At 35.7% G+C, this 72,089-nt stretch overlaps 2 protein-coding genes across 3 annotated transcripts in view; both read right to left on the reverse strand.

The window, feature by feature from the left end:
* Positions 1–4,208, reverse strand: part of LOC120632261 (venom protease-like) — a 10,010-nt gene extending 5,802 nt beyond the window's left edge. The window contains exon 1 of the mRNA XM_039902082.1: positions 4,055–4,208. Within this exon, the coding sequence (XP_039758016.1) occupies positions 4,055–4,118 (64 nt within the window). The 5' untranslated portion in view covers positions 4,119–4,208. The remainder of the gene's footprint in view (positions 1–4,054) is intronic.
* Positions 4,209–12,513: 8,305 nt separating this feature from the next.
* LOC120632335 (hemicentin-2-like) lies at positions 12,514–30,996 on the reverse strand. 2 transcript variants are annotated; one of them, XM_039902182.1, is made up of 13 exons: positions 30,795–30,996; positions 29,231–29,357; positions 27,790–27,986; positions 24,398–24,508; positions 23,352–23,552; positions 22,470–22,633; positions 21,170–21,323; positions 19,608–19,738; positions 18,871–19,030; positions 17,240–17,578; positions 16,227–16,502; positions 14,847–15,023; positions 12,514–14,146 (listed from the first exon to the last, which is right to left on the reverse strand). In XM_039902182.1, the coding sequence occupies exons 1-13, from the start codon at positions 30,880–30,882 to the stop codon at positions 13,977–13,979; spliced, it is 2,295 nt and encodes a 764-aa protein (XP_039758116.1). In that variant the 5' UTR covers positions 30,883–30,996; the 3' UTR covers positions 12,514–13,976. The 2 variants fall into 2 exon arrangements, with proteins under 2 accessions (XP_039758116.1, XP_039758118.1); XM_039902184.1 differs by having other exon boundaries at positions 14,112–14,146; positions 14,843–15,023.
* Between the last annotated feature and the right edge of the window lie 41,093 nt (positions 30,997–72,089).

Below are 72,089 nucleotides of genomic sequence, written 5' to 3' on the forward strand. Positions count from 1 at the left end.
ATATTTATTTATTATATTATATTCTTTTGATTTATTTGTGTAAACTAGTTAATGTATTAGTATGTAGTTTAAAAATTTATACCACCAGCAGTCTAATCTCCTATTCTTTTTCCTAATTCGAAGGTTGTCTGGCAGGGATCCCTATTAAGCGATAAGGCTGCCTCTCGTATTTTACTTTTCTCTTCATGTTTCTGTTTTTATTTTATTTTTGTATATGTTAATGAATGTATACAAATAAAGAGTTAAATAACAATGCACTCTAAAAAAAGAAAGCCAACTAAGAGAGATCTTCTTTTAGTTGACGTTATATAAATTATAACAATTATGATAATAAACATAACAACAAAAGCTGATTAGTTATAGCAGCAAGTTCATTATAGATTGAGCTAACAATGTAGGTATGTTCATTGATTCTAACAAATAAATACGTTGTTTCTATTATTATTTACTTCTTTGTATGATTAGATCATTTTTAATTATTTAGCTTAAACAAGTACGTAAATTGAATCAGTTAAGAATATGCCTTAGTTAAGTAACAATAATAGGAGCAATACAGTTGCCCAGTCCATTGAATTATGATAAACAATCATTATCATCTCATTTGATGTATCTATGTTCTTGTTAGGCTCGTATGGAATCAAGATGCTTGATCACAACAATCACTATCTTGTTAGGAATAACCAATTTTTTTTTAGAGTGTGATAATCATGACCATTTGACGACATTTAACATAATAGCGGTTTTAACCTAGTGGGTGAGGCTTCGGCTTCACTTATAGGAGCAACGAGTTCGACACGCACGCACCTCTAACCAAAAATTTAATTCAAGCAATTAAAATATCACTTGCTTAAACGGTGAAGGTAAACATCGTGAGAAAACCTGCATGCCTTAGAGTTCTCCGTAATGTTCTCAAGAGCGTTCGTAGTCTACCAGTCCGCACTGAACCACGGCCGGCGCGTTAGGCTACGGCGTTTTCATTGTGAGCGGAGACCAATTTAAATCTTAAAAAAAAACACGATGATAATCATCTTTTTACTGCCGCAATTGGCTTTTAAAACATGTGTCGATTAGCTGCGCCTACTAATATACTAGCTTTGCCCCTTTGTAATTTTTTTTTAATTGCAATTACGGGAGCAGATTTAGCACCGAGGGCGTGGCTAGAATAAATCTATTTTCCAGGAAGTTTGCTATGGCAAACTAAAGCAATGCTTAGTTACAGCGCATCTACATGATATTCAGTTTTTCCTACTATCGACACCATGGCTTTTTGGGGGTAAATATAGCCTAAGTATTAATCATTATAAAGTATAAAATCTCCATTCCAAATTTGAAAGCGGAAGAATAAGTGATATATATTATCGTATCGTAATATTACTAGCAGACCCTCGCGACTTCGTCCGCGAATGAGTCAAAATAAAAAAAAAATCGTGTTTCCGAGATTACAATATAAATGAATCCTAGCTAGATCGATTTATCGCCCCCGAAACCCCCTGACTACTAAATTTTATGAAAATCGTTAGAGCCGATTCCGAGATTCCAATTACTCGTATATATATGTATATTGAAGAATTGCTCGTTTAAAGATATAAGATATTGTATCGTTAAAACACGAATAAAATGACATTTTCTAAAAATGAATCCTAGCTAGATTGATTTATCGCCCTCGAAACACCCTGTATGCAAAATTTCATGAAAATCGTTAAAGCCGATTCTGAGATTCCAATATACAAGAATTGCTCGTTTAAAGATATAAGATATTATAGATTGTAACATATTAAATATGAACATAGTACATAGTAATATGTTACTATCGTTACAGAACTTTTACCTTCATCATCATTATTATCATCACTTCAACCGATTGAAGTCCACTGCTGGACATAGGTCTTTTGTAGGGAGTTCCAAAATGTAAACAAATACTTACTAACACCTTGTTATTTTTTATTTCAATAAATACATAAAGTTAAAATATTCTCCTTTTAATATCAGTGTGATAGGTATCTACATAAAAGTAATAGCTATATTAATGGATATGTTTTAGATATTATTAGTTTGTAAACTGCTTACATAAGTAATTTATTTTATCACGCGTTGACCTATAACACCATCCCGTGTGTATTTCTTCCTCGAGTCGCATAGAGTTTATAATTTCTTTATCCAAAAAGTATATGATGTGAGGTAGTTTTATACGACGATATAAAATCGCAATGTAATACTATGACCAATTTTGAAACTATTTTTATTTGACACGACTAATAATAATAATCACGTGGAGTGGTTTCTCAAACAAACGGTTCGTCACTGCATACCATTTGTCATTTGACAGTCGTATGAAATTTTACCTCTAATGTTCTAAGCGATCACCATAAAATGGGAAAGTGGTGAAAAAATTGTGACCTAGCAACATTTTGCGGGTGTAAACAGTTTTCACTGTTTTGGACGAGTTTTCACTGTTTTTGGACACAATGCACTGCATACAATTATGGCTGAATGAGGATTCTGTGTGTTTTTAATTCAATGCAATTTAAAAAAAAAAAAGAAGAAAATATAATAATTATAAAGGTCGTTGCGTCGTGGTATTAAACGGGTCACACCTCAGCCTGTCTTTTAGCGCCATGGCAGTAGATACCTGCCAAGGAATACTGCAACGCTGATTTTCAGTAGGGACTATCAGCGGATACCACGGACAGGCAGCGATATGGTCTGACGCTGAGTGCTTGTATACTCCTTTGGTAAGTTATCGACAAATAACAAAGATAATACAAACACTACGTCCTTATAACCAAAGAATAATAACAATTATAATCCCAGCATCAACGTAAGAAAACATCGTACCTAAAATATTCTGGTATAAACGTAACAATACAATTTTTATATTATCTTTTCTGAGCCGTGATCATCAAAGTACATTTCAACATATTCATTACTTTGCTATGACTTAATGTCCGAGGCAAAAGAAGTCAGATGTGCTTGCAGGCATATAAGATGTGTACGATAGTAACATATTGAATCAATGGTAAAAACTAACAAGTATCACAATTTAAAGTTTTTGATAAGTAGGTATATAGTATGCGACAGGGCATATTTATATGAGTTGTTTATATCCATTAATCATCCATCCATATAATAACCGTCATAATAATTACCATAATATAAGAATTATTATTCAATGTTAATTTTTTTAAACTAGCTGCGACTTCACATTCGTTTTTTCGCTTTTTTAACCATCTCTAACAAAAGGCCGTCTCCTGGGTGTAAAAAAATGCAAAATTTTGCCTGTCAGATCAGTTTAGCTGTGAACCGGTGCATGGTTAACAAAGGTTATTTATTAAATTCAATGGGGTTTCTTGGTTATTTTATGAGGTAAAAAGTATCCTACCTCCAACTCCAAGATACAAGCTAGCAGTGGCAAATTTCGTGAAGCTTTGTGCATTGTTTGTGTCTAACATACGAGTAGTTGTAGTTAATAAACAAACGCATTAAAATATGAGTATGGGTGGTTCGCATTGATACAAACGTAATAATTTATTTTAATTTTAGCACACAGTACTAATTGTTGAGCTATAAGAAAACGAGTTTTGGATTGTGCACTTCCTTTGTTAGGCATTTATACAAACAGATTTAAAATTCGAGTTTCTGTCTGTAAATTCTTATTCAACCTCTTATAGATCTGATCTATTATTATTTACAAATCCCGCTCACCTAGATTGGGGCAGCTCTAGAATTGGAGCTAGGGTCTCTCAGCTCTAAATCTAGACTCTATCTAATATATCTAGTTTCGATGTAAGCATTAGAACGACAGTGTTAACACTTGTCAAGATCGGTTTTTTTTCTGTAAACACGTAGGTACATAGGTTTGTTTTAAATGGTTCGGGAGGAAGTCTAGGATGGAAGTTATTTCTGTACAAAATTCCGCCAAGAGCGAGAATGTGTAGTGCTTCAACAAAACAAAGTAACTAAGGTACCTAATTAACAAAAAAAACAAATACTTACGCGTTTATAATAATATTAAAATCAGTACAGATCGCCATAGAAAATAATCTTGGAAACTTACTTGTATTAACTATTCCGCAACCGTACAACACAAGGACACTAATTAAAATATTTGATAGCAACATTATTACAGATTTCTTATTATGTATGTGTGTATAAATAACAATATATTAATTAAAACGATGTAGCAGGTTCGGCCGCTACGGCGAGTGAGTTGAGACTGACCGTTGAATGCTCCACAGGCTGGCTTTTAGACCCATGAGGTCATTTGAAACGTAATTATGTATCTTGTATGGGAAAACCGCTGGTCGGTCATTGTCATAGGCATAATATCCCAAAGTTTCAGAGGCTTCCTTGCTTGCTGTTAGGTCGGTGTGTCCATCTCATTAGGAAAGAAGGTAGCTACTGCGTTGCTTTAATGTAGTTATGGTCACTATACAAGCCTCTCTACGTTAAAATGGGGGGGATCCCCTCCTCGTCACCGCGGGAGCCCCAGCAGTTGGTTAGGGTGGTTCAGCAACGCCAACAAGAGAGACATGCAGTGGTTGTTTTCAATTTGGTTATAACCCCTTTAGAGGGGGGAGTTTCATATAACGTCCTGCCAAGGGTCGGAGCTTTTCCACCACGCCAAAAAAAGGTGTGTTGGTTACATTAGTTCACGATAGTTATTATCAATTGAAGACTCCCGGGCCCTGGCAACCCTATAGTAGTATAATAAGATCTGCTCCCACGCTGCGATGTAGTGGGGCATACGCACATAATAGGGTCCTTCTTTTAGTTCACAATCATCATTCTCCTGGCTTTTCCTCTCGATGGATAAAGCTAGATAGCTTAAATTCGCTCCTGCTATGTAGTTTGGGAACACGCACATTTTATGATCTTCCATTTACTTCACATTGCTAGGCCCTGCCCCCTTTTTTCATAGGTCGACGGTCGAAGCTGACAAAGATGCGATAAAGGCATTAGTTGATGCAAATCGGCGAATCACCACACGAGAGATCGGTGAGAGGTTAAATTTGTCGAATTCAACTGTTTATGGCCATTTGAAAGGCATGGATTATTCATTATACGAAAACTGTCTTTCATGTTCCCCAAAAAAAACGAAATGACTTTCCGAACAACCTAATACATATTAGGTTGGGGAAAAAGTTTCTTCGCATTTTTTAAAGAAAATTCAAAACATTTTTTAATATAGTTTATTTACACTTAACTAGAGTATGCAGGTAACATTTTGTTCGATAACTTTTTGCCATCTTAGGCATAATAGGTAGGGACATAATCCCGTTGCTATAGAAATTTTAGGGTTTCTGATCAAACAACCACGACCAGTAGTTTTGGCAGTCCTCTCGTGATGTTAACCTGACACTGCCTAAAGAATCACAAATGAGTACACGGTTCATTAGGTTTCTTTTAGTGAGCTCGTGAGGTACCCAAATATACAGTTTTTTTGTGTACCCAGCTTTTTTCATGTGCGCCGAAATTGTTTTGTGGTCAATTCCCAGTTTTTCAGCTACGTTGTCACTACTAATATGTCGATCTTGCTCCACTTTTTTTGTAGTAAAAATTAAAATGTATTGAATTTCTGCATTAGATTCACTCATCTTCACAGTACGAAAAACAAATAAAAATCACAAATTTTCCCAATTTGAATTTGGAATTATCTTCTTTAAAATTGTAACTTTTAATAATACCAAAACCAGCCATATACAAATAGTATACCCAAAGAGATTTTATTACAAGTTCATACATAATATACTGCGAAAACACCTTTTCTTTTTATATATATATATATATATATATATATATATATATACTAGCTGTTGCCCGCGACTTCGTCTGCGTTTGATTTTGTTTTTAAAGTATTCAGTATCGGTAAGCTTTAAATGAGTATAGTAGTATATATATATAACATGTGACTGTTAATTATAGACAAATAATTTGCAATAAAATAAAATTGTGACTATAATTAAAGATCTAAGCTATCCTATCTCTTAAGTTGGACCAGACCGCTCACGGTGAGCCAATTTAATTTTAAATCGGTTAAGTAGTTTAGGAGTCCATCGCGGACAAACATCGTGACAGGAGATTTATATATATTAAGATATAAATATATACATACATATAAATATATATACATATAGCTGTAGCTTAGATCTACTGCTCTACTGCAATATTGGTGGCGAAAACGCACATTAAGGCGTGCCTCTTTTTGTTCAGCATCATCAGTCTTAATGTCGTTGCTGGGTTCTGACCTCCTGTCTCATAGGAGAGTATAACCTAGATCTACATCCCGCCGAAATTTAGGCATTAGGTGCTGGGTCCTTCTTATACTTTATACTCAGCGTCATCCTGAACAATCCCGAAGCCCCGTACAAGCCGTCCACTTGTGGTAAAATGGATTTGGTGTTTAGAGTCCTCCAAGCTGCTGCGGTTGGCTAAAAGGTTGAAATAACTTAATATGTAAGTTGTAACATTACCATATATTTTAGTAAAATTTTCTTAATAGAAAAACGTTAGTCACTAAAAGAGTAGATTAAGAGTTAAAATGTCTTAGTTATTTATTAAAATTTTGAGATAAAAGATGTCGGCCCAAGGTTCCCGGTTGTCAAGGTTGGGTCGATGTATCGGAGTAAGCTGTTTTTTGCTTCCCCCCCCCCCATATCCCTTCTTTACTCGGAAATCGTAAACATAAGGAAGTTTCATTAATTATGACTATGGCTGGAATTATTTTGTTGGCTTAGTTATTATATACACACACGTGAAATACGTAACGTTGTAACGCTATGTAAACTTTAAGTTCCAAGTAAGAAGCTTCTTTTTAGCACTACATATATGTAGGTCATTTTGTTAAATACTAATTTATACTAAATTTTCCTCCAGGTGCAGGCAAAATACATATTTTATAATGAACTCAACGTCTCCTAGAATTATTAGCTAAGCAATCCACGCTTGTTGGCCCGATACACTAATAAACTAGACTTGGTAATTACATTTAAGAGATAGATCATAACGTACTTCAAAATATGTACGTAGTATATAGCACCTAGTTATAACAATAAAAAATTGTTTTATTTGTTTATTAAAATGCGACTTCTTAGATTTGAGGTTAATGCTGTCCCTCGAGATGCTCTAAGCAATGGCTTAATTAGCTTAAGCGCTAATCCGGTACTGCAGGCACTAAACCAACGTTGCATTTGGAACTCGGGCATAATAATGTACCTACTTCGTTTTTAGAGTTCCTGTCTGGATAAAACGATACTCTGTCTGTCTATCTATGCCCGTCACCAGGCTATAGAATAACACAAACAACAAAACATAATAGGAAAAGCACAAGGAAAACAGTAATAGTACTTAGTGCTAGGGTGCAAAAGCGGCCTTATCACTAAAAGGGATCTTTTAAAGGCAACCTGAGCGTGCGAAGCCGATAAAAAAAGTGGAAAGCGGGTGGTGCATAACATACTACATTTACATATTAACTACAAAAATACCGATATAAATTGATATATTATACTATAATAAATATTTATGATATATATATTTCTGCTATTATAAACTTACATAATACGCAATTACATAGATAAGTAATAATTTTTTAAGCGATATTTTAATAGGTGAAAAGATTCGGAGTGACGTATTTCCCAGGGGAGCGAGTTCCACAGTGTTACAGCTTTAAAAGTGACGCTTTATCTCGTGAACTGTGGCAGTTGAATGTACTGCTGATATATTTCTGTTGCCGCTATAAAAACAAATTCTATTTTTAATAAAATAAAACAAATATTGAAGGAGGGCCCCCATACAACTAAAGTGAATTTTTTGCTCGATATTGATAATGGCAATAGATATTCACAGAATACTGAGTAATATTATTAGCTTAAAAAAATAAAATTTTAAAGGGAGATCCCATACAACGAATGTGATTTTTTGCCGTTTTTATATAAATAAAAATAAATAATGAGAATGAATAAGATAATGGTACGGCGAGAGGTTTTTTATTGCATTAATTTGTACGGTTACAGTGTGCTAAATAAATTCAAAATTAAAAAAAATACAAAATTTAATTTATTTCAAGTAGGCCTATATAAGCACTTTTGAAACGTCAAGTCTGTCTGTGCGTAGTGGCTCTACCACCGGTTCGGAAGGCAGATTCTACCGAGAAGAAGTCGGCAAGAAACTCAGCAGTTTCATTCAGCAGAATAAATGTAAAAACCACATAGAAGCAAGCAATCCGACTGTCTGTGTGCACGTTATGACTATAACATTAATTTGCTTATAAATACTGGTAATTAATTTAAATTCATTTTCCTTAACATCGCGTAGTGCATTAATGTACTTAGGTAAAGTAATTAATATGTTGACAATGGTAAAGTGGACACAACAAAGCTTGCATAGAGTCAAACACATTTATTTGTTTACTAGCGGTTGCCCGTGACTTCGTTTATCCCATTACGATTTAGGTTTAATCTGTAATGTAATGTGGTGTTAGGATGACGCAGGCTAAGATGGTATCGGGCTGTTAGGGTTATATTAAATAAAGACCTCTGAAAGGTTTCTTCGCGACATCGTCCCGAAACGCTAAATCGCTTAGCGGCTGGTCTTTTTCGGTATTGTGGTAACTAGCGACAGCCGAAGACTCCTTACAGACAATATTATCATCATCATATCGACCCATTACCGGTCCACTACATACAATATGCTAAGACCTAATACATAATGGTTTGGAGATCATCATCACCATATCAACCGATAGACGTCCACTGCTGGACATAGGTCTTTTGTAGGGAGGTCCAAATTACACGGTTCTGTGCCGCTTGGATCCAGCGGCTACCTGCGTCGCGCTTAATGTCGTCTGTCCACCTCGTTGGGGGTCGACCAACGCTGCGCTTACCAGTTCGGGGCTGCCATTCCAGCACCTTGGGATCCCAATCGTCCATCCTTTCTCCGAACTATGTGCCCGGCCCATTGCCACTTCAGCTTCGCGACTCGTTCGGTAACTCTGGTTCTTCTACGAATCTCCACATTTCTGATTTGATCGCGTAGAGATACTGTATATAATGAAATAATTACTATAAATACATTCAATACAATTAGGATATACCTAAAAGTGAGACAAGAATTATGTTTTTTTTTGTGATGAAACAAGTTGTATAACATTTATATTTTTTCCACACTGCGATTATAACCAGTTTTGTTGCTTGGGTTTTTTGCGTGCACTTTTTATTTTCAAGTTCTGCGTGTTTCCTTCTACTTTAATTATAGCTTGATTCATTGTATCATATTTTATGTTACGATAAACGGAATATGAAATAACGTGAAACGCCAAAACCTAAACGCGCTCGGACATGACGATTGATGATCTCTCTGGCGCAGAGGAAAACGCTGTATGTTTTTAAATATTCACAACGTCGCGGTTGTTTTTTTCAAACTTGGTTTCCTTAATGTTTTTTTGAATGGTAAAATTCAAAAACAAAGGAATAGGTAATTTAAAAAACAATGTAAATTTGAAAAGCTCGAACTTTCATCGTCATATCAACTCATTGCCGGCCCACTTCAGAGCACGGCACGGTGGATACATACCTATTTCACGAAAGGTTTGCGACGGGCGTAATTCTTGCAATCTTTGCTTTCAAACGTCACAAAACACAAACAAAAAAAAAAGTGACGTTCAACATTGTGTTCACATTGTAATATAATTCAAATTTTAGTCCATTGAACACTCTTAATACAGCACAACTTACAGCGCTAAACTAGACAATTAATCGGAGACAAAAACTAAGTGACAACGATGTCCAGTGAGAATAAGATCAATCCACGTTGGATAGAAGCAGGCGTTACTTAGCGAAAATCCATGATAAAGATATATTATGACTTTACAATGAATAATTGTTAAGACACTTACTTAACAATTATTCATTGTAAAGTCAACATCTCCTGAGGATGTTTCGGTTTCGGAGCGAAACGTGCGTAGAGGGTACATTGCCGAAGATCTGTTTGGTGTGGAGTACAAGGATTGGAGAAATTATAAATTACACAATGCAGATTCTCCTGCTTTTCGCAGACTATAGCAAATTAAGCTTATTTTCATAAAATATCAATCCACGTACTGAGGGAACTGAATCGCGCAGTTTTTTTGTTCAGTGCGAGCAAGCTCTTATAATGAAACAATCAATGTTCGATAGTTACTTTATATTTAATTTATTAAATTACATTGCATCTTTAAATCTTTAACATCTTATTTCACAAAAGTTTATTTCTTTATATTCAATATTGTTCTGCACGGATAAAAAAATTCTTAAAGGTATTTTTAGTTGTCAAGGGGTACAATTTTATGAATGCCTAATAACTGGTCACAATTTAAGAGTATAAATATTATATTATGACAATATTTAACAGCTAGTTAATTCTTAGGCCGGTAAATTACGGTCCATTGTGAAGGAATCTGTTTCTGAAGGTTTTTAACATTAATGAATGAGATTAGATCATTTTTCTGTGTTATACCATAAAATTTACATGAAATACACTTTTATTGCAGAACACAGAAAAAAATAACACAAATAAAAATACAATAGAGCACGTTAGACAATAACCATATGGCTGTTTGGCGATCTCTTCTAGGCAACGCCGTTAAAAATATAATAAGCTATACATGCAGGGTAGTTGATGAATTGTATATTCACTTTTAGCTACAAAACTAAATTTGCTTCACAAAAGGTTCCGTTTATTCTTGATCGCACATTACAGAAATTGGTGTGTAAATTTTTTTTTTTTTAAATTTCGTTACGGATGACGTATCAAAATTTTAGTTCAGACGTCATAAGGATGCATTTTGTAAAAATGGCTCATCAGCAACACTTGTGATAGATGTTATAATTTTCATGTGAAGAGTATTATGAAGGTATATTTTTAATTTGAATTTCAGAATGCTCATTTAATTACATATTTCAGTTATACATATACATACATATACTTACAAAAACACATACAGATATATATAAATATAAATATATTATGTATATGTTTTCCTCTTAGCTGGTATTCGATAAATCACATGATGTACAAAATTAATCCTTAAAACTGAAATTGTTAATTTGGATATACAGCCATAATAACATAAAAAAATATACCCAATCAGGGTATATATTATTTTTTTTTTATACAAAAATATAATATTATAGCATTATATGTATGTATGATTTCAAGTTATACTTATATAAGTAAATAAATTGACAGACAAATAGAAACAGCAAAAAATCCTATACGCTTTTTTAATATACGGTACGAAACTCCAAAAATGTGTGCATCCAATTAATTTTGTAATGTGCGAACATCTGTCTCTAATACCTTCAGAAAAAATAGTTTACATTGAATTTTTGTTTTAAATATTCACAGCACTGTATTTATTTATTGTTTTGAATCAAAAAGTAATAGGGCATTTTTTTCGGGTTATTTTCCATACACGTAGAATTTTATAGTGACTCCATAGGGCGTCTTGTCGTGCAGGGCAAGGTGGAGGGCACTAGAGGTCGAGGAAGGTCACCCATGCGATGGACCGATCAGATTAAATCTGCTGTGGGTGGCCCTTTGCACGAGTGCACCAGGCTTTCGGCCAGCCGAGAGAAGTGGCGGATGCTCGTGGGGCGTGTGACATCTGCCCTCAAAGACGCTTCATGATGACCACGACCACTCTGCCAAGAGTGTAACGACAAAGAAGAAGAAGAAGAATTTTATATTAGTTCAACTCTTAACTTTAGCACAGCAGTATACCTTAGTTAATATAATATTTGTCACTTTTTATTATTAAAAGGTTCATTGAAACCCACCTAAGTTTCCTTTTTCTTCAATAGTCCAAATATATCATCTTTTTAATTATATTCTTGTGGTATCATCGTATAAAACGTCTTTTTTCGTTAGCCAATTTCGGTATTATTATTAATATTAAATAAAAACTACATTGGTTGATTGACACTCATACTTTGCACACAACGACATTTAACTGAAAACAAAGACAGACACAAATAAACGTGAACGGAACTGCGAACGTGAGCCCTTAGTGTGACTGTGTGAGATCAGTACGATCGACCTTTTCGAGTATCGAAACACTAGTCCATTATACCAGTAAGCAAAATATAGTGTATCAACTACTTTAGGCTGCTTATCATTAAGAAGCGTAAGGTCGAGTATCTGGGCCACGTTCTGAGACATGAGCGATACCAGCTGCTCCGGCTCATAATGATGGGCAAAGTAGAGGGCAAACGACGTGTTGGAAGGAGGAAGATGTCGTGGTTGCGCAACATCCGTGAATGGACCAATATTGAAAGCGTGGAAGTATTGTTTCGCTTGGCGCAAGACCGCGAGAAGTTCGCTGAGCTGACGTCCAACCTCCAGTAGTGGAGAGGCACAAAAAGAGAGAGAGAGAGAGAACTAATTGTACTCTCTTGATTGTATTTATATCTTTGTAACTACTTTTTGTTTCTTTGGTGTACAATAAAAGTGTATTCATTCATTCATTCATACTTTAGGAGCCTTAGTACAAGATTTGTTCTCTCGCAATCGAGGTGTCGTTTTCGAGTATGGAAATACTTGAACATCGAAGTAAAATGGATTCTATTTAAGCACAAATTTGCCAACAATTCTTTAGCTACGACTTTGCATAGAACGTTTGTAAAAATCAGAAGTACAGGATTTGAGACTCTATGAGTGCCATTAGGTCCTATTTAATTTGACGATACAAAGTTTTATATGCGTTAACGACTCTTTGATTGTGAGCGAGCAAGTCTTGCACTATAAGGCTATACTGATTGAGAGTACCGGCTCGCAAGTACAACCGGCTCGGTCTACCGCGGCTGTGAGCAAGGGAGACCCCGAACTACTTCGAATCGCAACATGTTATTTATTTGTTTCCCTGTCGGGCGGCCAAGTTGACTCACTATGCACCATTTGCATTTATGATTTTTCCCTAAAGTAACACTGTTTTAGTACCCGAAATCTATAAGATTAGTTTTAATCGAATAACGAGTATTTAAAGACAGCGATTATTTAAAGTACAGATTGTTGTTTGACAAATATCCGCTACTTTATATTTGTTGACAAATACCAGTAGTAATGAGTAATTAAATAACAGTCCGTATGACTATTTTACCTTGGCGCTTTTTATTGCAGTACTCGAAATCTTTGACGTTCACGACGTGACGCCGACGTGCTAAGGGTGCACAGTTCACAAATTAACAAATCCAGTTTGCGTGCATTCGTGAAACGAGTGTGAAAATGTCGTCATGTGCAAAGGTTTGTAATGGTTCAATACTCCGAGGTAGTCTGGCCAAAATAATCACATTTTCTCTCACACTTAAATCTTCGATTTTTTCCGATGATTCCATTCATGTTACACGTCTTACAAACTCATGAGTTATTTCCAGCAGACATGACGTTAAAAACGAGATAGAAGGAAGCAAGTCAACTGCTGGGGTGAAACTACAGTTCCTTAATCTATCTTTTACATATCCTAGCTGTCATAGCCAAGATCGCACTTCTAGGAACTCCTATGGTCTTGAGTAATGACATCTTCACAACATCTTGGCAGCCGCTATATAGCCAATGGTGTGCATGACTAATAATTCTTAGTCATTGATTGAACCACTAAAGCTTTACTAAATGGAGAAGTCTTGGGTTTGTTTAGGAAAGAATATGGTGATCTGGAAAGGGCCATTGAAAGCAGCCATCCAGGGCGTTTAAGGGATGTCCTACTTTTGTACTTTCAGCACATCTTGCCATCAAACTTCAGCTACTTTTACTATTTTCACATCCGTTTGGCCCTTGCTTAAGGAAAAGCATGATTATCTGACAGTAATCGGCCATTTTCTACACAGACGCTAAAGCGGTAGACTCGGACCTAACCACGAGCATAAGTCTCGGTGGGAAGGTATTGAGACTTGTACCTACGATAGACTGCAGAGACGCTTCGCTACGAGAAATGTCCTCAGACATATCGTTCATACAGCACTCTCTCTATGAAGAGTGAGGGTTACGTCAGGGGGTGGTGGGTCCCATTCCCAGAGGCGCGGCTTGCGACGTCGGTCTATGGTGGGCCCAGTTTCTCCCGAGCCATCCGAGTACCCGCTACTGCATGAACGTAGGCTGCATGATGCGTGAACTTTATGCTCTGTGAAAAAAATATCAATAGTTCTGAAGTGTGTAGTCATACTTTATAGGTCACTTTATGTTTTGGTTATTGCCTTGTGGTTCTTGGTAAATGTCAAGCATTAAAAATGTGTAAAAGGTGTTTATCTAAGAAAATATGACTAGAAAATACGCATTTTGTAATATCTAGCGAAAGATTAAGGTGGTCTTGGTGCCAATGGATGCCCGCAATGGATGTGGTGATCAATCTTTCCTTGTCCTTAACGTTCAAGCTTCCTTCCACCGTGCGACCAATCACAAGGCTCTTTCTTAAGCGGGCTCTTGTAATTGGCCGAAAACAGCAAGCGAGCTTGAATTCCGCTACGGGCGCAAGTTGGACAGTCTGAAGGTCTGTGTTCAAAGTTGAGATGCTAATAGGATGAGGATACTGATAATGAAGCGGGGGTAAATAAAAGGCTTTTTAATTTTTATCCATTTATTTACAGTCGAACCACAGAGTAAAGACAGTTATACAGAAGTACGACGCCGTCTAGACAGAGACAGAGATGTATGTGAAAGGCGGCAAGGAAAGAGGCGTTATTGGTCTCAGTCCTATACACTGTGGCACCGAACTGACCATATGGCGATCAAAGGCGTCAAACCACTGTATCTCTTCTTTATACTGTGGTAGAACTGACCAGTAACGATATGGGATGATGGCACACGCATGCAGTATTACCTACCTCCTATATTATCAAGATATTCTCGCGCGACCTCATCAAGCTGCAGAACCTGTATGACGGGTGCAGGCTTTGACCGGACGCGGCGAGCGACGCGTATTACCAGAACTGAAGATAGGACGAAAACTGCCAGTAATACTACAACTCCGATGGATATACCCACGTCTTTTCCGAGTAGAACTGAAAGAAATGATTAAAAATTCAACATCAACAACACAACAACATTTATATACAGGGACATTTGGAAACAGGTTATGAGACACCATTGATTAAGTTCGTGACATGACCAGTTTTGATTTCAGTATACAGCGTGGTAAAATATTTTTTCATCGAGTTCCTCATAAATTAAAAGTTGCGTCTTTATTTACGCGTTCTCATATAAACTTCGAAGAAACATATTAGAAACCTAAAAAACCTAAAAATAAACCAAAGTAACGAGTAATGTGTACAAACCTGTATCGTATTTTTTATTTTATCTCAAAATTTTAACAAGAAAAATATACTTTTTCTTAAGAGTAGTTAACTCTTAAGAAAAAGTTGTCATTTTTTCTGCCGGGAAAAACTGAATCAAAAGGGAAAGCGGACAAAGTAATTAGAATATGGTAAATAATAAAAGAACTAAATCCATTATTAATAGTTAAAGTTCTCTCTACCACATTACACTAAGGTTTATTGCCTCATCCGGTGACAATACGGCTGGCTCATTTTTTTGCGGAAAGATTCAGCCTGGCTGTTCGGCGCGGAAATGCAGCCATCATTCTTGGCACTGTTTGGCGAGAGCATGACCTTAAGGTTACAGTAATTAGTTAAGGTTATAAGCTTGCTGTGGCTTGCCTTCTTTGTTCAGTTAAGGCGTAAAGGAAGGACAAACAAACAAACAAACGCACTTTCGCATTTATAATATTAGTAAGGATATCCAAGAAACTATATCACTCTATGCATTAGACAGTCTAAATCATTAAGCATCTTCAAAAGTCGTTTAAAAGAATATTATTTATCTACGGAGTCATAAGCTTATATATTTGCTCTGTATATATTTATATATATATATATATATATATGTATCTATATATATATATATGTATTTATATATATATATATTTATGCATATATATTTATATTGTATGTATTTATTATTAGTATTTGTATTAGCTATTTGTGTATTATTGTTGATGTAGTTTATGTTATGACATATTTTTAAAATTTCCCGTTTCCTTAATCATTTTCTTCTTTCAATAAGGTTTGTCTGGAGGAGATAGCTTAAAGCGATAAGACCGCCTTTGCGCATTTTTATTTTTCTAGTTTTAATGCTTTCTAAATACGTTATCTTTATCCCTTAATTGTGTGCAATAAAGAATTTATCTATCTATCTATATTACTTACATTTCCACCACGGCACAGCAGCAGAATTTAACAATATATCTGTAGGTCTTAACAGGAGTGAGCCGGAGCAACCGTATCTGTTACAGGCAGAAGCGCCAACTTCGTCTTCCGCTCGTAAGTTTCCAAGGGGTCCTCTCACCAGCCACGGGACGCCTTCTCCTTGGGCTAAAGCCTGGCTCATCCCATATCCCATGGATCCTCGTCTTTCTAGCATCAATGAAGCATTTGATGTTGACATTCGCCAAACCGAGACTTCGTAGTACGTTGCGTTTTCAACTGCAAATATTCGAGTATTATAGCTAAGTTAGCTGACAATTCGACGTTCCGGTACGATGTCGTGTAGAAACCGATTACCGCATGCATGGGTTTCATATAATTGCCACACAACACAACTTTTAATAGTGTAGCTAGTTTTAGGGTTCCGTACCGAATGCGTAAAACGGGACTATATTATTAAAAATAAAAAATTCAAATTTCAGGCCTAGTTTATAAGCACTTTTTAAACGTCAAGTATATTGGATTGTAGAGAATCTACCAACGGTTAGGAAACCAGACTCCAATGTCCGTTTGTCTGTCACCAGGCTGTATCTCAACGAAACGTGATAGTCAGATATTTACACAGACGATGTAATTTTTCCGTCGCACTTAAAATAATTACTTAATAATAAAATAAAATAAATATTTAAGGGGGCTTTTACACAAACGTGTAAAAGCCCCCTGTTTGTACAGCAAACGTGATTTTTTTTGTTCGATTTTGATCGATATTGTTAACGGCAACATTCCTGACGCTTGAAATATTTACAGAATATGAAGTTATATTATTCAATTTAAAAATAAGTAATTAAATTAAAATAAATTTAATATTTCAGGCATTCCATTCAACAAACGTACGTTGTGATTTCAATGACATTATGTCACGGAAATCGTGCGCTAATCCGACTTGCATTAAACTGTTTTTTTTTACTAGGGAAACAGAATTACATGGAAGAGTGATAGTTACGGCAAGTGTTTACCTGGAATACATCTCATTTGAAATTCCTCGTATTCATACGCAAGGTCGCATTGCTGCGGCTGCGGGGGCCTCAATAGCTCAAAGCTGAAAGTCCTTCTACAGGGCTTCTCTTGAGACGCGATACCGTTTCCGGCTTCACAACTGGTATCTAGGCTCCTTGATAGTGTCCCGGTAATTTGCGTGAGTGGTAGGATTGCCGAACCAGTGGTAAGATGCTGTACGTCCTCATCTGTAGGTTGGATGTGCCAAAAAAAGGTATCTGGCGGTGGTAACGCTTTCACGTTACATTTCAAGGTTTCTTTCACCATAGTAATGCCGTGGTCAATACATTCTGGTGGATCTGTAAAAAAAAAATCTTTATCAGATATTAGAAAACTATAATAATCAATATGAAATTCTAAACGACAAGGCTGCTTGGAAGTAAATGTTAAACTGTAAAATGATGTTGAAAAAGAGCGATCTGCTGAGTTTCTCGCTGGAATCTGCTTTCCGAACCGGTGGTAGAGTCACTACAAACAGACTGACTTGTTTGAAAAGTACTTATAAACTGGGCCTACTTGAAATAAATGAATATTTCTTTGAATTTAATTCATACGGCAATATTTTTTATTCATACCCTTTATTTGTACTCCACATAAAGTTCAGAAAAAAAAAAGACCGACTATTTAAGTACGTAGAAGGAGACAAAACAACCAGCAACGTTAGGATTAGGAAAACTAAAAAGAAAACGATAAGGAATAAATCTCATAACTACGGCCTTCTCATCCTGAGGGGAGAACCGTGCCTTGTAATGGGCTGATAAGGATGATATGGTTTTACTTTGACTTTGAATATTAGTTAATAAAATATCATTGTTTCACTGCCACGTGCGAAAGCAGGAACTGGTTCCGTTTTTTTTTTTTTTACAAATAACATGTAAGAGCTTCGCTCATATGCCCTAATGTGACTTATATACCTACCTACCTGCCCTATTTTAGCACTAAATATGCGTGCACAGTGGGAACATGTAAGGGCACCGTCAATGTAGTTTTAGGCAATATTGGAGGATAGCCTTGCTTTAAGATAGTCACGATAAACATCCAGATAGTTTTCCTTTTAGTCTTAGAAGTTTCTGGTTCCCTTATATTTTGCAATAAAGAATTTAATAATAATAATAATACTATTCCACATGACGATAATCTGGAGAAAGCTGAAAAGGAAAAAGTGTCTAAATACTTGGACCTTACTTACGAGACTACCGCCATGTGGAATGTTGAGTCGACCGTTATTGATCCGACCATTTCAGTCAATGGTCTTCTCGCAAAAAGCTTTGACCAACATCTTAAGAAGCTTTCGCTTCGTTGTTAGATCAAGGGTTGGATACAGAAGGCAGTAATCCTTGAAACGGCGCGTATTGTTTCCTCACTCTGGAGCCCTGACCGCCGGTTGCTTGGGCATTCAAAAGCCCCGCAAGCGGAGGGTGAAAGTTTTTTTTTTTTTTATAAATTTTTAATAGTGTTTTTTTTAATTTATTTTTAAGCATTGTTAATAATTTAAATATAAAAAAGAATAAGAATAAATGATAGAGAATTATAAAAAAATAATAATAAAATGATTTCTACTTGCTTTAAGATTGTATATTTATGTACTTACAAAATACATCTATATTGATGGATTCAGCTCTCGTTTCTCCCACGCTGTTGCGAGCTGCGCAGGAGTATCGTCCAGCGTGTCTCCGCGTCGCTTCCTCAACCAGCAGGGTTTGCGAGAAAATTTGGCTGCCCCACAAACTGTGCGGCCTTATTTCTATATCCTGGAATTGTGATACACATTTTTAGTCATAATGCTATCATCATTTGCCGATTGGCGCAGTGGGCAGTGACCCTGATTTCTGAGTCCAAGGCTGTAGGTTCGAATCTCACTACTGGAAAATAATAATAATAATAATAAATAAATATACTACGACAATACACACATCGCCATCTAGCCCCAAAGTAAGCGTAGCTTGTGTTATGGGTACTAAGATGACTGATAAATATTTTTATGAATAAATACTTTTAATATACAGATAAACACCCAGACACTGGAAAACACTTATTTACCGATCCTGCTTTCTGAGTCAAAGGCCGTGGGTTCGATTCCCACAACTGGAAAATGTTTGTGTGATGAACAGGAATGTTTTTCAGTGTCTGGGTGTTTGTATGTATTTTATAAGTATTTATGTATATTATTCATAAAAAAAAATATTCATCAGTAATCTCAGCACCCATAACACAAGCTACGCTTACAATGGGGCTAGATGGCGATGTGTTTATTGTCTAGTATTTAATGGGTTGTTATGGTTATGATGTAAAGATAAAGATGTACCTATTGAAGAAAAAGTTCCTTACATTAAAATACCATGTAAACTTTTCAACTGGCGGGTTGGCTTTCACTTCGCACTCCAGGTGCAAACTATCCAACTCTACCACTTCGTTCAGTCTTCCATCTCCTAATTTGGATAATTCTACTATTGGACTATCTGGAATATAAAAAAAAACTTTTATTTCGTATGTCATGAGAATGAATCTAAATTTGCTATAATCCGCGAAAAGTAGGAGAATCTAAATAGGGTAATTTATTATGTCTTCAATCCTTATACTACTCATGCAATCAAAGTCGGCAATGTACCCTCCATGCACGGTTCGCTACGACACCGGAGATGTTGACTTTACAATTAATAATTGTTGTCATTTATTTCGACCGACTTGGATGATAAATTGTGAGTAAAAAACTAGTATTAGTTAACCTGAAAGAAACAGTATCTATAAAACACTTCTGGCAGTACCGACTAGAAAGCAAATGGTTTAATTGGCAGTACGTGTGCCATACAACAATGGCACATGTACTGCCAATTAAACCTGCCAGCCAGTGCCTTCACGAGGCCGCTTGAACTGACTCGAACCCTGCGCACTAAGGATGTACACCGTTTTCGCATGATTGCGTAGAAACAATCTATTTGCGCCCTAATTTTTTATGTCTTCAATCTATATATATATTGAAGACATTAAAAATTTAAATGGTTTTTATTTTATAGTAATTATTGGTGAGTTCACCATCACACGGTGAGTTCACCTTCAGGCAAATAATTACAATTTACAATAAAATAATCATCGCCTATAAACATGAATGAATGAATGAATGAATACACCTTTATTGTTCACCACAGAGAAAATTTACAGAGATACAAATACAACAGCACAATAAGGTAGAACGTACAATTTGGCGGAGGGATGGAGTAAGAAGATTGGAAAATTTACAATTGGCATGCCAGGAGCACGACCTGCAACATGCCACCCTGTGCCCATCAATTTGAGGCGTAGGTGTCAAAGTCTCGTGGGCCTGTAATTACACCGGCAACCACGCCGCTCAGACCTGAACACAGCATTGAAACAATACTGTTTAGCTGCATAAATAAATACAGCGGTAGTACTTCCCCGGACGAGCTCTCACAAAAAGCTCTTATGGTAAAGGTTTTACGTAAGGTTTTTAATTGTTTACCGGTATCACGCCACGGTATTTATATTTATGAATTAGTCTAATAAAGAACTGAACAAAAGTTGGCGTTACTTTGCAAAATTCAACAATTAGCCGGTCATTCTAAAGGCAACATCTCCTGAGGATGCTTCGGTGTCGGTGCGAAACTTGCTCATAGAAACGTACACATTGCAGAAAATTTGTTAGGGATTTAGTAAAAAGTTTGAAAAATTTTGTCATTACACCGTACAGATTCTGCTGCTTTTTTAGGAGTAGCTACAGCAGAATCAGCTTAGTGTTAATGGTATGCTATGGTAATTATTCATGCCACTCTTATTATTCTGCTGTATATTCACCTATTTTAGATTTTATCATCTTTCCTCTCATTCGTTCGAGCTTAGAGTGAGTTACTTTAAAGAGTGGATTGAAAACTCACAGGTAACATTAAGAATGATGACGTCAGCCTTTGAGTCTCGGCCAGGCTCCATGGCAGTGTTTGTTGCGACGCACGCCAGCGTCGCGCCATTGTCGGTCACGGCGGGGGTCAGCTCCAAGAACGACTGTGCTTTGCGGGTCGCATTGTCCCAGCTCTGAAAGTAAATTATAATTGAACATGTTATTTTGAAAAGTCATTTTTCAGATATTTATACTGCCGTACCCTCCAACAGTTAGCCTGTAACCGTCTTAGTTATCTTACTACTCATAACCAGGAGATATTGCAAGGGATGACTTGTAGTGGAATAAAAAAAAATTGAAAAATACACCTGTTAAAAATACATAAATCGTCGTAACAGTAATGTGTCTAATGTCTACTATTCGCAAATAAAAATAAACAAAAATAAATATTGTTATCCTACATCAAGTGTAAACGGTGCGGCGATATTACGTCTATTGCGGTCGATTTATGGAGCGAAAACAAGTAATTGAAATTAGTACCCACTGGATTTGCATATTATCACTAGTAAATTGCTTATCACTAGTGTTGTAAGCTTTAAATATTTTTAATATTGCTTAGAGCTATTGTAGATCGGATAGATTAAATGGGCTATTCGACGATGAAAAAATCACTTTGTATATCATCATCAGTATCAAAACAGGTCATGGGTTGTCGGAATGAGAAGGGTTTTGGCCGTAGTCCAAGGCATATACCTATAGCACCGAAAAGGAAGAGACGCTATGGGAAGTGATAGGAGATATGCAGTAAAATGTGGGTAGCATTTTGCTGCATATCTTTGTTAAGCAATTATTATCTATCGCCACTTCTGTTTAATTAATGACCACTACAGGGCACAGTTCTCCTCGAACAATGAGAAGGGGTTCAGGCCGTAGACCACCACGCTGGCCCAGCGCGGATTCGCGGACTCCACGCACCTTTAAGAACATTATGTAGTACTCTCAGGCATGCAGGTTTCCTCACGATGTTTTCCTTCACAGCAAGTCGTATTTTAATTACATAAAAGTCACATAAATTAGAAAAGTTAGAGGTGCGTGCTGTCAAAGTGAAGTCGAGCTTCTACCCACTAGGGTATCACAGCTTTATATGATAATTTTTTGAATATAGAATGTAGTTATACCCGACCTATGGTTGTGGTAACGGTGAGTGAAACTTTCATTCAGTCAGAGTTTATGTTCTACACCTTTAAAAATAGAACTAGTAAAACTTGTTGTAATTTTCGATAAATAAAAAGAAATAAAAGATACTCTTTCTAAGCCAATTTTAGAGAATCAGGTATTACCTGATTGCTGTGTTGCGTAAGATGACGGTGGTCCAGCCACCAGGTCAGCTCGGGTTGGGGGTAGGAACCGCGCGCTACACACTGTACAATAGCTGGTCTACCAGCGCTAAGTGCATCTTCAAAGGTCCCGCGAACCCAATTAATTGTTACGTTGTAGGCGGATACTGAAAAAAAAATAAGAATCATCTAAGAAACTTTCGCGTTTTTTTTTCCTTTTGGCTTTACACAGATTAGCCTATATCAGGTGATCTTGCGCTTCTATAGTATTGGCGATGCTGTCATGGCATTGTCATGGCATGGCATGGCATTTGGCATGTGATCTGCCTTGATGCTGCATCGCTAATCCCTCGAGTCTGCAAGTACCAGGGGCATATAAACAAAGTGGAGTTAAGAGTTCAGCTTGCGAATTTATAGCGTATGAACAGTTAATGATTTGTAGGAAATAAATCATTATCAACTCGTTACCGGCCCACTACAGGGCACGGGTCTCCTCTCAGAATGAGAAGGGTTCAGGCCAGGGCTTCCCAATCAGGACGCCTTGTGCGGCGTTTTGTGTAGCAGTGGCCCAGTTGGTCACACTCTCACACACTCTGAAAAATTGTGTGGAGATCACCAATCAAAGCAATCCCATTTTATTTTCTCTTGTTTATTTTCTATGTTAAACAGTTTGTTCAAATCGCCGCGCGGACTTCTCTAACTTGTAAGTGCGTAGCTGGCTTAATAAGGTTGGGAACCCCTGGTTTAGGCCATAGTCCACCACGCCTTTGAGACCGTTATGGAGAACTCTCAGGTTTTATAGTGAAAATAGTCTAATTTTTTTAAAGAAAGAGAGTTGTGTTAAGGTTACAAGATATAGCTCTTAAGCAATTTTATCACACTCACAAAAGAGTTTAATTTTCAAAGTAGCTATTACAGGCGGTGTGAGAGGTGTATTGGTTGCTCTACAAGACAACGACTCTGCGTTGGCCCGAGTGAGAGGTAGATATAGTTCGTTCTCTTTCACGCCAGGAATGTCACTAGCGCCATCTGAAGCGTCAACCAGCTCATCGCCGGAATACCAGCTGATACGAGGTGGAGGTCGACCTGGAAATAGAAACGATTAATCTAAAACACATCATCATCGTAATAATCGTTTATTAACTACCTGTTCCCGTATCGTCTTCGTTCTCGTTTCTAAATTGTATGGTACCCTCAAGGATGCAAACTATTTTTAAGCCAACTTCACCAGGATAAGTTATGCGGTCTTTGCATGAGTAACAAATGTATTTTTTTTAAATCCCAGCATCAAAAGAAGAAGAAGAAGTCTTTATTGCACACACAAAATATAGAAAGCTAGGAACAGCTTTTTCGGTAGGTTCAAATATTATCCATCCATTACCAGGATGCAAATTATATCAAGATCGGTTCAAAGGTTGAGTCGAACATAGGTAACAAACAAACAAAGAAAAAGACCAACTTTCCCAGTTAGTTAAATTTGTTTCCTGATTTCTCACGTAAGAAAATGTATAATAAAGGTAGTATTTTAAGCGTGAATACTATATTTTCTGTCTACGTAAATTGTGTTTGTGAAAACTTTTAATCGGATTTAATTTGCAATTTATCTTTGCTGTTATACTTTATGTTATTAGCCTCAAGTTTTCTTTGTACACAAAAAAAAAACGTTTGTAATCACGGACTTCGTAAGTCGCTACAGAATAAAATGTGTTTTTTACGTACTTATATTCGTTACCTAAATATTTTATAAAAACAATTAAAAATTAAGAATTAGCAACCGGATTGTATTTAAAGTTTAAAGATCTCAAAATAAATAATTGTGAAACTGTGGTTACTTTTACAAATAGAGGGATTTAGAGAATTCAACGTATGGTCGCTGGTCCGTAGTCAACCCAAATAAGTTACACAGGGTCAGGGAGTGCATACACATTTACCTCCAATAACTAAGCAGCTAAGAAGCAAAGTGTCGCCTTCGTGGTATGGTCCTATCTTTTCCTCAACTTTATTCCCAATCTCATCGAGAAAGAACGGTTGACTTGGTAGAACTGAAAAAGAATTATTTTTTAAACATTAAAAACTATTCTTTATCATGTGTGAAAATAGGACGTCAAAGACCTTTCGCTGTGATTCTTTAAAGCTACTTAAGCTAGTATTGTTGTTTATTGTTTATTGTTATTAGGTACAGAAAACAGGTAATAACTAAAAGTAGATCTAAATATAAGTAATAACAAGTAAATAAATATTATTATTAGAGAGTCACTTATCGGACGACGGAGAGTGTACGTGATTAAATCAGAAATGTCACGCGTCACGAAGCTGAGGTTGCGCGGCAAATAGACCACGAGGTGCGACAGAGGTTGAGGTCCCAAGGTGCTGGAATGGCGACCTCGCAAACGGTAAACGCATCGGCAGTCGGCCCCCCAACGAGGTAAAACATGTTTACCGTGCGAAATTGGTAAAAACGTGTTTCGATTTCGAAGGTGATGCAATTCTTTAAGTGCTATTAAAAATAAATTTCTTTAAAAAGTTCAATTTCCATTTCTACCTACGAAGCCATTAATAAAATGCTGTGTAAAATCAACTTAATTCCCCAGATATCATCAACAGGAATGGTATTGTAAAAATAGCGTATTATGTTTGAACCAGTATGTAAATGTTTAAAGGCAGTAAAAGCTTTTATACAGCAAATATTTTTGATATCGAAGATAGAAATAACAAAGCGGATATACAAGAATATGTTTATTTTGCATAGGAACTTTAAGAGGAATTGATATACCAAAATACAACGTGTAGATGGAATCTATATAAAACGTGTAAATGAAAATCGAAAAATTACTTCACAGGTTTACAGGTAGTTAGGAGCGACATTATTTACTGTCTTTTTGAGTGAACCAGAATCCCAGAAATTAGACATAAGAACAATGTATAATAAAATCAGACACAGTCTTGACGTCACGTGGAATAGCGTTGTCATAAGTAAATAATTGGAATGTTTTGATTAGTTTGTATTGAAAAATAAATAAGCTTTTTTTGATCTTATATTTTAACAGGGTGATTCCTTATGGAATATACTTATTCACCCTTCAACAGTTTTTCGTAATTCGTTTACACGTTGTATATTGGCATTTCGTACTATTTATGTGTGTTTTGAAAACCCCAACAACTGTATTATACAACTCCAGAGTATATTATAATAATAACAAGAAAGTTTTTCTTATTTATAGTAATTATGGACGGACCAAGCCATGATGTTCATGTAAGTTCGCAGGGCATGCAAGGAACACGCCCTGCAACGTGTCGCCATAAATTCCATAAATTCGAGGCGTAAGGGTTAGCTTCGTGTGCCTATAGTTACACCGGCAACCACGCTTTTCAAATCGGGACACAGTATTGCAAAAATGCTGATATGTGCAAAAATAAACATGGTGGTAGTACTTCCCCGGACGAGCTCTGCCACAGAAGCTTTACTACTATTCTCGCTTCATACGTGTCCGTGAAATTTCTACTAAGTAACGATTGAAACCTTGCAGTTAGAGGTTAGAAAGGTAAGGAAGGAACTAAATTGAATATTTAGTTTGAGCACGTTCTTACAAATATATCTTGTTGAATACCGATAGATATGCAACCTTGCGATTTCCTTCCCTTAGGAAATCACCCAATGAATGATGTATCTACTTATTTGTACTCGGTTTGAACACAAGTAAAAGTTAGGACGTGAAAGAGGTAAAGTAAATAGAGTGGATAGCAAAATGCGATCTTATTACTCCGTATCGATCTCTGCCAGGTTTGAGACAACATGAACGAGAATAAAAAGATGCTGTTGAATTTTAAATATATAATACGTGGCTTAATGATACCTGTAGCAGTGTCAGGAAAGTATGACTCTGATTGAAGTAGCTAGAAGTACCTTTACCAGAATGAAGAAAGTACTCTGCAACCGCAGACCTACTCTTAAGATCCCTTAGCGCATTCAACTCCTTTGTTTTTACATCTGGCCCATACTGCTATACGGATTCGCATCCAGAGTCGCATCCATAGGTTTGGACTTTCAGACGCATGTTGTCCATTAGTTGGACTCGAAAAGTACCCACGGAGGAAGTTCTGCGACGCGTCAATCAACGTAGCGGACCTTTGCACACCATCAAGCTCAGGAAAGTTGTATATCTGGGACACTTGCTAAGGCACGAGAGATATGAGCTCCTTCAACTTATTATGACGGGAAAAGTTGCAGGAAGAAGAGGCGTTGGTCGTAGAAAATGTCCTAGCTTCGTAACATCAGAGAGTGGACTGGAATAGCGAGTGCAGCAGAATTATTTCGCCTCGTGAAAAATAGACAAGAATCTGTCAACCAACCTTCGCTAGTCGGAGAGGCACTAGAAAAAGAAGAATTTTAAACTAGTGAGGGGTGAGATTTTCAACGAACGATTTCGAACAATAAATCATATGATATCCAATTCGGCCTAGATATCTCACTTTAAAGATTCCGTGCTGTGTACCCTACGGCTTCCCCACTAGTCGGTGCAAGGGGAATTATCACATGTTGAATAAATACCAGAGCGTACCAGAATTTTCAATTTAATTTATGTTTAACTTAATGCATTTCGCAGGAAATCTACTTACATATACTTACATTACGTATTAGGCATCCAAGCTACCAAGGATTCAAATAATCTAAAATTGTTAACATGATTATAGGTTTACATTGCATACTATAACTGGGTAATTTTGCTGTTATTACATTTGAATTGCAAATCGTAGTTGGATTTTCTTAATTGCACTTTGTAGCTTTATTATAATTTAGCATTTGCATGCGACTTTGTCCGACTTTTTTTCGGTGTTCCGACAAGTCTGTTTTCTAGTTTCAAGAAGGTCTGTTGTGCCGACCCCACATAAAGGGTGGGATGAGGGCATAGTACCTAAGATTTCCGCAGCATTGCCACTTTGAATGGCCAAACTATTTCTTTTGCCGAGGTAAGGAACTGCCAGAATCTAGGATCACCGATACTCGACTCGACAACTCTTTTTGACAATTCTTCAAACCTCGAGACCCTGGTCCTAAACTCTGCTCCAAAAGGCAACCGTTCAAATATTTTGAATAAAATGAAATAAATAAACTATTATAATAAACACCTCGCCATCTAGCCCCAAAATACGCGATATTTTTATACATATAAACACTGAGACAGAAAAACATTCACCAAACAAACATTTTGCAGTTCTGGGAATCGAATCCACGGACGACTCAGAAAGCAAGAACGCTGCCCACTGGGCCAATCGGTCGTCAAACCAACAACACAATAAATTACTAGTATAGAAATAATCTTACCAATAACAGTTAAGTTGACGCCAACGTTTCTAGTGGGTGCGAGACGGTAATCCACCCGACAATGGTACAAAGCTTGGTCGTCGCCCCTCAGGTTTGTCACCGTCAGGACAGTGGGCTGTCTCTGCAGATCAGCTAGAAGTCGCCCGCTCGTATTGTAAGACGCGCTTGACCATTCACTTGATATCCTAGCGTCATAACTGTGAACCAAAGGTTGACTTTATTAATACACTAGCGTTCTTTGGTCCGCGTTTATAACGGTTATTGACAAATCCTGTGGAAATCGTTAGCTTTACTGGGATAAAAAGTAGTTACTTTACTCTCCGTTCTTTCAACTAACGGTATGCCAAATATCAAGTTGATTCGATGATTGATTGCTTACTAAGAGCGTATGTTAAGGACAAACAAACAAACACTTACATACAATATAAGTAAGGATAAGGATTATCTTCAGTCTATTGAGATGGTAAGTATGCAAAAATTTGTTTAAAAAACAGAATATTATAAATATTTTATCTATAACATTCTTTTCAGCGAAAAAAAGATATGTAATTCGTAACCATATTATGATATTACTGACTAACTGCAAACGATTTTGCCAAACTTTCGCAAAAGACAAATAATCCTAAACCTCCTAACCTCTGTATTAAGGTTTAAGTAGGTACTTATTATTCTTTAGAATTTTGGGAAATAAAATAATACTATATGCAATATACTCTCTACTTAAGTGGAAATGGATAGGTTATCGAGTGCGTCTTTTTAGACCTATTACTGGTACAAGGTTCTTTTCTCATAGAAGATGCTGCAATGTGAGTTAACGCGCATGAACGGTTATTAATTAGGTATTATTAACATATAATAGAAGTAACAATCGAGACTAGCAGCCTCACGTGCTCACAAAGACATGGGAGAAGACAGTGTAGACAAGTTACTGCGAGAATAAAAGTAACTTGTAGAGTACAGAGTTGAAAAGTTCGGGAACTTCCCAGTACGAGTACTAGTACTGGGAAGTTCTTGAAATTTTCTTAGCAAGTGCAGGGATATCTGTAATACAGCTGATATAATAATTATGATAGCAGATACTAAGCAGAAATTATTCCGAGTTACTTGATACTTACCTGTTGTAATATTTTGGCCTAATGACCCTATATACACGTTATTGCAATAATAAAACTACAGAAATGTATTAATATTGTTGTGAACTTGAAATTAAAATCCGTTCAGTAATTTTCACATTAAAGAGTAACAAACACCCATCATCCTGAAATCCATACATCCTCACAAACTTTCACGTTTATGAGGTAGGATTGTATTTTTGAAATCCCTGCAATGGATAAAAAAATATCAAGGAAGGCCCAGTACAACTCCGGATTAACTTGTCTGCATACTTACTCCGTCTACTCCCGTGTCTTGGTGAGCACATTAAGCCGCAAGTCCTACTCACCTATAAATAGGTACATCGTCTTTGTACCATACTTGAAGCATCAGCTCATCTTTTAGAATGTCAGTAGAAGTATCACAGTATAGTGTAGCGTTGCCACCCTCCAGCGCCTCCTGGGCTATAACTGGCCCTGAAAGTTTCATCATCCGTTATTTCATACAAAATATTATGAATTACTTCCATAAAAGTCTAAGGACATAAATTCTTTAGTTGGGTATTAAGATGGCGATGTACAATAACTGGCCGTGAATATTTCACAATGCGTGTTTTTCATACAAAGTATTATGAAACGTTTAAATATTTTACAAATTTATAGCTGTTGCCCGCGTTCTTCCTTTTTTTATCCTACTACAAGTCAGCCCTTGACTGTAATGGTGGTAAGTGGTGATGCAGTCTAAGATGGTAGCGGGCTAACCTGTTAGAGAGTATGGCAGTCATACCCGTAATTAGTTTTCTACGTGACATCCCACCGGAACACTAAATCTTTGCCGGTAGGGTGTTAACTAGCCACGGCCAAAGGCTCCCACCAGATCAGAGAAAATTCAGCAATTATAAATTTCCAATTTTCCGCTGCCGGGAATCGAACCCGGGACCTTCTGCTCAAATTCACAACCCTCACCGTTGCGCCAGGGTAGTTCGTCTGTTCGTCGAAACACCATTCCGCACCATACCTTGAGTACCTTCAAAGCAAGAGTGAAACATATTCTCTTGATAGCCTAGACCCTGTCATTGTCAAAGTCAAAGTCAAAGTCAAAAATATCTTTATTCAAGTAGGCCCACAGGTGGCACTTTTGATGCGTACATAAGAATTACACGGTAGTGAGATAATGGCGATAACCACATTCGTAAACTTTAAACTAAAGCTACGAGGGTTCCAAACGCGTCCCGGTCTAAGAAGAAGCCCACAACAAACTTAGCCGGGTGTTTTTTTTTTTTTTGTTATCACCATCTCACAAAATCATTTTAAATTATTAGAAGAGCAACCTGGTTAGAGCAATAATTTACACCCAAGCTTTTTTATCGTTTACGTAGTCCTTTATACTATAATAGGACTTTTCTATAAGCTTACGTTTAATACAAACTTTTCTTATATATACAAATTGCTTTCCAACATGCATGGTCGTCACTTATGTAAAAGATATAGTTAAGTAATAAGAGCGGGGCGAGTTACCTTGGCCAACGAATTAGTTTGGCCATCAAAAGGGGCAATGCTGCCAGCATCTTAGGAACTGTGCCTCGCTGCGGTGGTTTCGAGGAAGTTTTAGATTTTATTTAGTTTTAAATAGTTTATTTTAGGTTATATTTATAAAACAATTATTTTAAAGAATAAATAAATATTTATTTGTTAAGTAATAAAATAAAATAGAGTTTTGTTAAAGAACAATATATATTTTTTCCGATATAAGCGTGCAAAAACAACAGAGCTGTAGTGGCAGTGAGCGTGGTAACAGAGCTGTAGCGTAGTGGCATAAGAGAGCGTTATGCCGTTTGCAGTTACCGCATAAGAGCCGACTTACTGCCGAAAATAGTAGGTCATGTTTCAAGCTTATAATGTAGCTTTACTTACCATCGGCACCAGGTATAAAAGCGTAGATAGGTGATGAAATGATCACGAAAGATATAAGCGCCGCGATGACGCGCATTCTATGGTCCATCCATGCTCCTGCGCATCTCTCTCATTTCTCAAAGAAATCTTTTTATGATCTAATGCGGCATTACTATTTTGGCGTCCAGATATCACATGTTGGTTTCTTTAGTTTTTTTTTATGGAGTTTCTGAAACAAACAGAAAAATCCTTATAGCAAATTGTTTAGTTGATACTTACACCTTAACTTATCTAACTGTTGAGAATCATAATCTACTCTATAATAAAAGTAACAAAGCGAAAGAGTTTGTTTTTAGTTTATTTGAACGCGGTTTTTTAAAACATCTTTTTAAATTTGATAATCCATTGATGATCCATTGATAATTATTGAGCAAGGTTATCGTCTATATAGCTAAAATTTAACCCCTAAGGGGTTTAAATCCCCTATTTAACGTAACAGTGTATTTGTATTTAACGAGCTAAACTTACTTGTAACCTTAAATAATACTTTTGAATTTGAAATGTATATTTTGGTTGGGGTAAATTTGTAGAATATCGGAGGTATTAGTGTATAGGAATCTTCTCAGTATTTGTACGCGGTCAGAGTCTCGGAAAGCCCCTAGTAACTTAGAAAAGTTTTACAATATTTTAACCTATAAACCTTGATGCGGATTTTTCTGTCTAAGTTTATAACTTCAAAAATAGATAACAACTTAACAGTGATAGCGTTCTGGGTAGGGGCTCGACTTCACTTTCGGGGGGCCAAGTTCCAATTCCAGCATGCACCGCTCACATTTCTAAGTAATCTTCGTTTTAAGTAATTAAAATATCACATTCTTCAACGTTGCAGGAGTCGAGATTCGAGAGTCCTACATAATGTTCTCAAAGGTGTGTGGAGTCCATCAATTCGCACGGGGTGATGGACTATGGCCATAACCCCTTCTCATTTTGGGAGGAAATCCGTGCTCTGTAGTGGACTGGCAATGGATTGATGTGATGATAAAGGTGAATAAACAACTCCCAGATATTTCCTCATCATAACACCTAATGCAGCTTAGCTGATGAAAACGTTACAAGCTTTTTAAGTTAATAATTCCAAGGGTTTCGTGAATGTTCAGTAAATGACTGAGTACTATTTTAGTATTATAAAGAAACTAGCTGTTGCCCGCGACTTCGTCTGCGTTTGATTTCGTTTTTTTGATATGGCGTTCAATTTAGTTGTTGTTATAAAAAAAAAAAAGTTTTCAGTATCGCTAGGCCTGAGGGGTTTGCTGCTGTCCGCTGAGGAGTTATGTCCTCTATCTCCAACCACATTCAGATCCACACAAAGTTAAACACATAATATAACCTCTATAGTACAAAAATAATTATTTAAATCGGTTATAGATTGTCGGAGTTATGGTGTAAAATCGTCAAACACTTTCATCCCCTCTCCCAAAGTAACCGAGCTTAATGTCGGGATAAAAAGTATACATAAGTTCTTTATTACTTCTAACACTTCCAAGAATATGTGTACAAAGTTTCATGAGGATCGGTTAAGTAGTTTTTGCGTGAAAGCGTAACAAACAAACTTACATTGACATTTATAATATTAGTAGGGATAGGGAAGAAGGGGTAGGAATAGGGATGTGGATAAATGATACTGCATTTAGATCAATACCAAATGTATCTACCTAAATTTATAGTATCAGTACATGGAAACAAAAGTGCGCGCAAATTGTAAGAGCACTGAACTAAGCAAACTTTTAAAGTAAATTTATGCTCCTTGACCTGTCTTTTTAAAGAGAATTTAAAATGAGCTCTACTTATCGATTCCGGTCAATTGTTATGTACCTATAAAATAAAACCCATTAAGAGTTTCTTTCGATTGGCATTAGTTGATTGAATTCGCTTTATAGAAAATATATGTACGTATGCATTGTAACAGCAAATTTCTAATTTATTCATATAAATGAAAGTTACGACTGTAGTTTTTTGTTCACAATCGATATGCATTTAATTGTGATCGCACCTTTTCCTTGCTATTATTAAAGGCCAAATCTAAAAGTCATTCAAATAAGAATAAAATAGTTGTATATGTAAAATAGTTATGAGACAAATCGTCCGAGGTTATTTGTATAAATATTTATACACATAAAATAAATGGCAGCTGTCTGTTAAGGAATGTAGGCTTTTTGGCAAATCCATAACTGTCAGTTATTAAGAATAAAACCTGCTTGATAATTTTTTTTTAGTATGGGTATAGTCATCAGTGGAACGCTAGGTGAAGGTAAATGACCTTAAAGTTATGAGTAGGTAACGAAACAAAAAATCAATATATTCTACTCTCGAAGCGGCCGAGCGAAATTTTTGTATCCCAAACATTGACTTATTATATTACATCCATAATTCCAACTTACATTTTTATCCTATGTAAGTAAGGTTTACGAAATTAGCGGGTTTCGCTTTTGTATGGCACATTTCACGGTCCTATAATTGTTTTCGTACCGCGTGCCATATGCTACGAAGTTTTGTGACGTCATGAGAAATCCAAAGGCATTCACAAAAATATAAAAACATTTTGTGTCAAATGAATGGCCTCATAATTGCTCATTATAATTTGAAGAAGTCAAAATTAGGAAAGAAGCCTCTAGAAGCCTTTATTTTCAATCGATTAAAAAAAAGTCGACTATATGGTTCTCAATTCGACTGTATGTTTTTTTTAAATAATTATGCATTTGATTCTAGATTGGTTTATCGCAGAGAAGAAATTTTGTATTTTATATAGTACGTTAGTTAGAAGTACGTAAAATTAAATTCGAATTTTTTTCTTTACTTTATTGATCAAAATAAGTTTATTTGGTTATGTATTAAACATAACCAAATAAAACAGTCGCTTGCATTACACGTAAGTTAAAAAGTTCACTACTTCGGAACATAATCTATGAAGTACGATTTTGAAGAAAGTTCTTATTCTTCTAATGTTTTTCAGTGTCTGCGTGTTCATCTGGATATTAAACATATTTATGAATATTATTCATAAAAATATTCATCAGTCATTTTAGTATGCATAATGGCGACGCGTGTATTGTCGTAGTATATTTATTTATTTTTATATTTTAAAGGTGTAATTTTTATTTTTATTATATTATTAATTTGATTTGGAAGCTCGAGCTCTTTAGCATACAAACACACAAACGTGTTGAATTTATAACCCCCTTTGTTGTATTCGGTTAAAGTATAAAAAATAAAATGTCGGTGAAAAGTCATAACGAATGAATTGATTGCTTAATATCTTGGTTCTCTTCATGAAGTGGCTTGAAAAAAGAATAATACTCAAGCGATTATAAAAATTCGCAAAATATGAATTTCTGAACCGGCGATTAATCAAACGATGAAACAGTTGGTAGGTAGTCCTATAAGATATCATCAGAAAGCTACCGGGTATTGTAGCAAGCGATTAAAAAGCTACCCGTAGCCTTAGTACAAGATTTGCACGCTCGCAATCGAGAAGTCTTTTTCGCATATCAAACTCTGTATCGCCAACGTAAAATGAACCAAGTTTTACTGAATATAGAGTCTCAAATCCTGGACATCTTATTTTTGTTTTACAATCGTTCTGTCAAAAGGCCGGCCTACAGAGTTGTAGGCAAATTTGAGGTTTACAAAATTTAAAATAAGATCCATTTTTGTTTCGATTTTCAAGTAATTCTATACTCGAAAACGACTCAACGTACTAAGACTACTGTATAAAAGAGTTGCATTTATGATTTATCAGATCGATGAGCACGGTTACAAACAATGGGAAATCGTGACGGGGTCGAGATAATTTCAGTTTCAAGTTTCGCAATCAAAATTGCAATCTTTAAATTGGTATCTGCGCAAACGGGCTCGCGATTTGGAGAGTGACTGCATTGTCTTGGTTTGTGAGTATTTCGAGATAGATTGACTATAACGTGCATCCATAAAACTCAAAATTCATTTATTTCAGGTAGGTTGTCAAAGTCAAGTCTGTCTGTTTTATAGTGTCTCTACAACTATCCAGAATAAGCCAAGCTAAGAGATCTTTAATTGGAAACAAAATGTCCTTAATTTTATAAATTATGAGGTGATAAACCTTCTTTGAATTGTCGCACGGTGCACGGTGTGACAAAAGCTCGTTTAGGAATAATTAGAGGACCGTGAAATGTGCCATATCCAGTGGCGTGCATAGAGGGTATGCACAGGGTATGCATATGATATAAAATGAAGAGAATCTCGATTAAGAGTAATAAATACATAAGGGTAGGCTTTTTATATCTCTTACAAAGCATATCCCTAAGTTTTTTATAACTCGTACTGGAGATTTTTTTTCATTTTATATCATCTGCATACCCTGTGCATACCCTCTATGCACGCCACTGCCCAAATCCATATCCAAAGTAAGTATTAATGCGAAAGTAAATTTGTTACACTATCTGTGCCTTGAAGAAGAAGAAGTAGAAACACTTTATTGCACGTAAACGCACATGAAATGAAACATTAAGGAGTATACAGTAAACAATGTAGACATGCAAAGGCGGCCTTATTGTTGAATATATTGAGTTTTTGATGGAATATTGAACCGGCTATTTTGTACGTTAATACGTTACAGTTACTCGTATGATTTTATCAAATCAATATTAAACGAGTGTTTTATTAAGTAAAACCGAATGATTAGTTTGAAAGCACTAATCTCTGGAACTACCCGTTAAGTTTATTATTTAAGTGTTAACCGAGATGCTTAGATAGTATTAAATAAGTATAAGGTAAGAAGTAGATAAAAAGCAATTCCTCACAAAGCATTTTAAGTAGTTGCATAAGTCTTACCTAAGTTGCGTTTAGAGAATATTCTCTACAATTTAATTTCATTGCGGGAAAATCCATTATTTTTATCATTATAAATTTGAAAGTTAATATCTGTAACCTTTTCATGCTTAAAATACTGAAAAGATTCCGATAAATATTCCCAAAACGCTAGTCTGCATCCTGGTAAAGGACATGGGAGACTGTTTTAGCCTGGAAATACAGACAGACAGTCTTCTTCTTCTTCTGGCCCTTATTCGAAGCAGTGGCGTGCATAGAGGGTATGCAGATGATGGGTAAAACGAAGAAAATCTCCAGTACGAGTTATAAAAAGCCTGCATCATCTGCATGCCCTATGCATACCCTCTATGCACGCCATTGATCCGAAGTTATCAGTAACATATCTTCATATATGCAGACTAGCATTTTTTTAAACCAGCCGCCTGTCTGACATCAACCCTCGTTTTAATAAATACGTATTAAGAGTGTTCTAGACTGTATTAAGTACTCCAGAATAGATGTAATATTCTAAAGTATTTATCTAATTAATTATTTAACACGGAATGACGATCAAACGGTAAAGTTCGACACTACGACAGCGCGGTTGACCTTCGGTAAACCACTTCCAACTAAAAATACATTTCAAAATATTATATTCTCGTTTAGCTTTCATTATAGTCACCTGCTGATATAAAATTATCCCCGACGTCATAGGCAGGTAGGTAATATATTATAGATTTTTTTAGTTTCTGCACAATGTTTCATCATCATCATCATCTCAACCAATTGACGTCCACTGCTGGACATAGGTCTTTTGTAGGGAGTTCCACAATACACGGTCCTGGGCCGCTTGCCTCCAGCGGCTCCCAGCTACTCGCCTCATCTCTCCACCTCATTGGGGACTACGCTGCGTTTACCGCTGCGGGGTCGCCATTCCAGCACCTTTAGACCCCAACGTCCATCGGTTCTCCGAGCGATGTGCCCCACCCATTGCCACTTCAGCTTCGCGACTCGCTGAGCTATCGATAACTCTAGTTCTTCAACGGATCTCCTCATTTCTGATTTGATCACGTAGAGATACTCCTAGCATAGCTCTCTCCATCGCCCGCTGAGTGACTCTAACCCTTCTTATTAGGCCCATAGTTAGCGACCATGTCTCAGATCCGTAAGTCGTCACTGGCAACACGCACTGTTCGAAGACTAGTCTTCAGGCAATGAGGGATTTTGGGCGAGAAGATGTCACGAAGTTTCCCGAACGCTGCCCACCCGAGTTGGATTCGGCACATAACTATACAATAATTATAGGTTAAAGATCAAGGAATCCTCATTACTAACCCGACCCCACTACTGGTCTACAGGGTATGGTTCTCCTCTCAAAATGGGAAGGGTTTCGGCTATAGTCGACCACTTTGGCCCAGTGCGAATTAGTTTACTTAACATTTACTTAGAAAATTGTTGAGAACTCTCTGGCAAACCAGTTTGCCGGAGAGTTTTTTATAATGTTTTCCTACACCGACTTGAAGAATTTGTTAAAAATATCACACGAGGCTATCAGCTGTACAAAACCTCATTCTTGTAAGAGAGAGGTTTTTCATTTACTAGTACCTACCTACCTACCACGGCGCTTCAATATACCCCATATTGTGCTTCAAGCAAAGAAGTCTAGGAGTCTTGACAAATAATTCCTAGATCTAGGTACTACTAGCTAGGTAGAATGCGGATCCCGAGGTTCTGCGTTTCATTCCCGGGCGAGCCAAAAAAAGGCGTGCATTGGGTTTTCTGTCAAGAAAATATCATTGGAGTTATGAAATTGAAGTTTTCCATCCCTGTGCTTCGGAGAGCACGTTCAAGTTGTTATAACTAAATAGAAACGTTGTTTCCGTCTATGATGTTTCTATGGCAAAAGCCCACCAATCAAGATTGGAGCAGCTTGGTGTGACGAAGCTCTAAATCCTGCCAGAGAAGAGATATGTACGCCCAGTAGTGTGAAGTTTGGTGATTTTAATGAAAAACGTTTACGTACCAGTGGCGTGCATAGAGGGTATGCAACTATGCACAGGGTATGTAGATGATATAAAGTGAAGAAAATTTCCAGTACGAGTTATAAAATGTAAAGGGTAGGCTTTTAATAACTCTTACAATGCCTATTCTTAAATATTGGATAGAAGTAGGCGTTACTTTGCGGAAATCCATGATATATTATGAAAATTAAGCTTAATTTGCTATACTGCGCGAAAAGCAGGAGAAACTGTATGGTGTAAGTTATAATTTCTTCAATCCTTATACTCCACACCAAACAGATTCTCCTGACCAAATTATAAATTACACCATACAGATTCTCTAAGTTTCCCAGTGTATAGCAATTTAAGTTTAATTTTTATAATAAATATACTAAAATAAATATACTATGACAATACACACACCGCTATCTAGCCCCAAAGTAAGCGTAGCTTGTGTTATGGGTACTAAGACGACTGATGAATATTTTTATGAATAATATACATAAATACTTAGAATATACATATAAACACCCAGACACTGAAAAACATTCATGCTCATCACACAAACATTTTCCAGTTGTTGGAATCGAACCCACGGCCCTGGGCTCAGAAAGCAGGGTTGCTGCAAACTGCGCAAATCGGCCGTCAAATATCGGATAATATATCATAATCTTTTTTTCTGTTATCATCCTGCTTTCAGTCCTCGACTATGAGCAGAGGTGTTCTTAGATATCCTAACAATGCCTATCCTTAAGTTTTTTATAACTAATACTGGAGATATGTTCTAAAATCTGCCCGCTTAGTGCATACCCTGTGCATATCCTGTATGCACGCAACTGCGTATAACGAAATGTATAAACCGATCCTTAGTGTATTCAACATAATTAGTTTTATATCTACCCATAAATGTTTGTCTATTACTAGTTTAATAGACCACTTAATCACCAAAAAGTTTACGCTCCATTTTCGTGACGAGTGATTGATGAGAGGTCGCAGTGAATTGCCACCCAAGTCACACCTACTTTCTGAACTATCTACGAATAGACAAAAACGTGATCGACTCTCGCATTAGGACAGTTCGAACCATCGCTCGTATGTTAGAAGTGTTAAGCCAACCTGTAAGATACGGATAAAATATAAAATTTTAAAGCTTAAAGAATAATCCAATTATAATGACGAATGATAAAAAACTTCATAGCTAAATATTGAATTGTCTGTGAGATGTTTATAACAAAAAAAAACCCTGGCTAAGTTTGTTGTGGGCTCTTCTTAAACCTTATTATATATTTGTACTGTAATCATCATCATCATCTTTGTTAAACGCATTTAATTTTTATTAATAAACGTACGTCTGTACTAAGTTCTACGTAAAAAAAAGTTATTATCATCTGTTATGTGGCTCAAGAAGTTGTTAAAAATGTTTAGTTTATATGCTGTAAAGTTTTAAAAAGGTGTTATAACCTGCTAAACTGTAAGTAGTATATTATTTATTTGTTCAACCTAGGCAAGTCACTAGGAAATGAACTGTTATACAATTATTTAATTAATAAAGATATTTAAAAAAAAACAAAACAAAACTTGTACCTTTGTTCTTTTTTATTTATTTTTCTTTTGTTCTAGTGTGCAATAAAGTATTTTTGATTGATTTTATATATTTTTATATATGTATTTTTGATAGGGCCAGCATGCGCACAACGAGATAATTATCTCTACCTGTTACTCGTATTTTTTATATAGAGATTGACGAGATAAAGGGTGGTTAATATAACTCCAAGCATCCTGCCTGCTTTTGGAACCCTCCTAGTTTTAAGTTAACGAATGAAGTTATCACCTTCGCCTAACATAAATGGTAAAATTATATGTACAAAAGCTTCATAAGAGCCTGTGATAGGTCTACATGAATGAAAAAAATATTTTTGAATTTGAATTTGAATTTAAATAGTAGATGCCCGCGACTTCGGCTGCTAGGGCCGGCCATTTTGATTGAAAAAAAAAATTGAATGGGTTGATATTATAATGATATGATATCAAGAGTTAAATGCCATATTTTAGCGATTCTTTCTTACTGTCATTATGAAATGTCTGATTGGTGAAAATTCAAATCACAGGCTGTTTAAAAATTAAGGACTAATAGCGTTTGATAAATCCCACCCAATAAAAATCGATATAAAGATATCATAAATTTTGCGACAGTAAAACAAGTCTCGGACAATCCTGTTTTTCATTGAATTTTGTGATTTAGGTATAATCTCTGAGTCTATGTGCGTTATTAATAAAAAAACACTCATTTTAACGGCGATGGAAAATTTTGTAAGGAAACTCGTATGACTGAGAATTTTCAATGTCCTTAATACGTGTGAATAATTTTGAGAGGAGTGACCAGAGAGTAGACCCGTAATGGATTGATGGCTGGTTGATGACAATCAGTATCATATTATCCAGTAGCAGAATCACTTGTTTTACAATAATTTGTGGCGTAAAGCTACCACTCGATTTACGAGATTTCAAGTAAATAATTCGAGAACTCTCATACCCCAATACCTGTACCTACTAAAAAGTAATAAATAAACAATAAATAAATATACTATGGCAATACACACATCGCCTAGCCTCAAAGAAAGCCTAGCTTGTACTATGGGTACTAAGATGACTGATGAATATTTTTATGAATAATACACATAAATACTTATTATTTACAAATAAACACCCAGACAATGGACAATATTCATGTTCATCACACAAACATTTACTAGTTAAGGGAATCGAAACCACGGCCTCGGAGTCCGAAAGCAGGGTCGCTGCCCGCTGCGCCAATCGGCTATCAGAATAATAGTAATATGTGATTGTTATTAATTCCTTGCCGCAGTACCTTTTCCCAACAGGGATTATCCTTTAATGCAACTTATTATGTATAGATGAGATCCGGTAGTTTTATCTATCTCACAGTTTAAATTAATATTCTTACAAACTTTGCAATATTATGTACAGCCATGTAACCTATGAGCCAATCTAGCAATCTATTCTATTATTTTAACAATGAGAATGTTATGAAATGTGCAAATCATTGTACGAAATTGGTGAATTGTCAAGTGTGTGCTAACAATGGTTTTACGATATATAAATATATTGTAATTGTGGTTTTAATTTAACACCTCTCATAGATTGTAGATATTTCACATGATAGATAGATATTTAGTATGGCAATCCTAATAAGTGTTTTCATAATAATATTATTATTTATTTAATGTTAAAGTGGCTTTCTTTCTTCCATCTAACAAAGATTTGCTCGATAATGACCACGCTGGGCAGGGTGGGTCATTATCGAGCAAATATGTTGTTCATATGGTTGGCAGGGCTAGACTGACCGCACCGGCGTCGCTGCTGCCCGACACCAGTCTGTGCCATTTATTAAGTCTATCCAATTTGAAGTGGTTATACCGCCACTTGTCGGTCGCCAGAGCCTCGTCGGTTAGACGGCAGGGTGCACAACGTGCAGGTGAGGTTGGCCTTTGGGAGGCTGACTGGTACTAGCCTCCCACTTACCGATGGACGGTGCTTAAGGTGCTGATATGGCGACCCCGAAACGGTAAGCGCAGCGTAGGTCGGCCCCCAACGAGATGGACTGATTACATCAGGCGAGTTGCTGGGAGCCGCTGGAGGCAAGCGGCCCAGGACCGTGTATTTTGGAACTCCCTACAAAAGACCTATGTCCAGCAGTGGACGTCAATTGGTTGAGATGATTAGAATGATGATGAATGTTAAAGTGTCTACCTTATTATTATTATTTATAAGTTAATACCTACGCTGAAGCATATATTTATTTAAATTCATACTTCAGCGTAGGTTAACTTTTATGGATACATTTGATATTGATGGTTGTTCTGTCACGCCATTGCATTGGATTATTACGTGAACCATATCTTGCTGCACGTTATTTGGGTTTCTTTTATTATTTTGGCCTCATATATAAAACGGTAATAAAATGATTCTATTTTTTATGTGGGCTCTTAGTCTAACATCAAAATTAGTGGAATAGAAAGTAGTGGTGTAACTCCAGCTAATGATATCGTCGATAATAAAATGCAAGAGAGCTGTTTTGAAGCAGGTGCTAATAATTGAAAACCTTTAAAATGTAAATTAAGCCTTGTTTACCGTTCCGCCTTTTAACATGAAGTATTACAGATAAATTAGGTTACGCGTTTTCTTGTTATAAAGATTTATTGGTAGCCGACCCCATAAATATAAAATGTAAGTCCAAATCTACACTACATATTTCATTAAAATGTTCCCACAGTTGTTATAGGGCTTTGGACGGAGCAAGCAAACTAGGTACTTCTAAATAACTTTCACTGTACTTTTTCATTTATGTAGAACGAGGAATTTTTAAGCTGAAGGTTCTTTTATCGTTTTCCCATTCTTGTTCTAAACAGCCTTCAAAGAAACTAAAAAAAAAAAAGTATTGATAACCTCCTCCTTTTTTGTAAGACGGTTAAAAACATTGAAAACTAATTGTATTGAGTTGAATAGGTAAAGTGTATGTGTGTGCGTATGAACACGCATGGGATTGATGGTTTTAACAGCAGTGCAGTGCAGTGTATCCAAAACAGTGAAAAATCGTGCGCACGACTCACTTCTGACCCGCTGAAAATTGCTAGCTAAAAAACTTTTCCCATTCTATGGTAAAGGTATGGTAAAAGAAGTAGAAGCGGTTATAACGCATTGGGTTAGCTCACCTTCACTTTCGGGGGGCCGAGTTCGAATCCCAGCACGCACCTCCAACTTTTCTGAGTTATGTGCGTTTTAAGTTAAAATATCACTTGCTTCAACGGTGAAGGAAAATATTGTGACTAGACCTGCATGCCTGAGAGTTATACATAGTGTGTAAAGTCCACCAATCCGCACTAGGCCAGCGTGTTGGATTACGGCCTTAACCCCTTCTCATTGTGGGACCCGTAGTGGGCCGGTAATGTTTGATGTGATGATGGATGTATGGTAAACGTTTAGAACATAAGAGGTAAAATAATTACTTTCAACTGCTAAATGGAATAAAGTCTAACCGCCTGTTTGAGAAAGGCTACTAAAGTGGAGTGGTTTTGGATGCTCCAATATTAGACGTGTATACGGTTTCTGTATAATCTTATTCTGATTCTGTTGTGAAAGTCATTCGTGAGCGCATCTGACCTTTAATCGTCGGAAATTGCAATAATAAGCTCCGTAGAGTCGTTAGAACTTAGAAATTTAGAGGTGCTGGGATTCGAACTCAGCTCTCCGTAAGTGAAGTCGAAGTCCTACACTCTGAGCTATAATCGCTAAGCAGCCAGATTACATTGCAAAAATTCGGATTTAGCGATCACTAACATAAAATATCTATACTAATATTTGAATGTAAATGTGTGTCTGTTTGTTTATTGAGCTTGGTCAACTTAGTTAGGTATTTGAATGAGTAATATTTTTTTCGAGCCGAAGCTTTAAGCTTAGGTATATATATTTCAGTAAGATTGACTTGCTTGTATTCCGAATAGATATAAATATTAGCTCAGGCATCCCCTGGCAACGTATTTATCAAACATTGGCGAAAAGTGCACCAGATTCCAAACATGAAATAATATAAAATAGTTTGATTTTTATATTAATTTTAATTTAATTTCTTTTTTGAATACAATTTTATTTTTTTCTTTATTTATTTATTTTTAAAATCTGTCTTTTATTTTAGTTATTTTGTGTTTAACTCTCAATTTTGTATATGAAATAAAATGTTTTTTTTTTTAATTTTTTTTAAATCTTAACACAGCTGATAAGTTGGTTGTCACTGCTTATCTTTGTTATGTTAAATTTGTAGGGTTATTTGTATGAAATTAGGTGTCAAATCGAGATGCAAAGCTAGTTCGCAATAATATTAAGTGGGTATACGTGGAACCATCAAAAAGGTTTTCATATAATAACCGGCACATAAAAGGCCTAAAATATACTATTATATATATTTTCCGAGACCATTTAAGTTGGCAAAAGCGAGTTTGAATACCATATTATATGTTGAATACTACTTTCTGGGAAAACGTAAAGAAACACGTCTGTAAAGAGCTTTCTTCAAAAGGCGGGACTTATTTATACGGTCTAGAACTTTTTCAGGTTTACCTTTCTCTATTAAATGAAGTCTGGGAAATTTTCCACTTGTCGCTTACATGTGGCTGTAAGGTCTATTCACTTAGAAGTTCTGAGCGAAATTGACTATTGAAACGAACAAAGACGTGGCTGCATTAGTAGACAGTTTCTAACAGATTGCAATGAATTTTTAATCGAAGTCAGAAATATTCTTGTGTCTGAGACACTGGTGACAATTCTGTTGTACACAAATATAAAGAGATTTTTTTGACAAAATTCGTCCAGGTGGATATTATTGCTAAGCTTATTTTTGCCACCAAGCATTTTTTATTATCTATACGTTCTTAAGTATTTATGTATGATTTAGTATAGGTATATTAGTTTATTATTTTATATTTATTTATTACATTTTTCTTATTTGTGCAATTTTGTTTATGTATTTGTATTAAGCTATTTGAATGTAGGTTTATAATAATTTTACACCACCTGTCCGCTCTCTCCCATCTTGTCATAATCCAAAGGTTGCCTGGCAGAGATCGCTACTAAGCGATAAGGCCGCCTTTTATATTCTACTTCTGTCTTTGTATTTCTATTGTTTTTTTTTTATTTTCTTGCTTCATAGTGGTGTACAATAAAGAGTTAAGTAAAAAAATAAAAATAAAAATTGTTGTGTAAAGGTCAGAAGGGGTTATAGATATTATGAAAGGCATAAGAGTTTTAACACCTACGCCTCAGGGCACAGGTCGGCACATATTATCCTTACATGCTTTGCGAAGAGTTGCTCTGTTTATACGCGATTTTTTCCTTCTCCCCAGTTTTACCATCTTGGTTCGTTAATCTTAATGTATAAAAATCTCCTGTCACGATGTTTGCCCGCGATGGACTCCTAAACTACTTAACCGATTTTAAATTAAATTGGCACACCGTGAGCAGTCTGGTCCAACTTAAGAGATAGGATAGCTTAGATCTTTAATTATAGTCACATTTTATTTTATTGCAAATTATTTGTCTATAATTAATTGACAGTCACATGTTATATATATATATATATATATATATATATTACTATGATCATTTAAGGCTTAGCGATACTGAATACTTTAAAAACAAAATCAAACGCAGACGAAGTCGCGGGCAACAGCTAGTTATTGTTATAAAAAAACTCTAAATCTGGTTCAATTTGCTACTTTTAAATAAAATGCTTCCCTTTTCCACAACGGACGTGAAAAGGACAGCACTTCTATCAAACATGCCAAATTGTGAAGATTACAGCTTTGGGTACATCGACTCCTATTAGCATATTAGTATAATCGAGGTTTTTGGTACAATAGAATTTCCACATTGGCATAGAGTTTAATGTGTCAGTCTTGTTTTCTTTTAGCTGTCTTGAAATTTGTGAAAAATTGAGTTTACAAAATTGAGTTTGTAAAGTCAACATCTCTAGAGGATGCTTCAGTTTTAAGGAGAAACGTGAGTAAATTACAATTATTTTTTTTTTATTTTTATTTAAAGGTTTCCGACCTGTTAATGTTCTTTGTAACCAATACCCATCTTTAAAAGTCTTACTTCCTAATAAACTCTATTAATCTATGGACGATGATATTTTAACTCATGGAACAAATTGCAATGAAGAAACAAACACCATGCTTGAAATTTATGTAGCAAAGAGGATATAAACATCAGGAAATGCCAAAGAGAATAAATATTAACCACTTCTTCGCTAAGTCACCCTACATTCCGAGAATGTTCTATTTTATTAAGCTAACGACCCTTTGGAGTATTTTTGTATCGGGTCATTGAAATAAGGTCGGTAGTATACTCTCAGTTGTTCACCCAGTTTATCCTGAATTACGATAATAGTTTCAGGTGTTTAGGGAGGGTTACCTTCCCGTTCTTTGGTAGTTATTTATAATGATTAGATTTGCTCACCAAGTGTTGTTGTTTCAAGCTAAGAATTTACATAATTCGTTTGAAAAGTAACCTCGTAGCATCTAATCATGACGTCTTTTCGATACATTTATGAACAAATTTTCAAGGAAAATAATGCCAGATTCAATGCGTGCAGTTTATTGAAAGATCGTTATAAATGGGCTTACTACCATCACTTCAGCATTATTATTTTTATATTGATGTAGTTTAATTTCAGAACTATAGCCCTCATTTTTTAGGACGTCAACGTATGTAAAATAAACTTTAATTTCAAAATAATTTTTAAATAAATAATTAGATTTTTAAAATAAAATATGTGTGTGCTGCACCCGACTAGAATCTACATTGAGCGTTCAGCATTGAATAACTTCTTAGCAATGTTAGTGAATACGGATCTAGAGTTCATGCCAATTTTTCAGCACACACGAACCGTTGCATACTTTTATTTTATTTTAGATTTCATACAAGTTGAAATCGTTCCAAATTGCTTCAACTTAAATTTGATATGAATTTAAATCACAAAAGTTTGCAAAGCGCTATCATTTTGCTCGTACGTTGCCCTAACTGCAAGTTAGCATGTCTGCAATAACTGTGAGGTAACTGTGACTATACTAAAGAAGATATCTTCTGTATTAAGGAATAGTCTTCGTTCGACTGCTATGTTCCTAACGTCCTAATTTTGTATTCTACTGTCATAAATTGTATTTTAGATCAAATCTTGTCTCACGATGTATGTGGTCGCACTTTTTCTATACAGCCCGACCCGATTGTATAATTAGTAGGTATATAGGTATATTATAGGCCGTAAATTACCCACGTTTCTTACTGGTCTGTGACTAGGGTTTCCTATCTATTTCTTTTATGTTTTTATTTTTATTAGGCGTCAAGAACACTTAACCCTATTCAAACCGGAAGGTCGCGCTGTCATCGGTATTTTACCAAATTTGATCAAAATTTTATATTTTATGTGGCCCTGATTTTTCGAGCAAGACGCCCGATGTCTGCCGGACCCGCAAGTATGATTATAGGAGACAAGAGACAAATAATTCGCAATGAAAAATATAGAAATTATAAATCGAGATATGACACAGTACCCTCTCTTTCAAAAGTAGGAACAAAACATACTTTCAAAAAATTTCAATAATTTAAATCGGTTTAGTAGTTTCGGATTTCATACCCGACAAAAATCATTACACTTGAATTATAAATCATGTATCAACGCAAATAACGTGTTATGTAACACAAAATTTGACATCCTAAAAAAGGAATGCCAAACTTTAGACGTCGAAATTTGAGACGAAATTGGTTCTTCAAACTCGCAAGTAAAATTTTTATTCGATAACACGCGCACTTTACATTTTATGGCTTATGGGGAAGTCTCGTACTTATAACAATAATTACGAGACTTCACCATAAGCCATAAAATCATTCCTCACCCATTACGATCACTTGAGATCGCAGTAAAGTGCGCGTGTTATCCAATAAAAAAAAAATAATAATAATTAATAATAATAATTATTATTATGCAATCTATTATGTTTCAGAAACATGGTCGCTAAGAAGGCTCAGACTTACTCAGCGGGCAATAGAGAAAGCTATGCTCGGAGTATCTCTACGTGATGAAATCAGAAATGTGGAGATTTGTAAAAGAACCAGAGTTACCGACATAGCGCAGCGTTGGTCGACCTCCAACGAGATGGAAGACGATATTAAGCGCGTCGCAAGTAGCCGCTGGATCCAAGCGGCACCAAACCGTTGAATTTGGAACTCCCTACAAAAAACCTATGTCCAGCAGTGGACGTCTATCGGTTGATATGATGACGATGAATCTATTATAGCGATTTAATTTAAGCGCTCAATAAGTTATATCATCTAGTTTAAATAGATATATATATCGTTTAAATCAACCTTCCTCAGCCTTGAAAGAATGAGTAAGACAATTCGTGACTCGATTAACGAAGTAACTTTTAATTGACTTTGAATTTAAAATTCATCATCATCATCATCATCATCATCATCATCATCATCACATTAACCTATTACTGGCTCACTACACAGAACGGGTCTCCTCCCACAATGAGGAGGGCTTAAGGCCGTAGGCAACCACGCTGGCCCAGTACTGATTGGTGGACTCCACACACCTTTGAGAACATTATGTAGAACTCTCAGGCAAGTTTGCTCACGATGTTTTGTCCTTCACCGTTGAAGCAAGTGATATTTTAATTACCTAAAACGCACATAACGTTTAGAAACAGTTTACAAATAAAGAAAAGTTAGAGGTGCGTTCTGGGATTCAAACTCGGCCCCCCGAAAGTAAAGACAAGCTCCTACCAAATGCGCTATCACCGCTTCACAAATAAAAAATACTATACTTTATTTGCCTTACTAACGAATGAATACGGCAGAAAAAATATTATATATTGTTTTCAATCTATAATACGCTATTATTACCTACTAGATTATCTAAGTTAACTGTTAATTAATGTTTTGTGTGACCAACTGACCGACGTCAGGGACGAATCCTGTCAGCGGCTGGACTTAAGATGTTGGCATTGCAATTTGTAATTTAAGTTGGAAAGAGAAGGGTGCGATATGGGGCTCGAAATACCATAGTTGGCAACTAAAGGTCATTCACCGTTCAAGATTAATCACCGTTTGGTTTTTCTTGGTTATCCTAATCCTAAGGTTGCCCGTTTTTATTAACTATAGGTCAGCGCTTGACGATAATCATGCCCGTTAGAAAGCAATGATGAGGTCTAGGTTGGAGCATGCTTGCCTAGAAGCAGCCTATTCACTCTAGCCTTGAAGGTACCCAAATTATACGTGGCAGGAAACACAGTTGCCGGGAGGGCGTTCCACATCTTAGCAGTGCGTATCAGAAACGTGGATAAACTACTTTTCGTGCGTGTTGATGGTATATCAACCACATAAGGATGCCATCGCTCACGGTGTCTCGCTGTTCTGTGGTAGAACTGGGAAGAAGGAACAATATTGAGAAGTTGTGAAGCACGTAATTTTTAAGTAGGTTGAAAATGATAAAGTTTTTAAAAGTGAGTCATTATTATTGTGAAATTGTAATTCTTATCAGCTATTCTGATCAGAAGCAGTGTTTTCAAATCGATGGTTGTTCTTGACTTTGTAATTAACCTTTGACGATAAATCGTTTGTAGAATTTGTGGTAGCTAAATAACTGTATTGATTTCTTTTGAACCGTTATGGCAACCTCAAGATATTAATTAACAGCTAATTGTATCCTTTCAATGTTATCCTAAAATTTTGTATTAGATATTCTATCAAAAGCAAGAGGAGCCTTTTGTTCTTTCCAAACATTGAATAGAATCGGATGAAATGTTATGAAATAATTACGTAGGAATAACATTATTAAACTTCTTGCTTATTACTCTTAGTATTTGGACAGTAAATTACTTGCCACAGAATTCTATTAAGTACACTTAATGAACTACAAACCTATATCTTCCCAACAGCTGAATAAATTTTACGTTAAAAAACCAACTTTTGAAGTAGTATCTTACCGAGCAAATTAAGTTACAAAGTATTAGCCCTCTTAATTCTTTTACATTATTAAAAAACCATTGTTAAAATTTATTTCATTCAGTTATTAATGAAGTATTTTTATATCTACAAGATAGTAATATCTTTAATTTATGGCTTCGTGAAGCGGTGATAGCCCAGTAGTTATGACTTCGGCTCACATTCAATGGGCCGAGTTCGAATCCCAGCACGCACCTCTTACTTTTCTAAGTTATTTGCATTTTAAGTAATTAAAATATCACTTGCTTCATCGAAACATCGTGAGGAAACCTGTATGCAAACATGTCCTCTTTAACGTTCTCAGTAGGCATTATAACACAAAAAAATAAAATAATCCCTCTTGATTTAAAGGTGGTGACGCGGTGGTAAGGAAACCATACAAATCTTTGCCGTGCCCATGGGATAATTAGGTATAAAGTTGCAGATTCTTACAAGGCCTCGTGGTTTGTTTGTAAAAAGTGTTTAACACAAGATCAAATTGTTCCTGAGTTCTCTGGAATCTTGTAGATTAACGGTAGACAGGCACCCTTGCGACGATGCTCCAACCTTTAATGTTGCCTACGTAGCCGACGAGTCCAATGCACCAAGCTGGTATTTGGCAGAGCCATACTGTTATTGGAAGTAAGTACTAGGTACTTCAGTTTGTTTGTCTGGCAGATAAGTCCGCCAACCGTACAACTTTTTATTCAATGTATTGTGTGTGTTTCTTGGTGTAAGATACAGTATATCTTAACGCATGTACATCTGCCTTTGCATCATGTTCGTATGTACGTCTAAGAACAGAAGGGGAAGGTTCAATATCTAAAAGTCAAAATATTAAATCCTAGTCAAAGAATGAAACGATTTGTAACACGAAGTCAGTTTATATTGGATTGATGTGTAATACAAAGTTAGTCGGTATTTTAAAGCAAGTGTACCTAGCCCAGATATGGTATTAGAAATACTTGTATAAACACAAACACGTCGACCACCATGGTTGTTTATAAACGGACTATAAAGACAAGCAAATATAAACCGAGATGTTAATATTGTCTACAATGAAGACGTTTGAGAGTGCATTAGCAAAGAATTTGTTTATAAATAACGTGTCTAGCTTTATTTATAACTTTACCTTTCGTTTTAGAACACGCGGAGAAAGAACATTATTGTATATTCGTTAAAACATTGTATGCACGTACGTAAAAGGTTTTGCACATTAAGAGCTTGAAAACAGAACTTCTCAGAAACGCACAATTGTACCTAAATTATCATTCTTCAAAGACTTCCGTCTCCGTACGAAGTTTCGCAATCATTAAAGCTATTTCATCTTTGGAGACCGCTATTCTAAATAATGATTCGGTTTGTTCCCAAACCATTGCCGTAAGTTTTGGAGCCATGATATTCTTCTGTCTCCTACTTTACCTGGTATGATAAGTTGACGTCCAAAATATTTTAAATTTTTTTTGTCCAAGATATTCTTAGCATACATCTGTCCACCCACATCTCGAACGCTTCCAGTTCGAGACGCAGTAGCGTCCACCCTTCTTTGCATTATACGAGTGCAGAGAATGCATGTGCACGCCTGGCATGCAAGGCATGTTAAATTTATAATATTTATTATTATTTCTTTTAATGTATAATAGTAAATAGTTGTATTATACATTAAGAGCCACCAATCCGCACTGGGCCAACGTGGTGGACTACGGCCTTAGCCCCTTCTGATTGTGGGAGGAGACCCGTGCCCTATAGTCAGTGGCATGCACTGGGTTTCTTACCAGGGTATGCATACAGCAGGAAAATTGCATAAAAATACAAAAATCCTCATTTACGAGTTATTTATCAATTATAGGGTAGGCAGTGCTTTTGTGCATGTATGAAGTGCACGCCACTGCCTGTAGTAGGCCGTTAATGAGTCTATATGAGGATACAATAAAAGTTAGGTATGTTTTCACTTCCTACTAACTCTGCCCGAAGTTCCCCTCGCAATAATCATTTTTCTAAATCTAACGTTACTTTGCAGGTCTCTTCTCTTCTCTTCTCGTCTCAATCAACGCAATAATAATATCACAAGTCGGACTATGGGCTCCTTATTTACGCTTATAGCAGTATGATTTTAAAATGACAGTTAAGATGGCATACCGAGCTTCGCTTGTAATAAACTGAAACTGTACCAAAGTACACATTTTTAGACCAATTCTTTATTTTGTCATGCTTATTTTAGTATTTTCTTGCAAAACAATTTACTTTTACACTCATGATTCATAATAGCGACAGAAGTGATCATTTCTAAGTCGTTATCGACGCAAAAATACATTTTAAAAGGAAGAAATACTAAAAGTGTTTCATATTGTTACGAGCTCGTTTGTCTGTTTTATATTGTTTGTTGGTGACGTTATTGTGTCGAATCAGCGATATATTTTCAATTCGCATTGGCAGATATAAGACAGAAAACATTTTGTTCGCGAATTTATGGATGCTTTTTGGAACTAAGGTAGGTACCTCAACTTTTTTGTGTTTGACTTTTGATTGCAATTTAACGATAATTTTTTGATTTTTTCATTTAATACGGTACAATAGCTTTGTATGTATAAAAAAGGAGTATTATAAAGCTGAAGAGTTGTGGGACATATAAAATACGTTTTGAAGTAAAAACTTCATGGCAATAATAATATAAATTATTTGCGACGCCATGCTTATTTCTGCCGCCAAGCAGCATTGTTGCAATGCTGTGTTCCGGTCTGAAGGATCCTTGGGAAATCGAGGAAACTCTTCAAATATCATAAATATACTTAAAATATAAATATACTACGATAATACACACATCGCCATCTAGCCCCAAAGTAAGCGTAGCTTGTGTTATGGGTACTAAGATAGCTGTTGAATCTTTTTATGAATATAATACACATAAATACTAATAATATACAGATAAACATCCAGACACTGAAAAACTATCATGTTTATCACGCAAACATCAATTATCCAGTTGCGGGAATCGGTCTAGGGCTCAGAAAGAAGGGTCGCTGCCCACTGCGCCAGTTGGCCGTCACACCAATAGGGACACCTATGATTATTAAATGATTTCAGTTCTGTACCATTTCATTGGCGCAGTGGGCAGCGACCCTACTTTCTGAGTCTAATTCCCACAACTAGTAAATGTTTGTGAGATGAACATAAATGCTTTTGGTCTGGGTGTTAATATCTATATTATAAGTGTTTATCTAAATTATTCATAAAAATGTTCATCCGTCATCTTATACCCATAATAGGTACATAAATTTAGGGCTAGAAGGCGATTTCTGTATTGTCATAGTGTATTTATTTATTTCCTTATGGCTTTTTATAACTCTCACAGGGTAGGCCTTAAGTTTTTGAGTAAGAGACAGTTTATAGACCGACGAAAAATTCACTAGATTAGCGAGGCAGTCACTAAACTAGCGAAGCAGTCACTAGACTAAAAACACAGTCACTAAACCAACGTGGCAGTGATTACACAAATGAGGCAGTCGTTAAATAAACAAGACAGGCACTAGAAATATTATGATAAACACGCTTAATTTGCTATACCTACTCCGCGAAAAGCAGGAGAATCTGTATGTTCTAATTTATTATTTCTTCAATCCTTATACTCCACACCGGACAGATCTACGCACGTTTCGCCCCGAAACCGGAGCATCCTCAGGAAATGTTGACTTTACAATGAATAATTGTTAAGTGGAAAATTATTGTTAACTGAATATATTAAGAGGCACTAATGAGGTGGGAGGGGCTTACATAGATTTGGTGTGGATTGAAGAAATTATAAATTACATTATGCAGATTCTCGTGCTTTTCGCGAAGTATAGCAAATTAAGCTTATTTTCATAATATATCATGTATTTCCGCAAAGTAACGCCTGCTTCTGTCCAATATGGCACTAGAAATAACGAGGCTACGACTGCCTCGTAGGAATGTAGATAATTTTACAAGTTTATGATCACTAAACTTAAATGCCATATTAGTGAGATATCTAGGATACAAATAGAATATTCATGAGGGTAAAATTGTATGCAATAACCTGTCGTTAAAGCCTTATTTGAGTATAGAGTACGCCTGCTATAAAACCTGACGTTTATTTGAGGGGCTGTAAAATTAAACATGAGTCTTATACAGCTAAAACGAGCTATGAACACTACACACTGGTCTGAATACTTAGTTAGTTTTGATGTGCGGCGGCTAACGTTTGAAGGAAGAAAACAAAACCTCTAAGTTTTCTATTATTTGAGTAACTAGCTGTCCCCGCGAATTTCATTTCGTCTTAATATATTTTACGTCTCAATGTCTTTATAAAGTACAATACGTAAAACTCATCTTACTCCGAATGCACCTCTCTATAGGTCACAACAGTTTTACGATTAGTTATAGACAACATGACGTGCGCTTTGAGTTGTGTTTTGTTACTAATGAACGGCTAGATAATTGTTTTGATTTTAAATTAAACAAAATATTGAATTTTAATATTTATTATCCTACTCCGGACTAAATAATAAATAAAAATCGATCCATCCATTCTCAAGTTATAAATGGTGTAACTAACACGATTTTGTTTTATAAATATAGGTGTCGCGGAGCTATAATTATAATTGATATTGAGTGGGATATTTTAAGTTGCTTTCTTAAACTGAAGCGGGAGTTCACAGCTATCGATTTGTGCTCTTATACATTTCTTCTTGAGAATTCCATTTTTATAACTTGTATTGTGCAAACAAAGAGTATAAATAAAGAGTATAAAAAAAAAGCAATGTGTCATCTCTTGTTTCAAACGTGTCTCATTTTAATATGGACCTTTGAAAAAGTAGATCGAAACTGCAACGTTTCCTACTAGATGACGATACAGTCGCTATAAGACTGATGTGAAAGGCATATACTAATTTCGGTATCGAGACCCGTAGCTTAATTGGTGAAAGCGCTCAGGCCGCGATTGCCCGACATTCACAGGTTCAAATCCTGTCGGTTCCGAAAATTTTTATATGCATTTCAAATTTATAAAACAGAGTATAAATATTTTTTTTTTACAGTTAACGTGACGGAGGGCTATTCAAGTATTTATAGTAATGAAAAAGTTTCAATGACTTTTCTTGAAATAAACACTTTCAGAAAAATAGCTGTGCAAAGTTTTCATGTAACGAATAATCAAAAACCTTATAGTTGTCAACGCGTGATGAAAAAACGTTCGGGTGTCTGGTAATGTTATATGGTAGTACAAAATATATTAAATTCCTACATAAAAATTAGTTACACAAGTTCTAGATCTCTTTAATAAACGTGTCAGTGTGATATTAGATCTTTTTTTAAATTAAAAATTATATTTTAACCCTGTTGCAAACGATCTTGCAAACTTTACCTACTTGTATCACTGCTCTCAATCAAATATTAGTTGCAAATCACCTCTACAGGGCGTGGGTCTCCTCCCACAATGAGAAGGTTTTAAGGCCGTAGTCCATTCAGCCCAGTGCGGATTGGTGGACTGCACAAAACTTTGAGAACATTATGTACAACTCTTAGGCAAGCAGGTTTCCTCACGATGATTTCCTTCACCGTCGAAGCAGGTGATATTTTCTAGGTTTCGAACTCTGCCCCCAGAAAGTGAAGTCGAGATCCTATCCTCTACGGTTAGTATTTAATAGATATTAAATTATATAACACAATTTAACTTTTTCATCTCTTGAAACTTCACATTGAAATGAGTTACAAATAAGACCGATAAAGTTGTGTGAAAGTCAAACAAATATGCGAGTAACTCAATTGAATACTGTACAACTTAGAAGTTATAACAACCTAATTTATAAGTTTCAAACTACAACATTTCATCTGATATACAACTGCAGATTCGCTCATGTTTACCTTAACAAACTACTAAAGTGCACACCTCTGTAAAATAACGTACATATTTACGTCATTGGTTGTATGTAAATACCTAGTTTTATATAACTCTCATGTATTTACTATAAATAAATAAATATAAATATACTACGACAATACACACACCGCCATCTAGTCCCAAAGTAAGCGTAGCTTGTGTAATGGGTACTAAGATAACTGATGAATATTTTTATGAATAATATACATAAATACTTATAATATACATATCAACACCCAGACACTGAACAACATTCATGTTCTTCACACAATCATTTTCCAGTTGTGGGAATTGAACCCACGGCCTTGGACTCAGAAAGCAGGGTCGCTGCCCACTGCGCCAATCGGCCGTCTACTATGATATTTGCGGCACCTTAATACGATGAAAATGTTCTTTAAAAAATCTAAACCCATTCAACAATTAATATTTAGGAAAAGAAAAATTAATTTCTCAAAATTAAAAGTTCGTAGCTATCCAGCTGACCCATCTCAAAATGTCACCTTTTATATGATACATGGTGATATTTTGAGATGGGTCATATCAATGTCATAAATGCTTAGAAGCTATACGTTACCTATCGTTTATGTTTTCCCGGTTGGAACTTGCGAATTTTATTTACTTTAACTTTTTTTTATTCCACTACATGTTAGCCTTTTACTTCAAGTTAGCTAGTTTGTTTACAGTCAACATTTGGTAATTTACAAATCTGTTAGTAAATCTATGTGATGAATTCACCATCATCAGAGATGCGCCGAATGTTGGCGGAATATTCGTATTTAGTACATTTGGCATATTTTTCATGTTCGTATTCGGTCGAATATTCGGTTGAATTGCCGAATAACTACCGAATATTTAAATTACTGTCAATATTTAAAAAATAACATTTTATTAAACAGTAAGGTTAACCAATTACTAAATAAGTGTGGCTTGTTCCGAAAGTTGTAAGTACATAGTTTTTTCTAAATGAAAGGAACACTACTTTTTGTACCAATTATTTATTGACAAAATAAAAAAGATTTATTTTGACAATCAATTTAAATAAAGTTTTTAATAGTGGTTAATTTTGATTCGGCCGAATAATTCGGTTCGGTATATTTTGGACCTAATATTCGGCCGAACATTCGTATTCGGTTGAAGGTACATTCGGCGTCATCATCATCATGTCAACCAATGAACGTCCACTGCTGTCCACAGGTATTTTGTACGGAGTTCTAAATACCACGGCCTTGTGCCGCTTGAGCCCAGCGACTACCTCGTCGGGGGTCTACCAACGCTGCGTTTACCGGCGAGGTCCTTGGGACCCCGACGCCCATCAGTTCTCTGAGCTAAGCGGGGCGCCCACACTAGCAAATTTAGCTTCGAGACTTTTTGGGCTATGTCGGTAACTCTGGGTCTTCTACCGATCTCCTTATTGCTGATTTGATCATGTAGAGATACTCCAAGCATAGCTTGTTCTATCGCCCGCTGAGTGATCCTGAGCCGTGTTATGAGACCCGTAATTTTTTTTTATTTTTTTATAACTCCATCTTCCTGGAGCGCTGATTTCCTCCGATGTTGTGGTCGGAGACCTTTTGTATCTTTTTAACTTTTAATTAAGTATTTTTATTTGTTTATTTATGTATTATTATTATTAATTTATTTAAGAGAGAGACCCGTAGTTAGCGACCACGTTTCAGAGCTATAAACCATCACTGACAACGCGAACTGTTCGATTTGGTCTTCAGACACTGAAGAATTTTGGGCAAGCAATAAAAACTAATGTTAAGAACAATTAAATTAAATAAATAAATGTACGTAAAGAGCGATCATCCGATTAGGTTTTTATGAAGAGACGCGCGTAAAAGTACCTAGCGAGATACAGAGTACATATTATACCTACTGAGTAACGTGATAGTAGTATTTTGCAGTGCTAATGGACCCTGCAAAATACAAAGCAGAAGTGCTCGCAGCAAGGATGGCTTTCAAATATAATCTTACTGATATAATATTAGCTGAGGACAGTTATTGTCTTGAGACATAATTCAAAATGCCAGGTAAGGTGTCCTTTTATTACCGCCATGTTTAATATTATGACGCAGCAGTTAAGGTGCTGAGTGCTCCTAAATGAGGTAAAAGACCTTAGACTATTAATAATCTATGTATTTATTATCACTCTTTATCACAGTATATAAAGAATATATACAAGAATTTAAAAAAAATCCCCGTCTTTCAATATTTTGTATATTTTTATACTAGCTCTTTCTTTTAATACCCTATAGGAGTTGGGTTGTGAATTAAAAATTTAATTCGCCATATTGTGGTAGCGGCCATCTTGGACTAGGTAATATGTAAACCGCCTTTTGTAGTGGCGCGGCCCTCTTGTACCTGAGAACACTAATACTAAGCACGCTCCTGACTAACTTATCTAACTTTGGTTTATCTGCTCGCACTACGATGCCACTGACGCATCCACAGACAACCAAACACACATGCACACAGACACGTCCAACATAACACCCGTCATTAATACCTCGGGTTGGGGGTTAAAAGCAGTAAAATGAAGAAAGAAGTAAAATACAAAAGGCGGCTTATCGCGTAATTCGTGCCAGCTTGGGCATATTATTGACTAAATGGTTGTCATCTTTACACGGTTCAGCAAAAATTTTCTTAATAGAAAAAAAGACAAAGTTACCTCAAACAACAAATTAAAGGACCATATGGCAATGTATGAAAATAATCGATGATTTTATTCAAAAGAAACATTGAAAGATTTGTCTTCAGTTTCAAGTGTATTCTAAAAAAGGTTTTATAAATCTCAAAATCAAATCTTTTGATGTTTCTTTTGAATAAAATCATCGATTCATTAATATATATATATATAGATGGAGCTTAAGAAGTTTCAATTCAGCCGTGTGGTCTAAAGCACACTCGTTTTTATGAGAACTGCTTTATTTGATTTATATCTGCTAGAACTAAATCTTAACTTTTGGCTATCATGCAATCAGCAACACTTTATGTTACGCCTACGAACAGCACATTTCTATTTACAATGCCATTGTAACAACCAAAAGGTCACGATATTTTTGCACTAAGCCATAGGTATGTTCAAAAATATTCAGAAACGTGACTTTTTTGACCTACAATTTCCCGCCATCTTGACCTTTCGAATACCCATAAGATGGTTACCATTGATTACAAAACAATGTAGGTTAAGGTTGGTCCACTTAAAGATTGACAAAGACAAATCAGGAAAATCGTTCTTGACTTTACGTTTCATTAAAAACCAACCATTTTAAGAGAGCGTAGTTAATCTTACTAAAAAACAATATATACATATCGTAAAAGGCCTGTTGATAGTTCATAACGTATAACTTAGTCAACCCGTTACCAGTCCACTACAGGGCATGTCTCCCCCCCATAATGAGAAGGAGGGCCGTCGTCCACCACGCTGGCCCAGTGCGAATTGCTGGCGTAATAATGACGCATTTTAAGATGGTAACGGGCTAACCGGTTAGGGGAATGGCTGAACCCAAACTCTTAATCGATTCCGAGATTGAACGCGTGACCTCCCATTTAAAACCAGAGCGCTCGCCGCTGCGTCAGCGAGGCTTTCAGATTTGCAATGCATGTTAAACCTAAGCAGGTTAACCACTATAGCCACGTGCGTTCAAGGCATAAATAAGTCTGAATTTCAAGACACACTTTATTTCACGTAAATCATATCTAATTAGAGCTACCATCTTGAATTACAAATTTTCCCAACACTAACATTTTTCGTTCAGTGACAAAAAAGACATTAAAAACCAGCCATTCCGAGAGAGGCATAAATCTTAATAAAAAACAAAAAATTAAATAGACTTAACAAGGGAGGAGGTTCTGTATATTTTTGAAGTTATACTTCTTTTAGCGCGTTAGGGCAAAATTATGAGTGTAATTTTTAAGATGCGAGTACACACACGTCTTTTTTTTATAATACACCGATTTTATGATTCTTAAATAGTTTTAAATGACAATGTGAGATGGTGATAACAAAAAAAACAACCGGCTAAGTTTGCTGTGGGCTTCTTCTTAGACCAGGACTATTTGAATAAAGAAATTTTTGACTTTGACTTAGAATTTGGTCCCATTTTAATTTGGTGAAGATCTATTAAAAGGATCACGGAAAAATCGAGGGAACTTTTCAAATATTATAGGCACACCTATATCGATTTGAGTATTTATAATGTAACTTGAGCATTTGCTCTCGAAACCATTTAACAATGTCAAAATTAAAGTTGGCCGCCGAAACTATACAATTATAAGTAATACACCCAACTGGGCTTCGATTATGATAACCAATTTATGGTTACCATTAATTAATTGATGTTGATAATTACATTCGTTAGTTAAAACTAAAGCTAACAGGGTTCCGAACGCGCCCTGTCTAAGAAGAGCCCACAACAAACTTAGCCGGAATTTTTTTTTGTAATTTTTATTACTAACGGCCAGAATAGTTTATTTATAATAAATTTCCATACTAGCTATTGCCTGCGACTTCGTCTGCGTTTGATTTTGAGTTTTGATGTGGCATTCAATTTAGTTGTAGTTCTAAAAAAAGTATTATTCTCCTCATTTAAGGCTTGCTGCTGTCCGCTGAGGAGTTCTGTCCTCTATCTCCAACCACATTCATCAGATCTACACAAAGTTTGGGCAAATTTAAACACATGTTACAACCTCTATAGTACAAAAATAATTATTTAAATTGGTTATAGTTTATAGTTGTTTTATAGTTATCGTGTAAAATCGTCAAACACTTTCATCCCCTCTCCCAAAGGAACCGAGCTTAATGTCGCGATAAAAATCCTATATTACTTCTAACACTTCCAAGAATATGTGTACAAAGTTTCATGAGGATCGGTTAAGTAGTGTTTGCGTGAAAGCGTAACAAACAAACTTACATTCACATTTATAATATTAAGTAAAGTAAGTGAGTAAGTAAGAAGTAAAGGGATAGGGACAGGGATAGAGATAGGGATGTTTATTAACAAAAATAAGCTAAAATAACCTAAGTAAGTACCAAAATAAAAATAAATAATGTAAAACATCTTCGAAACCACCGCTAAGAGGGAAACTGCATGCCGGCATCATTGCCTCATTGGATAGTCGAATAATTCTGGCCAAGGATATTTTTTTTATGTATAACTGTATTCATTATTGCAATGCGGAATAATTACTTGTATTTCAACCAATGTATGTTAATATATGATATAGCGCATTGAGCAGGAGCTCGTCTTCCCTTTAGGGGGGTCAAGTTCAAATCCCAGCACCTCTATTTTTTCTGAGCTATGTGCGTTTCAAGTAATTAAAATATCACTTGCTTCAACTGTAAGGAAGACATCGCGAGGAAACCTGGATGCCTGAGAGTTTAACATGTTCTCAAAGGTGTGTGAAGTCCACCAATCCGCATTAGGCCAGCGTTGTGGACTACGGCTTTAACCCCTTCTCATTGGGGGGGGGGGACCCGTGCTCTGTAGATGACCGTTTGATGTGATGATGATGTTAAAATAAGTAGACATAGGTTAACATTTAGGTATAACCATTCGAGTACAAGAACATAGATAAGTCTAAGTTTCAAGTCACATGGGAGCTTCAAACATAGAACTGGGAACTTTAACATCCCTAACATGACGTATCGCCATTTTCATTTATTGGCGAAAATGGTATCGGAATGTTAGTGTGGTTAATAGTAAATTATTCTGATAAAGTCAAGTAAGTTAAATCTTGCGAATAACTTTTAATTTACTATATACATATAGTTACTTGCAAGATTTAACATAAAACTTAAGTTAAATAAATCTTGTTATCTTTGACTAAACTACGCAACGTATTTTTATACGGTTTTATCAGTAGATAGAGCAATTCGAAGGTAAGGTTAGGTATGTAGTAAGCATGTTTAATATGGCAGAGGAAAGCAATTAAATTCAAAATTTGTTACGTGAAGTCGTAATAATTATATTATTGTGCGGTTGCATTGAAAACGCTTCCTAAACTATACGAGGTATATTTTATTTTATTTTATTTATTAGGTTTACTTACAAACACTTACACTAATACAACCGTTTTTAAAATTTAACTATTCTATTTAAGTGTAATGTTTTCTTAAAAGTAAACACAGCATAAGAAAATATACAATAACACCATAACATGAAAACAAAAGGTATCGTGAATGAGAATATAATAACAACATTTCTCTCACACTAAAAAATAAAACAAGGTACAGTAAATAAGGGTCAATTGGTCCATGATAAAAATATCTTATCTCTGAACTTATACAACGAGTCAGAGTAAATATCAACTTCAGTGCTAATGTGGTTTAGGGTCTTACATAATCTTGGAACAGGGGAATGGGCACCAAGAACAGTTCTACGCAACGGGGGAATATTTAATTTATGTACTACGGAATTGTATTATTAATCACTCCACATCGGGGTAGATCACTATACTATAGTTGTACTTAAATTGACGTGTTTATTTGTAGAAAAAATTCTACAGATTGTTAAACTATAAAAAGAGCAATCTGCTGAGTTTCTTGCCGGCTCTTCTCAGTGAAATCTACCTTCCGAACCGGCGGTAGAGTCACTACAAACAGACTGACTTGACGTTTTAAAAGTATAACTGAGGCCTAGTTATAGTTTTGAAACGTCAAGTCAGTCTGTTTGTAGTGACTCTACCTTGAAATGAATTTGAATTCTGAATTGGTAAGTGAAATTAAAGCTGTAGGATTGGTAAATGCTTCACAAATTGATTTAAATAAAAGAAAAATCTCAGGATTACAGACCATCTCGAAAGGCATTTGAATTGTAGAGTAAACAGGACAGACCTGTTTGCCTTCGGATTTCCCTGTGCAAACTTTTTACGACAAAGATGACCTCGATGTTCATATAATTTTAAGCTTAGGTAAATTATAATATGACCGAGGCAATTTAGCTTTGTGTTGTTTTATAATGTTTTAAGGAATTTTACAGCGTATTTTTGAGAGTTTGCTCATCGCACAAATTTATTTTCTCACTTCTCTCTTTATTTTTACATTTTACACCTTATATTGTGTGATACACACAGTTATTTTATTACTCAATAATATATTTTACAAAATAACCGTATCCCAAAGTAATCTAAAATTCAACTTCAATAGTCCTTAGTTAATTTTATTTGATAGCAGTCAAAACCTGGCTTTATGTAATCCTACCATCTTCGGTTTCTTCATCGATTTTCATAACGTGAGTTTATTGTTTGAACGCACAAGAATATCACCAAATAAATAGCAACAATACTTAATACTTGTAGAGTACTTTTGTATAACACAGGAGTATATAGAAATAGCTAAAGAGCTGGTGGGACTTTTAAAGAACGTGCTTAAAATTGTAACTTCATAGGATTAGTTAATCGCAGTGTGAATCATAATATGCGAAGAATAAAATAAATATTGCATACGGTATCATTATACCTGGTAAGTTAACCTGCAATTCAGAAAACCTGAAAACTGTCTGGGAAAAATTCTAATTCTATTTCATAAATTGTTTATTTATGTAGGAATTTAATAAACGATTATGAAGAGTTCATACAGAATAACATTCTTCAAGCACCACCTTAAAATTACCCACAGTCTCTCGGTGCACACGGTAAAACTTGTATATTTATATAATCAGAATACGTATTTGTCGTATTAAACGTATACTATTAGATTTTTTTGCGCAGCTTTCCCGCTACTAAAACCTACGGTATTAATACAAACTACATTTGGTGCTACTACTAGTCAACCCTAACAAATTCACACACGCACACATTTATACATTTATGCTGGCGCTTGAGAAAGTGGATGCCATTAAAAAAAAAATCGTAGAACAAAAGTTTTACATAACATGACTGGAGCCAGCGGCTTAGCGAGTTCTCCAAGGCACATGATTTGACACCGCCAAATTTATAACTTCAGGCTGGTAAATACTGAGAATTTCCAGAAATACCCAATACTAAACAAGTTCGCCCTACCCGCGAATCGAACCAAGGACCTCGTGTTCCGTATTCGAACATGTTAACCACTTAAACAATGAGGCAATTTTCAATTACTCATAAGTAAAAAAAAGTCACAAATATTTTTTTATAATTAACAAGCTGTTAAAAAACACTGTCATGTCAATATTTTAAGAGCTTCCACTGCGCGCGTAAACGGTTTAAGTTTCGATAAAATCATGTATGACATAGTTGTTCTCCTTTAAAGGTTCTAAAAAAAATTCGTGACAGCATATGTCTATCTTTTAGGGTACAAATATATTATTATACGCGGACAAAGTCGCGAGGCACCGCTAGTGATAAACGACTAAGACACCGGGAGGTATCTTTGCATCGTTCGAGTCCAAGTTTATCGAAAATTCACCTGTATTTATATCAAAATACCCATCAACTCAATGTCTTGAACATTCGTTGTTAATCAAATATAATTGTAATTTTAGAAACTATTTATTAATTAAATAATAATTATGAGAATATTTGTAAAAACCGTTATCAATTAATAAAATATCTGGCCAATATAAATTTATAGTTATCAAAAGTTTAATTATTTACCCACGTTATAAAATTACTGAATTATTGGTGCAATGTATTTTTTAAATTATGCATCGCCTGCAGTCTGTTTTCCGCGAGTTTTCATAATCCTAAGGATGCTTGGCAGAGATCGCAACCAAACGATAAGGCCGCCTTTTATATTCTGTTACTGTATTAGTTTTTCTATTCTTCTTTTGTTTCTTCAACTTGTAGTAAAAACTTAGATACTAATATTCGGTATCTTGGTTTGTTCTTTTAGCAACAGGAGTGTGATTTTTATACGGAGTGGTAGTTTTTTCAATAAATCCACAATCAAAGTTGTGCAAGAGAAGTAAGTAAATAAATATATACGAAGAAAGATTTTCATATATTGCAGTGTCCTTAAACTAGACCTCCATTAGTAAATTCAAAAATAAAATAGAAAGAGTACTAACGCTAAGATTATAATCTCCGTTATATAAAGCCCAGTTCATTAAACCATGCTCCAAATGAGCTGTCAATATTGATCAATAGGTATTTCACGTTATGCAAAATGGTGTCACGATAAATAACTGTTAGTGAAGGTTTCGGTCACTGGTCAGCGCACGTGTATTAAAAGTTCAATAATATTCGCAGTAGCCATTCTACTACAAGCTATTGCATGCGTGTTAAGTAAAATACAATCTTAGGTAGTCCAAAATCATTTTAAACATACCGTACGTGTTTTATTGGTATGTATTGCTAGCATTGCTTCGCATACAAAATACTAAGATTCGAAACTCAATATAAAAATTTTACGCATGCCTCATATCTCTTTGGAGTAGCCTCCAAAGAGATATCCTCCTTTTACTTACTACCCACGACGCTATTTTTTTGCAGGTTGGTGGGTTTTTAAAAAACGTTTAAAATGCATAATCGTTTTATTTTATTATGCCTGTTTTTTTGCAGATGACATAAAATTTAGAAAATCTCGATTACGAGTTATTAAATACTTGAGTATTTAATAACTCGTAATCGAGATAGGGTAGGGAAGGCTTTTTATGACTCTTACAATGCCTAACCTTAAGTTTTTTATAAATCTTATCAGAGATTTTGTTCATTTTATATAATCTGCATACCCTGTGCATACCCTCTATGCACGCCACTGTAAGTGACTATACAGTCTATGATGGCAATGGGCTAACCTATTACGGAGTATTGTACTCATATCCCTAATCAGTCTCTACGCAAAATCGCACCGGAACACTAAATCGCTTAGCGGCACGTCTTTGTCGGTAGGGTGGTAACTAGCCACGGCCAAAGCCACCAGACAAGACCGGAGAAAATTTGGAAATTGTAAATTCCCAAATTGCCCCTGCTTTTTCACAGCGCTAACCAGGGAGGTCGTCAAATTATATTATGGCCTAATACAAGAACTTTTGGAACGTCCAGTATGTCTGTTTGTAAAGACTCTACCACCGGTTCGGAAGGCAAATTACACCAAGAAGAAGAAGCCGGCAACAACTCAGCAGTTGATGTTTTCCATCATAATTTTAAAATTTTACAATTTTTTATGAAATTGGAGCAGCCTGCTTCGAAGCAATCCTTTAATGACTATTTTCACATGCTAGTGATTGCAACAAGGACAAGGTTTAACGTGCTCTACGAGGCACGGCAATGGAAATTCCCTAACTCCGGGCTGGTACTGAGAATTCTGTAAAAGAACACACAATACCTGTCAATTTTTGGCCTTACTCGGGATTCGAACTCACCACCTTGTTATCCGTAGTTGAGCTTGCTAACCAATAGACCAACGAGCTGTTACATTAATAAGCATATTAAGTCTTAATAAGGCTTCCAAAGAGGTTAATAATACTATATTACAAATGTATTCATAATTTAAATAGTAAGCCGTAATAAGGTTTCTGTACATATGTTTATATGTCAATCAAATCTTATATATATACATATATCATCGTCAATTACAATAGGCGAAAGTGTTTTAAATAAATAAATATACAAAGACAATACACACATCGCCATGTAGTCCCAAAGTAAGCGTAGCTTGTTTTATGGGTACTAAGCGAACTGAATAATATATATTATGAATAATACACATAAATACTTATAACATACACATAGAGACCTTGATGTCCAGTACACAAACATTGACCAGTTGTGGGAATCGAACCCACGGCCTTGACCTCAGAAACCAGGGTTGCTGCCCACTGCGCCAATCGGCTGTTTTGGTAAGAGTTATGGGATAAATTTAAGCTGAGGATGTGGATAAAATGATATAAAATTCAAAACCTACAACTTATCTTTCCAGATTATTCACGTTTCGACGGTTTCATTATTTGTTCGCGGTAAGAACGTCTCCAGCGATGCACGCTTAAGTATTTCTGCGTGATACCTATACATTGGAAAATCCTTTGGTACATTCAATACAGGATGTAGTATTGATTTTTTTCCGTACAACGAACGCCGATTAGACACCGATGAGCGAACAGGAAAGGCAGGTAGATCGACAACGGAATGGGTTTTTTGTTCCAGGCTGTTCAATCACTCGAACCTTGAGGCTACTCGTCAGGTAAGGTAATTGCAGAACCGTGGCAACATAATCTTAAATCCAAAGTTTGGATACAATTGTTTCTAAATTAGTAGGTAAGTATGCGATGTAAATTAGCCCACCACTCGAGATTTTTTATTTAAACTCTTTATTATGAAAATCCGCGAAAAGCGGGAGAATCTGCATGGTGTATTTATAAATTCTTCAATCCTTGTACTCTACACTAAACAGATGGCAATGTACCCTCGGCCTCAGGCAATATTGCCTGAGGCCGAGGGTACATTGCCAAAGATTTCTTTTCATAATATATAATGGAATTCCTACTTCCATCAAATATTTAAACTCTTTATTTGTACACCACTACACACAAATAAAGGACGAATAGAGAGAAACACAAAAACTGGAGTAGAATTCAAAAGGCGGCCTTATCGCTTAGAAGCAGTCTTATCTATTAGATAAGATATAGATATTTTTTTATGGTGATAAGGACTAAGACACCGCGAGGTATCTTTGCATCGTTGGAGTCCATTTAGAACTGAAGTGCATCGATAAAGCAGTCGCATTTATATCAAAATACTCACCGACTCAATGCTATGAGCATTGGTTGTTAATCAAATATAATTAAAATTGTTTCTTGAAAACTATTTATTAATGTAATTATAAAATATATTGGCGTATTTGTAAAAATCCAAATCAATTTAGTAAAATATCTGGCCAATATTAATTTATGGTTAACAAAAGTTTAATTATTAACCCACGTTACAGAATTACTGTAACAATAGTGATGTTCCAACAGAACTTGTAACTAAATTAACTACAACACAACGTACAATGGTGCCAAGAACGCTGGCTGCGTCCGTAATATTCAAAACTTTGAAAAGACAGAATTGTAGAATTGATAAAAAAAAACAAAGAACGCACATAACTTAGAAAAGTTAGAGGTGCGTAGTGGGATTCGAACTCGGCCCCCCGAAAGTGAAGTCGAGCTCCCACACACTGCGCTATCACTGCTTCTGTATTAATAAACACTATATTACATCTATGAAGTTCTTCACAATAAAAATAAGATATGTTATTCCTGACCATATCTCTGAATAAGTAGTTTACCATTGAGATTGAGGAAAATTTTCTTGACGGAAAAATTAATAAGTTTCGTCCACGAAGTAAGGTAAAAAAAAACTTTATAATATGTAGAGATTCCTGGTTTTAGGTTATTGACGGCCGACTGGCGCTGTGGGTAGCGACCCTGTTTTTTGAGTCCAAGGCCGTGGGTTCAATTCCGACTACTGGAAAATGTTTGTGTGATGAGCATGAATGTTTTTCAGTGTCTGTGTGTTTATATGTATATTCTATGTACCTATTTATGTATATTATTCATAAAAATATTCATCAGTCATCTTAGTACCCATGACACAAGCTACTCTTACTTTTTGGCTAGATGGCGATGTGTGTATTGTCGTAGTATATTTATTTATTTCTTTCTTTGTTTCTTTAAAAAAAATATTGATTTATGAACAAAAAAAGTTAAAATAGAAAAGCCCACGGAGTGACCACGCACCAATTTTGGGTCGCGTTTTAGTTTGCAACGTCGAAAAATCGAATACGTTGATGTTACTTTGTCACATAGGATACTAGGATATCATGGCCGAAGGATGTCAGCAAGCATGTAATGCAGTTAATCGAATCTTTTTTCTGCGCAGCTATTGTCAATTAGACGCAGATGAGTGAACAGGAAACGCCTGTCAAACGACACTATAATTAGGTTTTTTTGCTAGAACGTCTAGTCACTTATGGCTTCGGGCGTTTTCTTTTATACGTGGTTATTGCTGTCCGTGACTTCTTATTCTTATTTTTTACTTTATGAGTATCTTAATTTTCTTCAATAAACTTACATACGGTATTCTGTATACATTATACAGAACGCGGATGGTCAGCTATATTATAATATAGCTGACCATCCGCGTCGCATCGCCCGCCCGCGTAAATTCGTTTTCCTCGGGTACCGAGGGTTGAAGAGTTAAATAGCCTATTATCTTTTATTATAATATTTATATTTTATAAAATATATGCCTATTTATAGATTTCAATCGGATTTTGATTAAAAGCACATTAAGCAGTATAAGGACTGAAGAAATTATATTTTACACAATACAGATTCTCCTGCTTTTCGCGGAGTATAGCAAATTAAGCTTAATTTTCATATCACACATTAAGCTTGGACCGGGCAATTATCAATTGAACTAATCAAAATTAAAATTCATTTATTTCAGGCTTCACCCATAGGAATAGAAACAAAATATATAAAATGACAGAAAACTTAAAAGTAAAATGGATAATCAAGTCAAAATTACAATAAAAAATAAAAATAAAAATGAATAAATCCCTACTAATATTATAAATGTCAATGTAAGTTTGTTTGTTACGCTTTCACGCAAAACCTACTTAAACGATCCTCATGATATTTTGTACACATATTTTTGGAAGTGTTAGAAGTAATATAGGATACTTTTTATCCCGACATTAAGCTATCTCCTTTGGGAAAGGGGATGGAAGTGTTTGACGATTTAACACCATAACTCCAACAAATTATAACCGATTTAAATAATTATTTTTGTACAGGTTATAATATTTGTTTAATTTTGCTCAAACTGTGGTTTGAGATGGAGGACAGAACTCCTCAGCGGACAGCAGCAAACCCCTCATTTAAGGCTTAGCGATACTGAATACTTGAATTTTTTTAGAACTACAACTAAATTTAATGCCACATCAAAAAACAAAATCAAACGCAGACGAAGGCAACAGCTAGTTTAAAATATAAAAAAAACAAAATCAAAATCAAACTAAAATTAAATATCGTGTGATAATCATCAATAAAGCCCGCTAACCCGAATTGGAGCAGCTAAGATTAGGCATAAGTCCAGGAATAAATCATTTTGTTTTTTTCTAAATTTCATTTCTCGTGCCCTAGAATGACTTTGTGTAGAAATCGTATGAATGATAATTAAATATAAAATAATAAATAAATATACTACGACAATACACACATCGCCATCTAGCCCCAAAGTAAGTGTAGCTTGTGTTATGGGTACTAAGATAGCTGATGAATATTTTTTTATGAATATAATACACATAAATACTTACAATATACAGATAAACACCCAGAAACTGAAAAACATTCATGTTCATCACACAAAAATTTCCAGTTGTGGGAATCGAACCGGCCTCAGAAAGCAGGGTCGCTGCCCACTGCGCCACTCGGCCGTCTCAATGATGCCTTACTGGTTAGGGTTTTGAAGTCATTTTGGGGGGGACCGAGTGTATCGCATATAATTTTTTTTCAACATTATGTAGCGGTGATAGCCTAGCGGTTAACTAAGCTACAAAATTGACAGATTTAAATAAGCTTTGTTCATACGTATTTGCGTCGCGAAGCCGTATAACCGGTTATTAGTTTCTAACCACATGCTCCATAAATTAATCTTTCATATCGATTATTAAGCCTATTTAGACACGCGACCTTGTTCGGAGGCGTGTTATATAAGTGTGAGGCACGATTAGGGGACGATAAAATATGTCATGCTTTTTAGATCAATCAAAAAAACAGGCTTTTTCAAACTGTCAGGTCACTAGGTGACTAGGTTTGAAGTGTTCAACGTTTAACGTGGATATTTGCATTAAATTAGCGTTTGGACAATCATGGCAGAACTGTTCGTGTGGACCAAAGCTTACTTTACTTAATTTACGGGTTTTAATCTCTTTTAAATGTATAACGCGTTAGATGTAAAGTAAAAATATACTCTAAAGATACCTTTTACATACTCGTATCTAGTAAACTTCAATAACAAATATCAAATAATCATTTAAAATGTTATGTTAAAAACGTAGTATTAAAATATAGTAATATAAATGAGTTTTTTTTATATTTTTTATTAAAGATAAACCAGTTTTTTACGTTAATCATGACCGTTAGAAAGCAATTAAGAGGTTGGAGCCCGCTTGCCTAGAAAAAGCCTATTCACTCTTGCCTTGAAGGTACTTAAATTATACGTGGCAGGAAACACAGTTGCCGCGAGAGCGTTGATACGTATCAACAATGTGGAAAAAAAACGTTTCGTGCGTGTAGATGGAATATCTACCACTTAAGGATGCCATCGCTCACTGTGTCACGCTGTTCTGTGGTAGAACGGGGAAGGAGGAACAAGATTGTGAAGTTCCTGAGCACACTCACCGAAGGATATCCGGTAAAAAACCGATAAAGTGCAACATTGCGTCGGTGCTGTACGCTATGTAATCTGGCCTGTGTTATCAATTTTTCATCTATAATTCTCCTAGCGCGAATCATCGAATCTTAAGCTTCGAGCTGGTACTTAGCAGAGCTACCCCACATACTATTTTTCTATGCATACTTAGTGTAATGTCTCACAGGATCTTGTTATGGCGCAAAGATATACGATATAAATACAATGTTTATATTACAAAAATCCGCTGTCCGATCCGATATATTTATGAACTTAGAGCAAGCGAATTTTATTTTTTAATAGGTGTGGTTTTGCCTGGCAGGTTATGTAGAACAATGTTGAGCAGGGGCCTTTTACTAGGTTCTGCCACACATGACTAGCGTAATCCTGTGGCTACTGTTGATGTAATAGAAGCTTCTAGTAGCAATGTAATTAATCTTATTAGCACGTAAGATATTGCAAATTGTCATGTGTAGCATAAATTATATTAATAAAGATATTTTTCTATCTTTCTATCTTTCAAAATAGGCCGTCTGCGTTACTTATATACGTTCAGTGGCGTGCACTCCATACATGCACAAAAGCACTGCATACCCAAATTATTTTGTATAACCCGTATTGGATGGGAGTTTTTCCATTTTATGCCATGTACCTGCTTTATGCATACCCTGGTCAAAAAACCTGTGCACGCCACTGTATACGTTGAGTGGTTGCAGGTTGGATGGCCAATGTTATCCCACTAATATAAATGCGAAACTTTGTATTGATGGATGTACGGATATATGTTACTCTTTCACGCAAAAACTACAGAACTAATTTGACTGAATTTTGGAATGGACATAGATTATACCTTGGATTAACATATATGCCGCTTTTTATCTCGGGAAAATTTACGATTCTCGCAGGATTCAGGAAAACGAAAATTTATTTATTTATTTATTTATTCCCATCTTACATTTTTGTCATTACAGGAAAAAGTTATCCTAATACGACAATGCAGCATGTTATGTAAATTTTAATAATATATATAACTATAGTGTATATGATAAAATCCAAATCGCTATATTTGTGAGTTCACTCAGAGTGCAACAAAATAAATCCGTCTTCTTGGCTATCACATTGAGGGTACGGAGTGCGCGCGTCAGTGGCGCCTCCTTCAGTAGCTTGGTGCGCCCGAAATACCGCGTACGAAGCCGCGGGCGATAGCTGGTTTGGCAAAGGGGTTGATAACACCAATATCCTAACTCCGAGTTAGTACTGGGAAATTCTAGACTGAAAAATTCAATACTTCATCAATAGTCTTTAACAGTACACTGCTTGAAGGCCTCTCCCGTGCGAAAGGTTGTGCCCATAGTCACCACGCTAGGCAGAAGGGTTGGTAGTCGCAGAAGACAGTAGTAGTAGCACTCAGGAGGCTCCTGCCCAATCTCCATTGCCCTTAGTCGCCTCGTATGATACCGCCTTGGAATACCGTTGTTAAAAATTGCCTAGAGTAGTGAGGAATGTAGCACCATGTTCTTAACTTAACTTGATTGTGCAAGAACATAGCATAGTTACTAGTAGGTATAACTATCGAAATTTGTAACGTTATTTTTATTATCATTTTATATTTATGTTTTTTTGTTTTATTTTTATTTCTTTTCAATTTGTATAATTTAATTTACTATGTATTCAATTAGTGCAATTGGTGTTTAC

Source organism: Pararge aegeria, chromosome 19, assembly GCF_905163445.1.
Source record: "Pararge aegeria chromosome 19, ilParAegt1.1, whole genome shotgun sequence".
NCBI lineage: Eukaryota > Metazoa > Arthropoda > Insecta > Lepidoptera > Nymphalidae > Pararge > Pararge aegeria.

Bases quoted from the DNA above. Each gene is read 5' to 3' on its own strand.
- LOC120632335 (XM_039902182.1), bottom strand. From the start codon at position 30,882: ATGGACCATAGAATGCGCGTCATCGCGGCGCTTATATCTTTCGTGATC. The intron at 29,358-30,794 runs GTAAGTAAAGCT...TGAAACTTTCAG, and splicing joins TTTTATACCTGGTGCCGATG to GGCCAGTTATAGCCCAGGAG. The intron at 21,324-22,469 runs GTAATACCTGAT...ATTTACTTTCAG, and splicing joins TTACGCAACACAGCAATCAG to AGCTGGGACAATGCGACCCG.